This window comes from Salmo salar, chromosome 03 (assembly GCF_965601325.2).
Source record: "Salmo salar chromosome 03, fSalSal1, whole genome shotgun sequence".
Taxonomy (NCBI): domain Eukaryota; kingdom Metazoa; phylum Chordata; class Actinopteri; order Salmoniformes; family Salmonidae; genus Salmo; species Salmo salar.
The window spans coordinates 44,889,437-44,953,521 of record NC_138293.1 but is presented as its reverse complement, the minus strand read 5'-3'; the positions used below and the strand labels follow the sequence as shown (position 1 = coordinate 44,953,521).

Here is a 64,085-nt window from a genome sequence, read left to right as displayed (position 1 = left end):
ACATATACAGACAGGGAGCACACCACATACTAGCCACAGCTAGGGCACGTTGCCTATGTATTTTGCGTCCCAAATGACACCCATTCCCTATATAGTACACTACTTTTGAACAGGTCTGGTCAAAAGTACTGCACTATACAGTATAAAGAATAAAGTGCCATTTATGAACTATACTGCCACTGAAAAACAATGCAACTTCATCTTCCAATCAGCATTGGAAATGTGTCCTTTTGCTCTCTGATGTTATTTCCAATCGCACACCAAAAAAGTGGGGGAAAAAGTGGGGAAAATAAAGCTTTTATTTTCTGATGACTGGATTGGAAGTCCTCCATCCCCTCCCTCTGCTATTTACGGTAGGCCTACGTTGTCTTAGCTTGCATCACAAATACCACCATATTCTCTACTTTTGACCTACAATTTTGACCTAGAGCCCAGGACAAAAGTAGTGGACTTTATAATGAATAGGGTCCCATTTGGGATTCACACTTTGTTTCTATCTGCCTTCAGAGCTTGGGCTTTACAGTAACACTTGGTTGGTCTGTAATAAAACAAATCTTTCAGAGAGCGGTGAGGCTGTCATGGCACACACGGGTTCCCTCTAATTGCAGTATGTCACAGTTGGCACAGGAACGAAGGTCTGAACAGAGTGCATTTAATTAACCAAGCTGTCTTGGCATTGGATGGGAGGGGGGACACTCACTGGCGAGTCATCACCATCCGCCATGCACCACCAAGGGCATGTTTCAGCTCTCTGACTGCCATACAGTTAGAAATTAGCACTGAGGGAACATGCTGCTGTGCTGTCTGTGGAAAACTGGGCTCTGATAGTACATGATTTTTTATGAATGTTGTCAGTGGTAGTACAGTGCCAGTCAGTAGTACAGTACCAGTACTGTTCTCAGAGAAGAGGAATATAATGTACTGTAGAGAGGATATGTTAGTCTCTTCTCTTACTGTAGAGGGTCCAGTAGTCTCTGTTTTTACTGTAGAGAGGGTATATTAGTCTCTTCTCTTACTGTAGAAAGGGTCTAGTAACATCTTTTGTTACTGTAGAGAGTGCATATTAGTCTTTCATTTTTATATTTGGACTCATTTACTCCATGATGATGGATGTGTCTGAAATGGCACCCTCTTCCCTATATCATGCACTACTTTAAATCCTATGGTTCCTGGTCAAAAGTAGTGCACTACAAAGAGAATAGAGTGCCATTTGGGTTGACAGGCAGCCGTATCTCCCGCCACAGGAATCACCAGGCTCCAAGTGAGTGCTGCATCATCTCTTCCAGCACTTTCAAATACTTTGAGTTTTTGCTTTGCCCTGCCTGGAGTGCCAGATAAGGTAGGGTTTACAGATTTGAAACTATTCTATTGGTTCTATTGTGCCAGTCAAGCTCAATCCAGCTCAAAGTATTTGAAATGATTTCAAATAGTATTTGAACTCAGGTCAATACTACTAGCTAGCAGTGTTTGACTCTGTAATAGGAGCATATCATTAAATGACAGAGGGGAAATCGTTCAGCTTTACCTGTTTCCTGCCACAATGTCTGGCGGTCAATGGGTGGTTTAACCCTAACTGAAGCCATGTTGGGCCTATTTTAGAACAGAGGGTTGACTTATGGGGTAATAAAATTACCACTTCTGTTTAATGGGAAGTTCATATGTTGAAATGCAAAGCCAAAAGAGCACTTGGGTCTTATGGAAGATGTATCAGACTGGAGACACAATATGTGACCCAAAAGGCAAAACCCAAAACACCAGTCTCAACGTAAACAGTGAAGAGGCGACTCCGGGGTGCTGGCCTTCTAGGCAGAGTTCCTCTGGGTTCTTTTTCCCATCTTAATCTTTTCTTTTTATTGGCCAGTCTGAGATATGGCTTTTTCTTTGCAACTCTGCCTAGAAGGCCAGCATCCCGGAGTCGCCTCTTCACTGTTGACGTTGAGACTGGTGTTTTGTGGGTACTATTTAATGAAGCTGCCAGTTGAGGACTTGTGGGGCATCTGTTTCTCAAACTAGACAGTTTCAGTCAGTTTGAACAGTAGTGTAGATTTATGATTGGACTGTTTCTCAAACTAGACACTAATGTACCTGTCCTCTTGCGCAGTTGTGCACCGGGGCCTCCCACTCCTCTTTCTATTCTGGTTAGAGACAGTTTGCGCTGTTCTGTGAAGTAGTACACAGCGTTGTTCGAGATCTTCAGTTTCTTGGCAATTTCTCGCATGGAATAGCCTTCATTTCTCAGAACAAGAATAAACTGATGAGTTTCAGAAGAAAGTTCTTTGTTTCTGGCCATTTTGAACCTGTAATCGAACCCACAAATGTTGATGCTCCAGATACTCAACTAGTCTAAAGGCGGCCAGTTTTATTGCTTCTTTGATCAGAACAACAGTTTTCAGCTGTGCTAACATAATTGCAAAAGGGTTTTCTAATGATCAATTAGACTTTTAAAATTATAAACTTGGATTAGCTAACACAACGTGCCATTGGAACACAGGAGTGATGGTTGCTGATAATGGGCCTCTGTACACCTATGTAGATATTCCATTAAAATAAAATCTGCCGTTTCCAGCTACAATAGTAATTTACAACACATACAATGTCTACACAGTATTTCTGATAAATGTTACGTTATTTTAAATGGGCAAAAAAATTTGCCTTTCTTTGAAATACAAGGACATTTCTAAGTGACCCCAAACTTTTGAATGGTAGTGTATCTAGAAGTAAAGGAAACTATAGAAATGGAGCTGCCATTTTGGTTTTTGCTACAAATAGTTGTGGTAGAGCCGTGTGGTTCATCTAGTTGATAGACAGTTTAGGACCCCGGAAAGGCTAACATTAGAAGCTATCATCACATAAGTACCATATAATATGGAGATCATCGTTGTGTCCCAAATGGCCCCCTATATCAGTGTTTCCCAATCCTGGTCCTCCAGTACCCCCAACAGTACACATTTTTTTGTAACCCTGGACAAGCACACCTGATTCAACTAGTCAACTAATCATCAAGCCCTCAAAGAGCTGAACGAGGTGTGTTTATCCAGGGCTACAACAAAAATGTGTACTGTCAGGTGTACTTAAGGACCAGGGTTGGGAAACAATGCTCAATATAGTGCACTGCTTTTGACCAGAGCCCTACGGACCATGGGGTCAAATCCTTCTCAAATGAGTGCTCGCTGTTACAAATGGGGAGAAATGTACCATGCAAAATAAAGTACACTCCAGTTCCCCAATTCATGGGGAAACTACCAAAGAACTAACTTGTACTATGAAGACATTACAAAAAGACAAGAGGTTTTATTCCTTGACGTGCTAAATACTTTTGAGGACACACTCTGTCTGGTACTGTATACATGGAAGTATAACACAGTAATATATGTAATGTATTCAAGACCTTTTAAATTGTCATGACATAGTTAATCAAAGAATGAGCACTCGGGTGAGAAATGTCCCACGCATACAAAAGTATTCCATCTAGAGTACTGTACAGATCGCCACCTCATGGGGCACCAACCAACAGCAACAAAGTTCTGTTACAAATTGGAATGCTGTGATTCACTGGTGGGAGGGAGAGATAGCAGTTGCATCCCAAATGGCAACCTATTCCCTACATAACGCACTACTTTTGACCACAGCCCGATGGGCCCTGGTCAAAAGTAGTGCAGTGCATAGGTGCCATTTGGGTCGGGACACAGCCAGTGAGAGGTTGAAGTGTCAGTGAAAACAAACATGAATTCATCCGTTTCCCCAGAAGAGATGCATTTGCACTCATAACTGGCACAACTAAAACAAAGCAAAGGGAGCAACAGCAGCAATCACCCAAAATCTCAGATTCAAACAGACTTTCCTTACTTCATTCCACGAACAGAAGCATACATTTCCATTGCTCTTATAACTTTGGCCTGGCAGGGTTTACACACAATGGCCTCTCATTATGAAATGTAAGTAGTGCCTGTGAATGGCAAATATGGGGTTGTGGAGCACACAGGGGGAAAAAAAATAATACTAGAAACCAGACTACTGGCACTTGGGCTTTATGTTTTTAATGGAATTGGGCTGACAGCTCTTTTTGTGGCATTATCTAAAGAGCAGAAGGACTAAATATCATTCATGGGTACATGAGTCCTCACTTGTGTGATACTTCCACTACCCTAAAAGAGGGAGAATTGCAGACCCAGAGTTAGGCCTACTGTAGGTGAGATTGACTTTAGAACTGCAATATGGTTTACCAAATAAGCTTTTTTTGTGGGTTTCATGAGTCTGTGTTCAAGGCTTAATGAGACAGTGACTGAGGATCCAAAATGGCAGCCTTTTCCCTTTATAGTGCACTGCTTTTTACAAAAGGCCCATAGAGTGCCATTTTGGATGCATACAGTATGTATAAGGAGTTTAAAGCTGTATGAAGACACATGGCCCTGGTATTCTTGTGTTAGTCCAGTTTCCTTTCAAAGCTCCACAAAAGGACAATCTCCACAGATAAATGCAGAGCTCTTAGTTGTTCTGTATGTTACTTACTGACCATAACTACACAACTCTACTGCTGCCGACTACCCTGACCCTCTATCCCCTTCAAGCTCCAACTAAGGATACATTCTAAATGGCACCCTATTTCCTAGAGCCATAGGGTTCTGTTCAACAGTAGTGCACAATACAGGGAATACGCTTGCCATTTTGGACACACTCAAACTTAGTGAAACCCACTTCCTCAGATCATAATACTGTAATAGTTTATTAGATAATGACAGCAGGGTTTGCATGCCAGCTATAATACATTTTATTTGGCGGATGGCTTTCAGGGTACTCAAGGACATTTAAGAGGCTCAAAGTAATTTGTTACACAGTATATGATAATTATATTAGTCTTTACAACAGAGCTGCATTGATCCCACTAGGATGAGAATGTAAACACTTGTTAAATGTATCCCTGCTGCCCCTCGATACTAACTCTATTCATGGTAATGATAGGGAAAGGACTGAACTGTTTGTGTACTTCACTAAACTGTTTTAAAAATCAAGATTCAAAGAAATGAATGCATGCATGAACTAGGTTTCATTGATGTTGATCTCAGTTAAACCGAGAAATCTTACATAAAAGGAGGGTCTGAGGCATAAATATGATGTACATAAAATCAGATAGATACTAAAGATGACTATTATATCAAAATGTGCATCCCAAATGGTTACTGGGAATTCTGCAGACCCCTCAGAATTCATTGATCCTCTCCTCTGCCATATTCTGTCCTCTCCCTGGCCATGACCCCTGTTGCCTAGGAAACAGCAGGGACCTCACCATGCAAGGCAACAGGCCTGAGCTCTTTAGTGCCATCTTGTGGACAAGATGGATTTCATCCTAGGGACTGGTAAAGTGGCAACTAATCAGAATATAGTATGAGCCCTATTTGTATCTCTTGTGACAACACCCATAGGGGGAAATAGAATTCACTCAAGCAAATGTATCTGACCTCACTTTTTCCAGAAATTAAAATGCTACAATACGCATGCATTGTCCTATTCAGGACATTGTGGAATTGGTAAATAAATTGTCTTAGTTAGAAGACATTACTTTAGTTATAAAAGCAACCATAGCAATTAGGTACTGTTATAACACCTTTATTAATTTGAGCTTAAGAATATACACAAAAAATTAAATACAACTCCAAAAAATAAAAGAAATAAACAACCCCAATCCCTCAATGCTCAGAGTACCACGATTTTTTCGTTCAAGGCGATCTGTGCTTGAGTCAGATTCGATAGATAGGTCACCATCAACAGGTCCTGCAAACAGTATAAGGTATACACTTACACAAACGTCATGAGGACAAGGGACAAATACAGTATGTACAAGAGCTGTTCAACTGAATCAATTCTACAGCTCAGGGGCTGTACGTACCGAGTGTCTCAGAGTCGGGGTGCTGATTTAAGAACAGCTCCACGCAGTCCATGTAATCGTATTCATTCATTGTGATCTAAAAGCCTAAACTGATGCTAAATCAGCACTCCTACTCGGAGACACTTGATAAATACAGGCCCAAATCCAAAGGAGGCATACTCACGTTGATGTTAGAGTTGAGCATGGTCTCAAAGTCCTCTGCTGTGATCTTAGGAACCTTGTTGACCAGATCCATCAGGTAACGTCCAACACTGTTATCTGCAGTCTGTTTACCAGACTGAAACAGCCACAGAGAGAAAAGTATTTAAGAAAACTAAGCTATGTAATCGTCACTGTAAACACTACCCAGAGATGTCTATAAAATATCACGCAGCTGGCATCTACATACAGATCACTCCAACAGCAATGCAAACAGAGACTACTGACTGAGAACCCAAGCACTACGGCCCTAGTCAAAAGTAATGCACTACATAGGGAATAGGGTGCCATGTGGCATCCCCATTTATAGGCTCTGTGTATGTTCTCACCAACACATCCTCTATGTAGGTCAGTACCGTGGCCAGCATCTCCTGAACCCGGCCAGCAGCTCCGCCAACCTGGCAAAGGTCAGAGGTCAGCCCATTGGTGGTGTTCGGAGCATCTCTCGTCCTCTCGAGAAGGTCAACTGGAATATAAAGAAGACCATTATTTACCATTTATCAAGGAGTGTTACATTTTCCCCCAATGTAACATAACAAATAAACAATGTCCAAGAAAGGCACAAATTGGGACATAGAACAGTTAAATGGATAGAAAACATGGCAAAGAGAGAATATTCTTACTGCCTATCCTCTCGGTGTCGTAATACTTGTATTTCACACTCAGAGGGGTGAACATCACACCGACTGTCTTTCCCAGCACACCCATCTGGGCACTGTCAGAGGAAACAAAGCAACGGAATAATAATGATTAATTTAATGTATAAAGCAGGAACTCTCAAACTTTTTGGGGCCAGGGACCCCCTTTGTGAAAGCAAATTCATCAGGAACCCGCTCAATCAGAACAACTCAAGTGATATAAAAAATATCATAAAGGAGTTTTACTATGACTTTGTGCACTGCATTTTCTTCAAACTCATTTCCTGCAATTCTACACATTTTGTCATGGGCAGAGATGTTTTGTTGCAGCTTTAAAACTAATATCCAGCAATTTTACACATTTTGCCATGAGGACAAGAGAAAACATTGCAGTTTTAAAGCTTAAATGGGGGAATATATTTTTCACCTCAATAATTAATATATAATTGGTGGAGTACTGTGGATACCAATATCCTTGTGAGCCTCCCAGGCCCATGTTGCCCAGGGTTAAGAGCATAAAGTATTACATACAGTATGTTAAGAACTTATTGTATTTTATTACACCCTCTAAATTTATTCCAGAGATCCTTGGCCAAAATGTGTTATATCTGTCGTGGACCTCCTGCGGACCTATGAGAACTCCTGTTATAGAATACTTTTAATCGCGTAAGGAATCTTAAAGCGATAAAAAAGCAAACTAATGAAACAGCAAATGCAAACGTAGCAAACAAAAAAACAAAGATGAGGGCAGGACGTCAGAGTTTAAGAAATTCTTTGCGTCAGCAATAGCTTTTCATTGGACAAACAAGTAATAAGACTGAAGTGCGACTGGTTGAAGTGAAAGGTTGTGAGGGAAGTCACTGACCTGAGGTAGGCGCGGATGTTCATCTTGCCACTCTGCAGGGCGGTGTCCATGGTCAGGTGAATGGGGTTTGTGGCCTCTCGGCTGTAATACTCATGGATCAGCACAGAGTGTTCTGTAATCTCAAAGCCAGTGGCATACCTGATGAAGGAGAATGGTTTCACTTTAGAGCAGAGTTTTAAGTCCAGCATAGGCTTTTGGACACAACACCACATTTTCTTTTAGGGAATGTACCTATTCCATTTGATTGAATTACATTACATTGGGTCATTAATTGTTAGTACTGGCATGAGACAAAAGCTTTACTGGATGGGAGTAGGAAAACATCGGCCTACTCACCATCCGATGATGACCTCGCTGGGTGACACCCTCTTATGGAGCTCATACATGTTCTTGGCAAACTCCATGTCAACAGCAACCTGTCACCATCACAAAGACTACAGTGGCACTTCTAGTTTCACATATACCAACTTTACTCATTTCTCTGTTACAGAGATCGATAGATAGCATCAGTTTCTACTCACCTCATCTTCAGACTCATTGTGGGGGACAGAGAAACAGTTGGTGACCTCAACAGAGTGCTTGTCAATGGTACCTTAGGAACACAAGAATGCAACACGTTATCATACTATTGTGTTTATGGGGACAAATAAGTTCAACTACCTCATGTAACCTATATTACTAACAAGCTAGCAACGTTTCAACTAAAAACCATTCGTAGCCTAGAGAAGCTAAAACGTTAGAATACTTAGTAAAATCGTAAATTAAATCAGAGCTTTGGTAACTAGTTAAGTATCTATGATTGTCAAGATGTGAGATTGACAGGCACCCAACGAAGTGATGCTAGCTACATACCGCTGTAGCTACCGCTGTAGCTAGCAATTAGCTAGCGAGACATACCGCTGTAGCTAGCAATTAGCTAGCGAGACATACCGCTGTAGCTAGCAATTAGCTAGCGAGACATACCGCTGTAGCTAGCAATTAGCTAGCGAGACATACCGCTGTAGCTAGCAATTAGCTAGCGAGACATACCGCTGTAGCTAGCAATTAGCTAGCGAGACATACCGCTGTAGCTAGCAATTAGCTAGCGAGACATACCGCTGTAGCTAGCAATTAGCTAGCGAGACATACCGCTGTAGCTAGCAATTAGTTAGCGAGACATACCGCTGTAGCTAGCAACTAGCTAGCGAGACATACCGCTGTAGCTAGCAATTAGTTAGCGAGACATACCGCTGTAGCTAGCAACTAGCTAGCGAGACATGCCGGATTCACTGCGCTTCGAATACATTTTCTGTACAGCTACGTTTCGGAGTAAATTTAAAGTACCAAGCAAGGTTCCGATCACACGACTCGCTCCCTCATTTCTCCGTTCGTATGAGTCACCGATGGAGGCGAGAACAACAGGGTGAATTTTCACCACTGGTCCATACACCGACATCTTGAGAAATAAAATAAAATATTATGCTTACGGTAGTTTTATATGCAAGTATTGAAAGGCGCGTCACCTGCTGCATTGGAGTTCGCATTGCACACAGAGCCGACGCTATATTAAAAAACACTTATAATAAAAGTAGTAGACTATAATACATGTGATTAAGAATTAAATGCATCGGAAGACCAATTCATTTAGAAAAATATTATCGATTCGTTTATTTTAAATGATGTTAGGCAGTGTGGCTCTCCAGGAGAAAAACAGTTTGTTTCACGTTAAATTGATATCAATTCATTAATTTCCAAAACGTCATCCTCCACTACTGCAAGCCTATTGAAGAATAGTGGCGGTGATGACGACAGCATCCCCTCGACCGTCACGTCCATGATCTAACACCTGTACAGCTTAAGTGATTCATACAACTCTATCGGACGCGGATCGGTGGTGCTGCTTGCACTGTCTGTACCCAATGATCTGTACAGACGAACTGCCACCATCTTAAACTCTTTGAAAACAAAGTAGGAAAATACAATAATATGCTATTTGTCAATACTAAAAGGCTTTTTCTATAATTAGCCCGCTTCCCATTGAGGATAACATAAAAAAAATGTCGTTTGGTTGGGGTTGCCTTTGTTTCCTGGTGAGAGAGGAGAGACTGAACTGATGCTTCGTCGAACACCCACCCGATCATCAGAGCTGATGGTAAACATAAAAAATGGGTAGGATTGAACCTAAACGGACGATCTCCGAGGCTCACTATTGGACCATCGACTCATCTATCTGTAAGGTCCTTATAAATAAAGCGATGGGATAAAATATATTAGGATAACCTTGAAAGTAGCGCTTTAGGCATCCATTTTAACATGAAACACGATGATTATTCATATTAGAATGAAATTTGCTTGATTGCTGTTTTGTGTTCTTATAGCTATGTATTACATAATACATTAAAAGTGGCATTGTACATTTTCTGAGTAAGAATAGCCTTCTTACTCCGTGAAAATATTTCTGTAATTCATTGTGTCCCATAACAGACAGACAGACAGACAGACAGACAGACATCTATGACACACACACACACACACACAAACACACACACACACACACACACACACACACACTCCCCTCCCCCATTATATTATTACCTATTCCATAAATATAGATGATTAGACTAAAAGTAATGGGATGGGTTGAGTAGATAACGTTCAGTCAAGGACAGACATCCCAGTATGCAAAATGACGTTGAAAATACATATTTTCCAGACATTGAAGTTAGCTCATTTTAGGTTCTAAACGGAAGGTGAAAATACGCATTTTCCGGATGTTGAAAATACGTATTTTCTGGATGTTGAAATCAGGTTCATTTTTGGTTCAGAAGGAAAGTTGAAAAGACGTAATTTACAGACATTGAAAATACTTATTTTTAGGTTATTGGTTCTATGGCCAAATTTCAACTGCACACACATTCTCAATGAAGTGAACATTATAGCCCAATAAGAAGGTTTAAATCCATGATGAAAGAGGAGCCAATTGAAGATTGTAACATAAAATATGAGTTATTGCTCCCATTTGTCACATGCACTCACATGCACTTATGTTAGCTTATTCAAAAACTTTAAAACTTGCCACGATTGTGTTCAAAGGAGTCTGACCTAATGAATAAACCAACAGACCACGGACTAACAACATTCTGAGTAACGGTTAACAAAAAAATATTGCTATGACTGTGATATGTTGTTAGTTCAATGCACTGACTGTAAGTCGCTCTGGAGTGTCTGCTGAATGACCAAAATGTCAATGTGAAAACAGAAAAAGTCTGTCCTAATCATAAACATCTAGTGTTTCACAAGTTTGAACAGCACAGTACAGTACGGCACAGTTCAGTACAGTAGAGCACAGTGTGGTACAGGAAAGTAGAGTTTTATCCAGTGTAGTTGAGTACAGTACAGCAGTACAGTAGAGTTTAATTCCCATACAGTATAGTACAGTACAGTACAGTTTAGTTCAGTCGAATACATTCGACTAAAGTAGTGTACAATACAGCACATTATACCGTACTATACTCTACTATGCTCTACTGTATTGAGCACAGTAGAGTAGATGTCTATGATTGGTTTATATTTTGTCCGGTCCGGATCAAAAAATCCACGTCCATGGACTTTGAACCGCACAAAAAATATATCATTTTTAACGGTCTAACAGGATCAGGATCAAAAAAAGATGCCCAAAAGACATCGGCATTGGTCAGTACTTATGGGTTGGATATTGAGGACAATTTAGTGAGGGACATATTCTGCTCCCCAAATGGCACCCTAGTTACTATAGTGTGCACTACTTTTTACCCTGGCTCATAGGGAATAGGGTGCCATTTGGGATACAGTTAATCAGTACAGTGAAGGACAACCGTTCTGCTCAACACTAGCCCTACAGTCCCTTTAGAAAATATTTGCTGAAGGCAGAGCACTTTAAATAACCCACTCTTCTATGATCTCACAATAATCATTTGAATCAATTTCCCCATCCTTGTTTTGTTTCCCAGGACCTTGATGGACAGAACCCGATTAAACAGTCAATAACCATCGGACAGAGTCTGCCATAGGAATAAATCGAGGGCCCAGGAACACGAACACACACACACACCATCATTCCTGATGGCGCTTGAGAACTCTGTTTTCACATTGAGGCCAGAGTCCCTCTCTTTTCCCGTGGTGGAGAAAGGGAAGGTGCTGGTGGAAGAGGCTACCGAGGTGATGGTGTCCACCGGAGTGTTTCATGTGTCCGAGGAACTGGGCCATGAGGTTACGACAGATACCGCCCAGCCCTCCGCTAACAGATCGTGGAAGTCCAAGCTGGCAGAGAGGCAGGCAAATGCAGCATCTGATGAGTATGTTAAGAAGCTGCCCCGGGTGATGGAGAAGGAGAGGGGCAGATTTGGCTGGGGTGAGTAGTAGTGCTGTTAACTTTAATTGTGTACCAAATGGCACCCTATTGGCATCCCATAGGGCTCTGGTCAAAAGTAGTACACTGTATAGGGAGTAAGGTGCCATTTGGTACACACACTTTCTCTACCAGGACTGTTCTTATTTTCTGGCCTGAGAGATTGTTGGTGCCACGAGAGTGAATCTAAAAAGAGAGGTTACTAAGCAACCGTCTGACAGTGTTCTGTGACCAATGTAAGAGATAAAAGGTTTTGAATGATTTACACGGACAGACAGGCTGTGTCCCAAATGGCACCCTATTCCCTACATAGTGCCCTGGTCAAAAGTAGTGCACTATATAGGGAATACGGTGCCACAGTAGTCTGCAGATAGGGGGTTATTGACTATGCACTCTACTATTTTCTCTCCCTCCCCCCTCCACACTCACGCATTGCGTATTGGCCAAACATGTGTACTTTCTCCCTCCCTCTTCTCCTTCCACAGTTTCACCTCCTCCTCCAGCATCTCTTCCTCCTACTCCTGTGCAAAATGGCTGTTCCTTTGGTTTCTCCCTCAGTGATTTGGATATTCTCACAACAACCCCTCTGTCTTCCTATTACTAAGTCCCTTTAGTTCTACTGTCGATATGTCAATGTAGTCTTTCTCCTCGCTCTCTCTCTCTCTCTCTCTCTCTCTCTCTCTCTCTCTCTTTCTCTCTCTAGCTAAGAGACGTAAGAGGCAGCGCTATGTGGAGAAGAATGGCAGATGTAATGTGTCGCATGGCAACATGAGGGAGACGTACCGTTATTTGACAGATATCTTCACCACCCTGGTGGACCTCAACTGGCGCTGCTCTCTCTTTGTCTTCGTTATGGCCTACGCCATCACTTGGCTCTTCTTTGGAGCCATCTGGTACCTGATAGCTTACCTCAGGTGAGAGAGACAGAAAGCAGGCCAGGACAGCACTCATACAGAGCATGCCAGGGGACACTTGGGATGTGTCCCAAATGACACCCTATTCCCTATTATCCGCTCAGTCCCATGCACTTTTTAGGATGGGTCCCAAATGGCACCCTATTCTCTATACACCCTATTCCCCTATGGGTCCTGGTCAAAAGTAGTGCACTAGGGAGGAGGGTGCCATTTCAGACACATCCATGATATCACTGTCTGAGAGAATCACTCTACATCAGGGGTCCCCAATTACATTCAGCTGTGGGCTGATTTGTTTTTGAGCGGATGGTCTGGAGCCCGGAACATAGTTATAAATAATTTGTACACTGCAAATTGACCGCAAGAATCCCAAACAGATATAGTATTTGACAAAAACAGTATAATTTCAAAACTTGATTACATTGGGATATTAGCACATACTGTATGCATTTAGGCGTACAGTTTTTATGTCCAACAATGAAAATTATGAAAAATAATAAATACATTTTGCTCTGAAAACTTGGGGGCCAAATAAAATCACTGCCTATTGGGGAACCCTGCTCTAGATGATGCAATTTATTATCTGTAAAGCAAGTGGAAGTATATTAGTCAATGGATAGTTTTTTCACATCCTACATTTTTATTGCCTCTTTGCTTCTCTCCCTCTCTCCCCTTCACTCTCCCTCCTGCCTCCCACCCAGAGGGGATCTAGATCATCTGGAGGATGAGACATGGACACCGTGCGTCAACAATGTGAACGGATTCATCTCGGCCTTCCTCTTCTCCATCGAGACAGAGACCACCATCGGTTACGGCTACCGTGTCATCACTGACCAGTGTCCAGTGGGAACCATGCTGCTCCTGCTCCAGGCCATACTGGGATCTATGGTCAACGCCTTCATGGTGAGACTCATGGACTGCATCTCAGATGGCACCCTATTCCCTATATAGTGCTCTACTTTTGACCAGAGCCCTATATAGTACAATAATTTTGACCAGAGCCCAATGTAGTGCACTACTTTTGACCAGATCCCTGTATAGCAGTGGTTATTCATGGATGTCAAGGGAAGCCAGGCTTCCCCTCAAAACATTTGAAGAAAAAAAGAAACGATTATTTATGTATCATTTCGCTTTGTTTCATGATTTTCCTTCAATTCACAAGAGGCTGAATGTATCTCATCGGATAAAGCATTTGAGCGAGCGAAACAGCGCCCCTCTGTCTCTGTATTTGTAGCCCATCTATTTGAAGCTGTCTGGTCAAAAAGAGTAGAACATTGTTGCTGCCCATTTTTTTAATTCACCTTTATTTAACCAGGAAGGCCAGTTGAGAACAAGTTCTCATTTACAACTGCCACCTGGCCAAGATAAAGCAAAGCAGTGTGACAAAAACAACAACACAGAGTTACACATAAACAAACGTACAGTCAATAACACAATAGAAATATCTATGCACAGTGTGTGCAAATGTAGAAGAATAGGGAGGTAAAGCAATAAATAGGCCATAGAGGCAAAATAATTACAATTTAGCATTAACACTGGAGTGATAGATGTGCAGATGAGGATGTGCAAGTAGGCTTTACCTAGCATAGACTTATAGATGACCTGGAGCCAGTGGGTTTGGCGACGAATATGTAGTGAGGGCCAGCCAACGAGAGCATACAGGTCGCAGTGGTGGGTAGTATATGGGGCTTTGATGACAAAACGGATGGCACTGTGATAGACCACATCCAGTTTGCTGAGTAGAGTGTTGGAGGCTATTTTGTAAATTACATCGCCGACGTAAAGGATTGGTAGGATAGTCAGTTTTACGAGGGTATGTTTGGCAGCATGAGTGAAGGAGGCTTTGTTGCAAAATAGGAAGCCGATGCTAGATTTAATTTTGGATTGGAGATGCTTAATGTGAGTCTGGAAGGAGAGTTTACAATCTAACCAGACACCTAGGTATTTGTAGTTGTCCACATATTTTAAGTCAGAACCGTCCAGAGTAGTGATGCTAGTCGAGCGGGAGGGTGCGGGCAGCAATCGGTTGAAGAGCATGCACTTAGTTCTGCTTGCATTTAAAAGCTGTTGGAGGCCTCGGAAGGAGTGTTGTATGGCATTGAAGCTCGTTTGGAGGTTTGTTAGCACAGTGTCCAAAGAGGGGCCAGATGTATACAGAATGGTGTCGTCTGCGTAGAGGTGGATCAGAGAATCACCAGCAGCAAGAGCAATATCATTGATATATACAGAGAAAAGAGTCGGCCCGAGAATTTAACCCTGTGGCACCCCCATAGAGACTGCTAGAGGTCCGTACAACAGGCCCTCCGATTTGACACACCGAACTCTATCTGAGAAGTAGTTGGTGAACCAGGCGAGGCAGTCATTTGAGAAGCCAAGGCTATTGAGTCAGCCGATTAGAATGCGGTGATTGACAGAGTCGAAAGCCATAGCCAGGTAGATAAAGACGGCTGCACAGTACTGTCTTTTATCGATAGCGGTTATGATATCATTTAGGACCTTGAGCGTGGCTGAGGTGCACCCATGACCAGCTCGGAAACCAGATTGCATAGTGTAGAAGGTATGGTGTGATTCGAAATGCTCGGTGATCTGTTTGTTAACTTGACTTCCGAAGATTTTAGAAAAGCAGGGCAGGATGGATATAGGTCTATAACAGTTTCTGTCTAGAGTGTTTCCCCCTTTGAAGAGGGGGATGACTGCGGCAGCTTTCAAATCTTTGGGGATCTCAGACGATATGAAAGAGAGGTTGAATAGGCTAGTAATAGGGGTTGCAACAATTTCGGCGGATAATTTTAGAAAGAGAGGGTCCACATTGTCTAGCCCAGCTGATTTGTAGGGATCCAGATTTTGCAGCTCTTTCAGAACATCAGCTGTCTGGATTTGGGAGAAGAAGAAGCGGTGGGGGGGGGCTTGGGAAAGTTGCTGCAGGGGGTGCTGAGATGTTGGCCGGGGTAGGGGTAGCCAGGTGGAAAGCATGAAAGCATAACACTGAATGCAAGGGAAGCCAGTGAGCATTTGGCCTCCCTTGATATTTTTTTTTATTAAATAGCCAATCAGAGTTGAGCTAAACTGAGTGAGCTCAACTGTGAATTGTCCTGGCACAAAAAAAGTGTCAAGGGAAGCCAGTTTGGATTTGGCTTCACACCAGTCACATCAAAAGCAAAATGTGGTTGACAGAAACACTTGAATTGTTGCATCTCGTTGTGTTGCTGTCCTCTGGTGGCTAGCTAGCTAGCTAACATTGTCCCTTTCCTAAATTAGCCATGTATGGAGATAGGGATTTGGACTTGTGGAGTTTTACTTAATTCTCCGTACTGGCCAATGATTATAACGTTGATTCTGATCCAACCATAAATTCATACATTCTACCCCTGGCCTGAGAGGATGGAAATTCAGTATGTAGCTAGACGTAGAAGGCTAATGTTAGCTAGCTGGCTCATCGTTGCCCATGAAAGGAAGCTAGGCTAGCGAGCAAGCATGTAGCCTAGGACAACTAAAACTAAAACCGTGTACTGTATGACAGAGTCATAGACCGTTTCATCAACATGAAAGAGAGGAGGATGGCATTGACGTTTCTCTACAAGTAGAGTGAGTCAATGTGTTTTTCTACTTGCACGAACACACACACACACACACAGAAATCAGAAACATGGACAGCCACATCATATTTAGCTTACGTTAATTAGACTAAATTGTTTTTGGTATCTTTTAGTTGTCAATGTATTAGACTAAGTAAAGGTGTTTTGATGATGTTGAAATGTTGAAGTTGAAATGGTGCTGGAATAGTGGAGGCAGCTCCTGTTTTCTTTGCGACTTGTGGGAATTCTCTGTGGTTCTAAATCAATAGTTGTTTAGCAGTCCAAAAATGTCAGAAACATTAACTTGCTTGACCATGATGTAGGTCATGTAACTGTCTGTTACTGTACATGCAATATGCTTTGTGGACTTCACCTGACAGAGGTTGCTATCTGGTTTTGTGATGAAACAAAGGTGTGGTTGAATTTATTCTGCCACTGTGTCTTCTTATTGTCTTAGCCTTAGGCCTATATATCACAGTTGCAAGGCATATGAACTAACAGGTTATAGAGCAAACAATGCAATTATCACAACACGTAGGTTGTGTGTTGAGGGGCATGTACTAAACTAACAAATGGAATTGTTTTAAGATGGTTATACCATGGATCATTTAGCTATTTGATGTTATATTTTATCAAAATTATTTCATAAAATATTGAACTTTGCCTTTACTACTATAGCCCATAGATACGCATTGAATAACACATTCATAAATGGCCAAAAAGACAGTCAAAGTATAATAAGGAATAAGGTTTTGAAATGTCTGTCTGATATCTAGAAGATATTAGCAAGCTCAGGAAATATTTAAGCTTTTTTGGACACATATTTAATATTTAACCACATTTTCAGGATGTCTCATTGTCTGACAAACACCGCTGTAGCTGGGCCACCTTCCACTGCAGATGCGGAAGACCGACATAGGCAGATGCTGTGGATTGAGACGCAGCCCATGCAAAAAACCTGATACACTATCTCTAGCTTAAATTGACGGATTTTGAAGCATTTTTTTTGTTATGTTACTTAGATTGACTCACATGTGCGTTAATAGACTCTTAAGGTTGAATTTCAAATCATTTCTGGATAACAATTAAGTACCTTACTGTGATTGTTTTAAATCAAAATGCTCAAAAAGAAACCAAAATAGCTTCTTAGCAAAGATACATTTCTCAAGCAAGAATGTTGCTAGCACTGTCTGGGAGTGGTCTTATTGGGGAGGGAAAAAATGAAAACTAGCTGTTACTGGCAGAGAGTTTTGGAACTTTCTTTTTATTGGTCTATTAACTAATTTACCGCCTGGTGATGTCACCAGGCAGACTAAAACTCCATCCCACCAAAACAGGCTGAAATTTCAGTCTGTCTTTTCAAACAGCTGTTTCACAGAAAGAGCATTATCATAATGTTTACAATTTCATAGTATTATTCCAAACTCATAGTCAGAGGTGTAGTGGAGGGAATACGCAGGTATATGCTGTAGATCCACTTTTTTGTGGGCATTACGTATACTAATTTCTTAATCCCCACGATGCGTATCCAAGTAGTGTAGTGGAGGTATATGCAGCATCAACGAATAAGGCTGATGGAACAGATCACAATGTTTTGTTTAAAATGTTGATAAATTATTATTTCTTCACATTTTAAGCACAGCAATGTGCACACGGAGGTAGGCCTTTGCGCAAATGTTCCAAAATACAATCTGCAGGAAAATGGCCACTTTCATGGACAGAGATGGGAATATCATTAAAAATGTAGAAAGAGCAGAGATCTAAAGATGCAACAACTATCACGGGCTGCTAATCTGACAAGGATAATGCCTTTGGATGCTAGACAAGGAAAGAAAATTGATTTCAAAACCAATAGAACAAGAGCACATATGAGGAAATATTTATAAAATAATTGCTTCCACGTTTCTATGGTTGAATTTTGGCTATACGCTACTTTGTAACAAGAAGTAAGACATGCCTCATAATATGAGGTAAAACGCCCAGGTTTCAAACAATTAAGGAACAGGAGAAATATAGCAATGCTAATGATAAGCCTAACCATCTTCTGGTAAATGGAAAGGCTTTTCCAAAAACCTCAATTGAATGTTAAAGGGAAACTTGAAATGTTAACTTCTTATGTGAAAATGGCGCATTTCTATATTTTGTAGTAAAAAAAGATAGAGGACAATAAGTGTTTTCAATGAGATCATAAACCAATTAGTAGATAATTAGGAGGCAATTAGTAGGCAATGCCTACTTATAATTGGTTAAAATCACACGACTCACACCGATGATGTCATTGGAAACACATCTTTATCTTTTTTACTACAAAACATAGAAACGCGCAATTTTCACATACAGTACATTATGTTGATGTTGGGGTGGTGCTGGCAGAATCATATTGTGATTATTTGCGCAAACTCCATCTCATGTGCGCTACAGAAACACAGCAAACCAAACAACAGTGCTACGTGCCTGCACAGTTGAATTAAATGGTAGGCCTAACTACAATAAAAAATGTACATTTCTTAGATTTTTCCCAGACCTCAAAAGTGTGATGATGTGGTTTAAGCATTGTTGTGGACAAAGTACATCCAATTTAGCTGTTTTTCTATTTTAAGAAGTGTGACTTTGAGAGCGAAAACCTTAAAAAATTTGAAAACCTGTGAATATCTGACTCAGTTGACAGCCTCTATTTCAATAGTAGGCCGCTATTGGCCTACAAAACTGGTGGAGGCTGTTGAGGGGAGGATGGCTCATAATAGTGGCTGGAACGGAGCAAATGGAATGGCATCAAACACATGGAAACCATGTTTTTGACGTATTTGATACCATTCCACTTATTCTGCTCCAGCCATTCCTCCCCAATTAAGGTGCCACCAACCTCCTGTTGCCTACTTGCACAGTATTGCTTGGGTTGGCCTGACTGTGAAAGACCAATATGGGATTTATCATTTTAGGTAATTCAGAGTGAATGTCACTATTTGTCATTTTTGGAATTTTTCACACAGGGCACCTTTCCTTCACTGGGCTGGCCGTTTGGGGTTTTTGGGGCACAATTTGAGAAGAATACCCACTTCTCCAGGCACCACTGCACCACTGCTCATAGTGTGGAAATATACACTGAGTTAACAGAACAGTAGAAACACCTTCCTAATATTGAGTTGCACACCCTTTTGCCCTCAGAACAGCCTCAATTCGTTGAGGCATGGACTACAAGCGGTCGAAGGCGTTCCACAGGGATGCTGGCCCATTTTGACTCCAATGCTTCCCACAGTTGTGTTAAGTTGGCTGGATGTCTTTTGGGTGGTGGACCATTCTTGATACACACGGGAAACTGTTGAGCATGAAAAACACAGCAGCATTGCAGTTCTTTACAAACTCAAACCGGTGCGCCTGGCACCTACAGCCATACCCCGTTCAAAGGCACTTAAATATTTTGTCTTGCCCATTCACCTTCTGAATGGCACACTATACAATCCGTGTCTCAGTTGTCTCGAAGCTTAAAAATCCTTCTTTAACCTGTCTCCTCCTCTTCATCTACACTGATTGAAGAGGATTTAACAAGTGACATCAATAAGGGATCATAGCTTTCACCTGGATTCACCTGGTCCGTCTATATCATGGAAAGAGCAGGTGCTCCTAATGTTTTGTACACTCAGTGTATATAAAACACAGGAAATCACATTTGACTGCACTGGGCCTTTAAGTAATCTTTTTCTTCATCTTTTGATCAGGTGGGCTGTATGTTTGTGAAGATCTCTCAGCCCAATAAGCGTGCGGAGACCCTGGTTTTTTCTAAGAATGCTGTGATCTCTCTGAGAGATGACAAACTGTGTCTGATGTTCCGGGTCGGGGACCTGCGCAGCTCCCACATTGTAGGGGCCAACATGAGGGCCAAACTCATCAAGTCTAAACAGACTCAGGAAGGTGAGGCTAACATACCATCCATCGCCATACAAGGTCTGCATCCCAAATGGCACCCTACTCCTTATATAGTGCACTACTTTTGGTCAAAAGTAGTGCACTATATGGGGAATAGGGTACCATTTGGGATGTAATTATAACTTTTCACATAATCTATTTCTGTATATTATGGAAGCATTCGGAATGTATTCAGACCCCTTTACTTTTTCCATTTTGTTATGTTACAGCCTTATTCTAAAATTGATTAAATGATATCTTTTTCTCATCATTCTACACACAATACCCCATAATGACAAAGCAAAAACAGTTTTTTAGAAATATATGAACATTTATTGAAATGAAAAAAACTTCAATACCTTATTTAAGTAAGTATTCAAACCCTTTGCTATAAGACTCAAAATTGAGCTCAGGTGCATCCTGTTTCCTTTGATCATCCTTGAGATGTTTCTACGATTTGATTGGAGTCCACCTGTGGTCAATTCAATTTATTGGACATGATTTGGAAAGGCACACACCTGTCTATATAAGGTCCCACAGTTGACAATGCATGTCAGTGCAAAAACCAAGCCATGAGGTCAAAGGAATTGTCCGTAGAGCTCCGAGACAGGATTGTGTCGAGGCACAGATCTGGGGAAGGGTACGAAAACATTTCTGCAGCATTGAAGGTCCCCAAGAACAGAGTGGCCTCCATCATTCTTAAATGGAAGAAGTTTGGAACCACAAAGACTCTTCCTAGAGCTGGCCGCTCGACCAAACTGAGCAATCTGGGGTGAAGGGCCTTTGTCAAGGATGTGACCAAGAACCAGATGGTCACTCTGACAGAGCTCCAGAGTTCCTCTATGGAGATGGGAGAACCTTCCAGAAGGACAACCATCACTGCAGCACTCCACCAATCAGGCCTTTATGGTAGACTGGCCAGGCGGAAGCCACTCCTCATTACAAGTCACATGACAGCCCGCCTGGAGTTTTCCAAAAGGCACCTAAAGGACTCACAGACCATGAGAAACAAGATGCTCTGGTCTGATGAAACCAAGACTTAACTCTTTGCCAAGCGTCACATCTGCCAAGCGTCACATCTGGAGGAAACCTGGCACCATGAAGCATGGTGGTGGCAGCATCATTCTGTGGGGATGTTTTTCAGCGGCAGGGACTTGGAAACTAGTCAGGATCGAGAGAAAGATGATCGGAGAAAAGTAAAGAGAGATCCTTGATGAAAATCTGCTCCAGAGCGCTCAGGACCTCAGACTGGGGCGAAGGTTAACCTTCCAACAGGACATCGACCCTAAGCACACAGCCAAGACAACGCAGGAGTGGCTTCGGGACAAGACAGAGGAAATCTGCAGAGAAGAATGGGAGAAACTCCCCAAATACAGGTGTGCCAAGCTTGTAGCGTCATACTCAAGAAGACTCGAGGCTGTAATCGCTGCCAAAGGTTCTTCAACAAATGATTGAGTAAAGGGTTTGAATACTTATGTGAATGTGATATTTACATGAGTATTAGCAAAATTAGCAAAATATTATAACGTTTTTACAATCCTGTCTTGGAGCTCCACTGGGAATTCCTTCGACCTCATGACTTGGTTTTTGCTTTGACATGCACTGTCAACTTTGGGACCTTATGTAGTGTTTTCTTTGTTTTCAACCTCGTGTTGCATTTCAGGGTCACGACTAGTCGTAAACCTTGGCTGCAGCATGTTTTATACCCCAGGGTAGGAAGGGCATTCCCATCTTTATGACACACTCTCTGGGTTCCCTGGGGCGTAGCTAGTTACGAGGCAAGGTATTATAAATTGCTATGATCTCGTTTAGACAACTAAAATCACAGTCTTATCGTCACCAAAACATTCTCTTTCATCTGGATATTTTCTACATATCATAAAGTATGTAAACATCACATACACATTATGAAAACCTTCAAGTTATCATGTTTTCATTTAACTTTTAATAACATAACAACATCGACTTTCATTTTCATATTCCATCTATCATTGTTACCACCATTTTGGCTGATGAAATATAATGTCCCAAAGTCCATTTATTGCATGTTACAGTTCTGAGGTAGATTCTCCATAAGGCCCAAACAGACATTCCAGTCCTAAACACTAAAGGACAAAGGATTCGTCTGCTGCTTTAAGATTTACAATGGGCGTGAGGTATCATAACCCCCCCCCCCATCAATCCCTCTATACCTCTCAGAGATATCTCTGTAGAACCGTGATCCACTGTAACCTGATCCTCACAGGCCAGTCATGACAGTCCCCCTCTGGTGGGTTGAACTTGGAAGGATCCTGCATTTTGCAACCCACCATAAGAATGACCATTGGATGTCCTGGTTTGTGGATCATTGTAGCAGTCCCCCCCTGGTGGTTTAACCTGGTAGGATTTCTGCAAGCTGCAGACCACCACCAGAATGGACAGGGGAGGTCCGGCTGTGGCTCTGCATTCCGCCCTGTCGCCCGGTTGTCCCGGCTAGTGGATCTAGGCAGTAACTTAGGCAGACGTTAATAACACACAACACTCAGGCAATACATCATTACATCTCTGACCCAAATGTGTGGCGTTGTGGCACTAACTGGTGGTTGTATGGGGAACTTGTTTATGGCTCTATCACTTCCTAAGTCTCAAAGGAAATGAAACAAAAATGAATAAAAACATAAACAAAAGACATACAAAATATAGCTACCACACCTTAACCATCTAATTTGGACTAAAGGTCTAAAGGACTAAAGGTCTTGGCTAAATGACTATCATGGCATTGTCTCTAATGTCATATCTAGGGGGATCCTACTTGAAGGTAGGTAGTTAAGGCACTTGGAAAAAATGGCACCCTGAATGACAAATCTTACATTGGGGACATTACGGTGCTGTCCTAGCAAATTCGGGAGAGGAGGCTGTGGATGGACCCCCTGATGGGGTTTCAGGATCTATTGCCAACTTTTGAAAATCGGGATCGCTTCCGTCCCACGGGTGATCCTAGTTTAAGACCTCATTAGGTCTTCCATTGCACATGTGCACCTGTTGACGTAGTAGGTGCACACGCCAAGGGAAATAAGACCAAGGATCATGGTAACAGTCAGGATACTGTCCGGCACCGTCCAAGAGCGGGTGACAGACCAATCTTTTGGCTTGTAGTCAGTCGCGTCAACTAATAGTGCCTCATGCTAAGACCAACAGTCATTGGTCCCTCATACTGGATTTGGTTTTGAATGGCTCGTGATAACTCAAGGGAACACTTAGCAAAAGTGTCAGCCATTTCAATATCTGTGTCTATCCTGTCGTCGGGAAGTTGGTATGGAGCGAGGTCGGCTATGTGGATAATCGCCCCCTCTGGTACCTTAACAAAAACAGTCTGGGTGGGGAGGTTCAGTTGGGTGGTTGAGTCATGGCATTTGTAAGTCATAGTGGCGGACGCGAACAGGGTGTTAACCAACCATCGATTCCCTACAACCTCTACTTGTGTGGTAGTGACCCCATCCCTTGCTGTTAGTTTGGCTCTTCAGCATTCTTCGCTCTGTGTTATCCCTGACGAACGGTTTGCTAGGACAGAGGTAGTGGACGTCTTTGGTTAGAGTACACATTAACAGGTTAGGGGTGAGATAGAGATGGCAATTTTCACATGGGTACTGTCGCGCCAGAATCCTACATTTAGAACCGTTTTCAATCTATAAATATTCTCCAGTTCAACAACCGGCAGCGTCAGTAAAAATCCCACATCATTACGATCAACATCAACGTGTATTGGGATCGCCGACCCCAGATTATAGGCCAAATGTGACTGTAATGGCCTAATCGTGGTTGTGGTAGCTGAGGTCAATATGTCGTGCACCATTGAGAGGGGCAGTAGATATGAGGGGATTCTATTCATGGCCAAATGGTCCATAGAAGAGCTAACTTCATGGAGAAAATCCTCCAATAAGAATCAAACCAATTTAACATGGGCATAGTCATGGTTCATGACCTCTACTAGCTTCCCTACCGACAGGAGGGTTTTGTTCAGGAGAGTGGCGTGTGTGTTTACCACCAGAATAGTGTCCTGGAGAGACTTCCCCACATGTTGCAATGCTTTCATCTGTTGCTGGATAAGTAGCATCTCCCTAACATTTCTCTTGACTGTTGCTAGACTGACTGTGTTGACGGCAGTGGTACCTAGAGCAAATAGTGACCCTACTGCTGCACCTATCATGAGTAGTGCCCAGACAAATTGTTTTTCTTGCCTGGGCTCTGCTAGTTCTGACTGGGTGACTGTGAACTTTTGGAGTTGGGCCAACATATGGGCAGTGTCTAGCTGGGCATGCTTATCTGCCTGGGTGGTCCAGCCAGCCCAGGGCCAACTCAAATACGCTGCAGGTGGAATGTGTTGGCGGTACACGTTCTTCGCATCTAGGTGGACGTGTGTGTACTCTGCAGTTGGTTATAAAAAGTCCTGGATCATCACGGAGAACGATTCTCGTAGGGCGTCCGCTCCTGATTACATCTGCTGGGTTGGTTTTGACCAGGGCGCAGAGTGTCAGGATCAGTCAAAGGAACTCCATCCTACAGAGACTCAACATCAGAGATATTGTTTGATTATTTCAGTTATTTGCTTTTGTAAACAAATGTTGACACAACAAATTTAGCTGATTTTCCTATTTTGAACAGCACAGCGCAGGACAATATCAACAGTGACAACGAACGTATATCTTGTAGCTGGGAAGAGAAGAAAATATGTTAGGTGCAACATACTGATCTCCAGGACGGGATCAGCTTAGGATACTTAAGAATTTTCTTAGTATCTCTGACTTGCTAGGTATCTGTCTATTCAGTGCGGTCTATTCGGTGTTTTGATGTTGCTGACTGCTTGGATTCTGTTAGACTGTGGCAGGATGCCCTCAGCACCCACCAGAAGCCCAACGTAGTTTACCTTGGTCCTGCACCATTGTCCTTTCATGATGGCCAACTTAGCCCCTGCTGCCCCGAGTTGGGTAAGAACATGGTCCATCTCGTTGAGGTGACCAAGTCCCACTTCTCATGAGAACGTCGTCCACATAGATTATCATCCCCCTGGAGGCTGCGTCTGGCATAGCCTTGTGCAGGAAGATGTTGAACTCTGAGGGGGAGTTCGCATATGGGCAACGATTGAACGTGAAGAGCTTGTTCGAGAAAGACAAAGCCAACTTGTGTTGGTCACGAGGGTCAACTGTCATGGTCCAGAAACCATTCGCCACATAGACGGTGGAGTACTTGGCGTTTGCCACCTTTGGCAACTCTTGGTCGAGCTGTATCATTGGCCAACAAGACAATGGAACCAGCTTGTTGAGTTGTCTGTCGTCAATGGTAAGACGCCATTTACTTGTTGGTTTCAAAACAGGCCACACGGGAGCGCTGTTGCATTCCTTAATTATCCATTTAGCTAATAGGGAGTCGATAATCTCTTGTACCGCTGCGTACGCTGCAAGCAGAATTTTGTATTGTTTAACCTGTTGGGGGTAGGGGGCAGTATTGACACGGCCGGATAAAAAACGTACCCGATTTAATCTGGTTACTACTCCTGCCCAGTAACTAGAATATGCATATAATTATTGGCTTTGGATAGAAAACACCCTAAAGTTTCTAAAACTGTTTGAATGGTGTCTGTGAGTATAACAGAACTCATATGGCAGGCAAAAACCTGAGAGGATTCTATATGGGAAGTGGCCTGTCTGACAAGTTGTTCTTCATCTTGGCTCTTTTTATTGAAGACTGGGGATCTTTGCTCTAACGTGAGACTTCCTACGGCTCCCATGGGCTCTCAGAGCCCGGGAAAAAGCTGAACGATATCGAGGCAGCCTCTGGCTGAAACACATTATCGCTTTTGGCAAGTGGCCGATCAGAGTACTATGGGCTTAGGCGCGTGCCCGAGTCGACCCCATGCTTTATTTTCTTTCGTCTGTTTACCTAAATGCAGATTCCCGGTCGGAATATTATCGCTTTTTTACGAGAAAAATGGCATAAAAATGGATTTTAAACAGCGGTTGACATGCTTCGAAGTACGGTAATGGAATATTTAAATATATAAATGTTTTGTCACGAAATGCGCCATGCTCGTAACCCTTATTTACCCTTTCGGATAGTGTCTTGAACGCACGAACAAAACGCCGCTATTTGGATATAACTATGGATTATTTGGGACCAAACCAACATTTGTTATTGAAGTAGAAGTCCTGGGAGTGCATTCTGACGAAGAACACCAAAGGTAATAACATTTTTCTTATAGTAAATCTGACTTTGGTGAGTGCTGAACTTGCTGGGTGTCTAAATAGCTAGCCCTGTGATGCCGGGCTATCTACTTAGAATATTGCAAAATGTGCTTTCACCGAAATGCTATTTTAAAATCGGACATATCGAGTGCATAGAGGAGTTCTGTATCTATAATTCTTAAAATAATTGTTATGCTTTTTGTGAACGTTTATCGTGAGAAATTTAGTCAATTCGCCGGAAGTTTGCTAGTTCTGAACGTCACATGCTAATGTAAAAAGCTGGTTTTTGATATAAATATGAACTTGATTGAACAAAACATGCTTGTATTGTATAACATAATGTCCTAGGTGTGTCATCTGATGAAGATCATCAAAGGTTAGTGCTGCATTTAGCTGTCTTCTGGGTTTTTGTGACATTATATGCTAGCTTGAAAAATGGGTGTCTGATTATTTCTGGCTGGGTACTCTGCTGACATAATCTAATGTTTTGTTTTCGTTGTAAAGCCTTTTTGAAATCGGACAGTGTGGTTAGATTAACGAGAGTCTTGTCTTTAAAATGGTGTAAAATAGTCATATTTTTGAGAAATTTAAGTAATAGCATTTCTAAGGTATTTGAATAACGCGCCACAGCATTCCACTGGCTGTTACGTAGGTGGGACGATTTCGTCCCGCCGGCCCTAGAGAAGTTAACAAATGTAGGAGCTGCTCCGGGCGGCGTAGGAATAGGCACCACATGAATAGCCGTAACACCACAGTCCAGTGAGTCGGTCGACCAGATCTCATTGTGTTTGTTAATTTCTATGGGCTAGGTGGGACGTTAGCGTCCCACTCTATTCAACAGCTAGTGGAATCGCGTGGCGCGAAATACAAATACCTCAAAAATGCAATAATTTCAATATTTCAAACATACGACTATTTTACACCATTTGAAAGATAAGACTCTCGTTAATCTAACCACATTGTCCGATTTCCAAAAGGCTTTACAGCGAAAGCAAAACATTAGATTATGTTAGGAGAGTACATAGACACAAAAAACCACACAGCCATTTTTCAAGCAAGCATATATGTCACAAAAACCCAAAACACAGCTAAATGCAGCACTAACCTTTGATGATCTTCATCAGATGACACTCCTAGGACATTATGTTATACAATACATGCATGTTTTGCTCAATCAAGTTCATATTTATATCAAAAACCAGCTTTTTACATTGGCATGTGACGTTCAGAACTAGCATACCCCCCGCAAACTTCCGGTGAATTTACTAAATTACTCACGATAAACGTTCACAAAAAGCATAACAATTATTTTAAGAATTATAGATACAGAACTCCTCTATGCACTCGATATGTCCGATTTTAAAATAGCATTTCGGTGAAAGCACATTTTGCAATATTCTAAGTAGATAGCCCGGCATCACAGGGCTAGCTATTTAGACACCCAGCAAGTTCAGCACTCACCAAAGTCAGATTTACTATAAGAAAAATGTTATTACCTTTGGTGTTCTTCGTCAGAATGCACTCCCAGGACTTCTACTTCAATAACAAATGTTGGTTTGGTCCCAAATAATTCAGTTCAATAGTTCAAAAATTGTATTCCCACCGAAAACTTCCGGTGAATTTACTAAATTACTCATGATAAACGTTGACAAAATACATAACAATTATTTAAAGAATTATATATACAGAACTCCTTTATGTAATCGCAATGTCAGATATTAAAATAGCTTTTCGACGAAAGCACATTTTGCAATATTCTGAGTACATAGCTCAGCCATCACAGCTAGCTAATTTGACACCCGCCAAGTTCGGGGCAACCTAAACTCAGAATTACTATTAGAAAAATTGGATTACCTTTGCTGTTCTTCGTCAGAATGCACTCCCAGGACTGCTACTTCCACAACAAATGTTGTTTTTGTTCCAAATAATCCATAGTTATGTGCAAAAACCCCCATTTTGTTTGTGCGTTCAGGTCACTATCCAAAGGGTAACGCGTGAGCAAGAGTCGCAGCACAGAATGAAGAAATAAAACAGCACTAAAATGTGTATTGGTTAGTTACATCACTGTTGTTAGGGAAAACAATAACATTTATCTTAACCTGTTGTGGTATAGTATTTGCACGCCCGGACAAAAAAACATACCCGATTTAAACTGGTTACTACTCTTGCCCAGAAACGAGAATATGCATATAATTAGTAGATTTGGATAGAAAACACTCTAAAGTTTCTAAAACTGTTTGAATGGTGTCTGTGGGTATAACAGAACTCATATGGCAGGCAAAAACCTGAGAAAATTCCATGCAGGAAGTGGCCTGTTTGCGAATTTGTAGTTCTCCCTTTGCTTCTCTATCGAAACTACAGTGCCCGTGGGGTTATGTAGCACTTTCTAAGGCTTCCATTGGCTCTCTAAAGCGTTCAGAAAGCGGATTGACGTGTCTCCTGTCTCCGGGCAGAGTACAGGAGCACAGTTTGTCAGTGGACTGCCTGGTGGCTAAGAGATAGGAAATGCGCATTCACGAGACCTCGCCATTCTTTCTCTTCCTTTTTGAATGAATACAGCATTGTCCGGTTGGAATATTATCGCTAGAGAAAAATACCATAAAAATTGATTTTAAACAGCGTTTGACATGCTTCTAAGTACGGTAAAGGAACATTTTGACATTTTTTGTCTCGAAACCAAAGTATTCCACCCCTCTGTGTAGTTACTGGCTATATCTGACCTATTATAGCAATCTCAGGAAGAAATCTTAGACATGTATTGATTGGTGGGGAGTTAACCTCTCTAGGGGAGGTTGGACGAAATCGCCCACACTATTCAACAGCCAGTGACAAATCAGAGCGCCAATTTAAAACCAAAACATGTCATAATTCAAAGTTCTCAAACATAGGACTATTTTATAGATACACTTCTCCTGAATCGAACCACGTTGTCCGATTTCCAAAAGGCTTTACTGTGAAAGCAAAACATTAGATTATGTTAGGAGAGTACATAGACACAAAAAACCACACAGCCATTTCCAAGCAACTAGCATGCATCACAAATACCCACAACACAGCTAAATGCAGCACTAACCTTTGATGATCTTCATCAGATGACACTCGACAGAAACATTTGTTTGAATGGCAATAGCTCTTCCATTCCTGTTTCAGTGAACATGCCAAAGTAAGCTGAACGAAGCCTATGATATTAGGCTTGTGGGTGTTCATTCTAAGCTTGTTTGGCATTGTTAGCCAATGAGCTGTCGTGTTTGCGAGTCGCAGAACCAGTGAATTATAATTTCAAAGCCGTGGCAAGTTTAACGTAGTCTTTTTGAACGTGTTGTTGTTGTAGACGGATGAACCTTGTTACATGTCTGTTGGACGTTCACTTCAACAGGTAAAGCCTGTCGGTATTTGTAGCATTAGGGTAGCCATCCAAGGCGTCCTCTATGTCTGCTAAGAACGTCAGTGTCGGCTTTCCTGGAAAGATGCAGAACTTTCTGATGATTTTGTCAAGGTGATCCCCGCCAAGTGCGCAGGGAGCATCGGCACCCTCCGGTGGGGAATTGTGGGCCGAAAGGCCAAGAGGTAAAGCCAAGCTTTGGTTTTGTAGGCAAGGACGCGCCATGTTACTCTGGGCCGAATGGCAAAGAGGAAAAGACTGAGGGACCCCTAAGAGACGTGAAGTCTGAAATCTCCTGTCGTCTACATTCCTTTGTTCCCTGAGATCTGGATGTGAGCTAGGTTGCTCGGTTGGGTAGACCTGCGATAGTGCGTGACTGTTCTAGAGTTCCTCCAGATGGTACCTAAGTGTGTTATTCTGCTGCATCGCAGAGTCCACCTGGGAGCCTAGGGTATTTATTTTAGACACGTGAGTGTCGCACTTGCTCTAGGATGGCCTCATACTTACAGTTGAAGTCGAAAGTTTACATACACCTGTCGTGTCTTTGGGGTAACATTAAACTGAAGACACGTTTATCAATTAACTCCCTGTAATTATTATCACGCGATCAAACTGATTCATCGTTTAATTGTAATTAACTAGGAGATCGGGGCACCAAGGAAAATATTCAGATTAAAGTTATAATTTTCCTAATATAACTTTCCTATATTATAACATTATATATTATATACTATTACAGTATAGGCCGATTATCTTCTGGTTTAAATGGTGTATTTTACCTCGCGTCCAGTCTCATTCCAAACATCGTAAATTGTTGTATCTGCACGAACCCAGTCTTTACTAAGAGTCTTCCATACATCAATTGTCTTAAAATCATTTATTTACTAAACTAATTAATTCACAGAAAGTATACAAACAGTAATTATCATCACAAAGAATTGGTAGAGTAATGTGCCCTAGTGGGCAAAAACAGGCATGGCTGGTCTGTTAGACAATGGGTCATAAAGGGCAGCTGAGAAGACCCTACAGAGTTCATTAATATTAACAATTGACAATTGAACGCTCACTCATTCGGGAACAATTGCAATCAATATATATTTACGCTCAGTGTGTCGTCGGGATCCTTGTTGGAGCGTCGTTCTGTGGAGAGTTTTGTCTCTCTCTCTCTCTGTCTCGGTTAGAATGGATCTTTCAAAGCGACATTCATTAATGTCGTCATAGAATGGATGTTTCGTTGGTCTTCGCGTTCAATGATATAATTTACTTAGCTGCAGACTAATAATTAATATCAAAGACTTGTTCTTATTCTGTCGGTATCAATAGTCTAAAAGTTAACCACGTGGTATGGTTCACTTTCAGTAGATGGGTTGGATGGTCAAACCTATTGGCCAACTCATCAATTGAGTGGAGGCCTGGTCTGGAGAAATGTAAATCAGGGTATAGTTTTATAGTGAACATGTCACATGACGCCTGGTCCTGTCTGTGTCCCTGGGGGCGTGCCGATGACTGAGTTAAGCTTGGTACAGAAATATAATTCTATCACATTAACATCAGTACATAGCATCTCAATGTATTACAAATAGCTTTATCCTTATTAATACATTCTATACAACCATGTGAATGCAAGTCTCAAGGCTGAGGCTATTATATAAACCGTTTTATGGTAATATGGCTATATTGTCTCTTCTGAGTATCACAAAATTGTACCAAGCGGACCAGTTCGTAGCTGGATTCTTCACCAATCTTTCATACCTTCTCCAGAACACAAATGTCGCTTGGCTCCCCAATTCTGTGAGTTGGAAGAATTTCCTGTGTCTCTCTATGGGCCATGTGGCCAGAGACTCTTCTCTGGAATTTTACCACTCCTTCACACAGGGACTGGGTGGGGGAAGGTAGGTTGGGGGATGGTGCAAGGGGGGAGGGGGTCAACTGTCCTCCCTGTACTCAAAGAGGCCAACGTCATGACACACCTTAGCCAAATACATTTAAACTCAGTTTCTCACAATTCCTGACATTTAATCCTAGTACAAATTCCCTGTCTTAGGTCAGTTAGGATCCCCACTTTATTTTACATTTACATTTACATTTAAGTCATTTAGCAGACGCTCTTATCCAGAGCGACTTACAAATTGGTGCATTCACCTTATGATATCCAGTGGAACAACCACTTTACAATAGTGCATCTAAATCTTTTAAGGGGAGGGGGGGTTAGAAGGATTACTTTATCCTATCCAAGGTATTCCTTAAAGAGGTGGGGTTTCAGGTGTCTCCGGAAGGTGGTGATTGACTCCGCTGTCCTGGCGTCGTGAGGGAGCTTGTTCCACCATTGGGGTGCCAGAGCAGCGAACAGTTTTGACTGGGCTGAGCGGAAACTGTGCTTCCTCAGAGGTAGGGGGGCCAGCAGGCCAGAGGTGGATGAACGCAGTGCCCTTGTTTGGGTGTAGGGCCTGATCAGAGCCTGAAGGTATGGAGGCGCCGTTCCCTTCACAGCTCCGTAGGCAATCACCATGGTCTTGTAGCGGATGCGAGCTTCAACTGGAAGCCAGTGGAGAGAGCGGAGGAGCGGGGTGACGTGAGAGAACTTGGGAAGGTTGAACACCAGACGGGCTGCGGCGTTCTGGATGAGTTGTAGGGGTTTAAAGGCACAGGCAGGGAGCCCAGCCAACAGCGAGTTGCAGTAATCTAGACGGGAGATGACAAGTTCCTGGATTAGGACCTGCGCCGCTTCCTGTGTGAGGCAGGGTCGTACTCTGCGAATGTTGTAGAGCATGAACCTACAGGATCGGGTCACCGCCTTGATGTTAGTTGAGAACGACAGGGTGTTGTCCAGGATCACGCCAAGGTTCTTAGCACTCTGGGAGGAGGACACAAGGGAGTTGTCAACCGTGATGGCGAGATCATGGAACGGGCAGTCCTTCCCCGGGAGGAAGAGCAGCAGATTTTAAGAATGTGAAGTGTCAGAATAATAGTAGAGAGAATTATTTATTTCAGCTTTTATTTCTTTCATCACCTTCCCAGTGGGTCAGAAGTTTACATACACTCAATTATTATTTGGTAGAATTTCTTTTAAATTGTTTAAATTTGGTCAAACGTTTTGGGTAGCTTCCACAAGCTTCCCACAATAAGTTGGGTGAATTTTGGCCCGTTCCTCCTGACAGAGCTGGTGTATCTGAGTCAGGTTTGTAGGCCTCCTTCTCGCACACGCTTTTTCAGTTCTGCCCACAAATTCTCTATAGGATTGAGGTGAGGGCTTTGTGATGCCCACTCCAATACCTTGACTTTGTTGTCCTTAACCCATTTTGCCACAACTTTGGAAGTATGCTTGGGATCATTGTCCATTTGGAAGACCCATTTATGACCAAGCTTTAACTTCCTGACTGATGTCTTGAGATGTTGATTCAATATATCCACATAATTTTCCTACTTCATGATGCCATCTATTTTGTGAAGTGCACCAGTCCCTCCTGCAGCAAAGCACCCCCACAACATGATGCTGCCACTCCCGTGCTTCACGGTTGGGATGGTGTTTTCGGCTTGCAAGTCTCCCCCTTTTTCCTCCAAACATAACGATGGTCATTATGGCCAAACAGTTGTATTTTTGTTTCATCAGACCAGAGGACATTTCTCAAAAAAGTACGATCTTTGTCCCCATGTGCAGTTGCAAACCATAGTCTGGCTTTTTTAATGGCGGTTTTGGAGCAGTGGCTTCTTTCTTGCTGAGTGGCCTTTCAGGTTATGTCAATATAGGACTCGTTTTACTGTGGATATAGATACTTTTGTACCTGTTTCCTCCAGCATCTTCACAAGGTCCTTTGCTGTTGTTCTGGGATTGATTTGCACTTTCGCACCAAAATACATTAATCTCAAGGAGACAGAACGTGTCTCCTTCCTGAGCGGTATGACGGTATGACGGCTGTGTGGTCCCATTGTGTTTATACTTGCGTACTATTGTTTGTACAGATGAACGTGGTACCTTCAGGCATTTGGAAATTGCTCACAAGGATGAACGAGACTTGTGGAGGTCTTGGCTGATTTCTTTTGATTTTCCCTTGATGTCAAGCAAAGAGGCACTGAGTTTGAAGGTAGACCTTGAAATACATCCACAGGTACACCTCCAATTGACTCAAATGATGTCAATTAGCCTATCAGAAGCTTCTAAAGCCATGACATCATTTTCTGCAATTTTCCAAGCTGTTTAACCTCTCTGGGACGCTAGGGACATGTATGTTTTGTTCGATAAAGTTCATATTTATATCCAAAAACCCCATTTTACATTGGCGCGTGATGTTCAGAAAATGTATTGCCTCCAAAACCTCCGGTGAATGAGCACATCAATTTACAAAAATACTCATCATGAACGTTGATAAAATTTACAACAGTTATTGAAAGAATTATAGATACACTTCTCCTTAACATAAGTCTTCGATAATATTCCAACCGGACAATAGCGTATTCATTACAGAGGAAAAAAGAAGGAACGGTGCGCCTGCGTGCCTGCACAGTAAACAACTCATTGGTCCCAGGCTTGAGACAGCTCTTATTCTCTCCCCAGTAACAGTAGAAGCATGAAACAAGGTTCTAAAGACTGTTGACATCTAGTGGAAGCCTTAGGAAGTGCAAAATGACCCCAGACACTGTAGTTTGGATAGGGAATCACTTGAAAAACTACAAACCACTTCCTGGTTGGATTTTTTTCTCAGGTTTTTGCCTGCCATATGAGTTCTGTTATACTCACAGACATCATTCAAACAGTTTTAGAAACTTCAGAGTGTTTTCTATCCAAATCTACTAATAATATGCATATCCTACCTTCTGGGCCCGAGTAGCAGGCAGTTTAATTTGAGCACGTTATTCATCTGAATTTCCGAATACTGCCCCCTGTCACCAAGAAGTTAAAGGGACAGTCAACTTGGTGTATGTAAACTTCTGACCCACTTGAATTCTGATACTGTGAATTATTTAACTTAATCTGTCTGTAAACAATTGTTGGAAAAATTACTTGTGTCATGCACAAAGTAGATGTCCTAACCGACTTGCCAAAACTATAGTTCGTTAACAAGAAATTTGTGGAGTGGTTGAAAAAACGAGTTTTAATGACTCCAACCTAAGTGTATGAAAACTTCCGACTTCAACTGTATCTCTCATGGTATGCAGGGAGAGGTCTCGAGTGCGGAGCGAGAGATTTAGTGATGCGATGTCCTCATTTTGCTTAGAGGTCACTTTTTCCAACTTTCTCACCTGGGCTTTCTCATCGTTCATTAAATCAGCGACTTCAAGGAGTTCCGCTGTTTTGTCATCCAACTTGTTCATTAACTGATCGTCTTTTATCTGCAGCTTTTGGAATTGAACATTATTGCTTTGAGTGGTTCCATTCAAACTGTTTGCAGGGCATCAAGTTGCTCGCCCCCATTTTTAGCTAGCTCGTCAGATTAATCTAGTTTTGCGTGGACTTCATCGTATTTATTTTTTGCTAAAACAAGTTGTTCCTGTAGAATACGGACTTGGTCAAGAGTTTGTTCATGTTCTTTGTCATAAGTGTTAGCCAGATCTTTCAACTGATCTGTTCTCAGACGCAGTTTCTCGGTGAGCAGCAGCTTGTCTTTGTCGGCTTTTATCGTCAACTTCCTGGTTCTCTCCACCTGTCCCTTCAACTCCACTGCTTCCTGCTCGTACCTCTGCTGGGCACTGAGGTATTGGACCACTGTTCATCTCTGCTGGTGGGCATAGTTTAGGGCTAAACTGGAGAGAACCTTCACAAAGCATGTGCCTGATGGTCTATTTTGGAGAGTGTCTGTCGCAATTTCTCTAGTTTTTCCGCTTATGGCATCGAAATCTAACATTTTCAGCCCCTCGGCATAGTTAAGATTTGTATCGCTGCTGAGGTCAGCGATCAATCTTTCCATGGCTGAGGGTTCGCTTATTAGCGGGAGAATGGGGGGCAACCCATCTGATAGCTTGCTCATTGTTATGATTATCAGTTATTTCAATTTATGTAAAGTTTGGGTTTTGAGTTGGAAGCTGCAAACACGATTTAAATCAGTTTATAAACGTTCATCAATACTGGATCAGTAATGTGAGAGTTGTGCTAATAATGAACTTGCAAAAGCAAATTTGATTGATTAATCAATTTTAATGATAAATCAAACTTGTCTAGGCTATTTGGGAATTCAACTTTAATTAACCTGAAAGCGTTGCTTTATCTAAGTTAATGTAGAAAGTGTAAAATGATATCATTCAGTGTAACCTGAATTATTTAAACAATTACTGGCGATTCTTCACCACCAGAGGTCACTGATAGCACAAGCTGAATTGTAATGCATGTATTTATGTGTTGAAGGTCTCCGTTGGGTATATCTGATGGTCTGGTCTTTCGTCTTCAGGTGTAAGTCTCTGATTGTCCACAAGATGTCACAATGTCCTTTCTCTTATTCATCTGTTTCCTTGCACTCGTTCTGTGAGAGTGGGCTTCTTAGGATGCTAATCAGCTGTGCCGACACTCCCAGCTTGGGTAGGAGGGCCTTGTAGACAACCGATGATGTGAAGAGAATAACTGGTTGATCCTTCTTGAATTCACCTTCTTAGATACAGTAGCTACTCCACCATAAACTTGATTGTTCAGATATTTTTTTTGGTCTTGAACCTTGTGTTGCGTTTCGGGGTCACGATTAGTTGTAAACCTCAGCAGCATCGCGTGGTAAACTTAGCCTGATATGTAAATTCTTAACTCACATGTTTTATACCCCAGGGTAGGAAGGGCGTTCCCGTCTTTATGACATGCTCTCTGGGTTCCCTGGGGCGTAGCTAGTTACGAGTCAAGATATTATAAATTGCTATGATCTCATTTAGACAACTAAAATCACAGTCTTATCGTAACCGAAACATTATCTTTCATCTGGATATTTTCTACACAACAAAGTATGTAAACATCACATACACATTATGAAAACTCTTCAAGTTAGTTAGAATGTTTTCGTTATAACGTCTTGATTTAACTTTTAATAACATAACAAAATCGACATTCATTTTCATATTCCATCTATCATTGTTACCACCATTTTGGCTGATGAAATATAACGTCCCAAAGTCCATTTATTGCATGTTACAGTTCTGAGGTAGATTCTCCAATAGGCCCAAACAGACATTCCAATCCTAAACACTAAAGGACAAAGGATTCGTCTGCTGCTTTAAGATTTACAATGGGCGTGGGGTATCATAACCCCCCCATCAATCCCTCTATACCTCTCCCCTCTGCAGGAGGGAGAGATATCTCTGTAGAACCGTGATCCACTTTGTCATTATGGGGTATTTTATGTAGATTGCTGAGGATTTTTTTTAAATGTAATCCATTTTAGAATAAGGCTGTAACGTAACAAAATGTGAAAAAAGTCAAGGGGTATGATTACTTTCTGAAGGCACTGATATATACTACCCCATTTATGAACTTTAAATACTTATTAATCATTAGTCGTAATAGAGAAATGAGGGGTGCTAAAACCATTAACCTCTGGTGTAGCCCCTCGGCTATCTGTAGGAGGAAAGTACATGGTGGGAGCAATTAAGCTTGGAATGTACTGAGCGTAGGGAAAGCGATCACATGTGGCAGGCATTGATAAGGGGAGTGAGCCATAGATTAGTGAGATTAGGTCAATTCACGTTAAGGGAGAAATAAAAGTTTATGGACCGTATCACTTAGTGTCCTGCCCTGCAGTAAAGATAAAATGTTTGTTCAGATGTGTAGGAGGAGACAGCCTAGGAGAAAGGGTTAAATATCACTGCTTGTGTGAAAAGGTTTTTGTCTATTGCAGCTGTATTGATCCTCTGGGAAGAATAAACTTGGTTTAAGCTTTCATAGTGTCCGTCGAGTTTTTACTCTGAGAATTAGAATCTAACAGTGAAGACATCATAACTATGAAATAGCACATATGGAATCATATAGTATCCAAAAAAGTGTGAAATCAAAAAAACATTTTGAGATTCTTCAAATAGTCACCCTTTGCCTTGATGACTACTTCGCAAACTCTTGGCATTCTCTCAACCAGCTTCATGAGGAATGCGTTTCCAACAGTCTTGAAGGAGTTCCCACATACGCTGAGCACTTGTTGGCTGCTTTTCCTTCACTCTGTGGTCAAACTCATCCCAAACTATCTCAATTTGGTGATTGTGGAGGCCAGATCATCTGATGCAGCACTCCATCACTTTCCTTCTTGGTAAAAGCCTGGAGGTGTGTTTTGGGTCATTGTCCTGTTGAAAAACAAATTACATTCCCACTAAGCGCAAACCAGATGGGATGGTGTATCGCTGCATAATTCTGTGGTAGCTATGCTGTTTAAGTGTGCCTTGAAATTCTAAATAAATCAATGACAGTGTCACCAGCAAAGCACACCCACACCATCACATCTCTTCCTCTTTGCATCACGATGGGAATCATGCATGCGAAGATCATTCGTTCACCTACTCTGCGTCTCACAAAAACATGGTGGTTGGAACCAAAAATCTCAAATTTGGACTCATCAGACCAAAGGACAGATTTCCACCGGTCTAATGTCCTTTGCTCGTGTTTCCTGGTCCAAGCAAGTCTCTTCTTCTTATTGGTGTCCTTTAGTAGTGGTTACTTTGCAGAAAATCGACCATGAAGGCCTGATTCACGCAGTCTCCTCTGAACAGTTGATGTTGAGATGTGTCTGTTACTTGGGCTACAATCTGAGATGCAGTTAACTCTAATGAACTTATCCTCTGCAGCAGAAGTAACTCTTGGTCTTCCTTTCCTGTGGCGGTCCTCATGAGAGCCAGTTTCATCATAGCGGTTGATGGTTTTTGCGACTGCACTTGAAGAAACTTTAAATGTTCTTGACATTTTCCGCATTGACTGACCTCCATGTCTTAAGGTAATGATGGACTGTAATTTCTCTTTGCTTATTTGAGCTGTTCTTGCCATAATATGGACTTGGTATTTTCTTCTTCTTCTGTATACCACCCCTTCCTTGTCACAACACAACTGATTGGCTCAAATGCATCAAGAAGGAAAGAAATTCCACAAATTAACTTTTAACAAGGCACACCTGTTAATTGAAATGCATTCCAGGTGACTACCTCATGATTGAGCTGGTTGAGAGAATGCCAAGAGTGTACAAAGCTATCATCAAGGCAAAGGGTGGCTACTTTGAAGAATCTAAAATATATTTTGATTTGTTTAACACTTTTTTGGTTTGTACATGATTCCATTTGTGTTATTTCATAGTTTTGATGTCTTCACTATTTTTCTACAATGTAGAAAATAGTCAAATTTAATAAAAATCCTTGAATGAGTAGTTGTGTCCAAACTTTTTACTGGTACACTATATGCTCACTAAGGGCATATTTCCTGTCCACAGATTAATCCTAGTCCTGGACTGAAAACCTAGCCCTGAAGGTCTTATAAATCACTTCTCACCTGCTCTCTCGTGCTCTCCCTCCTCCTCATCTCGCCCTGCCTCTCCATCGCTCTCCCTCCCCTTCACCCCCTCTCCATCTCACCCCCTTTCGCCCTCTTCCTCCTCTCCAGGTGAGTTTATCCCTCTGGACCAGACAGACATCAGTGTCGGTTTTGAGACAGGGGACGACCGCCTGTTCCTGGTGTCTCCACTGGTCATCTCCCACGAGATTGACCACCGCTCGCCCTTCTGGGACATGTCTCAAGGCCAGCTGGAGAAAGACGACTTCGAAATGGTCGTCATCCTGGAGGGAATGGTGGAGGCCACAGGTTAGTCCATGGCTGCGTTTCAAATGTCACCCTATTCAATATATAGTGCACAACTTTTGACCAGGGCCCAAAGGCAATAGGGCCGTCATCCTGGAAAGAATGGTGGGGGACATTGGTTAGTCAATATCCTGAATCCCAAATGGCAAACTATTAAAAAACAAGTGTAAAAACCGCACACTAGAAAAGACAGGCAACCTACTTTACTTCATTTATTTTTCATTTGCAGTGAAGCAACGGACAACACATTTCGTGTACAGCTTCTTCAAGTTCACATACGCACACCATATTTATTAACAGTTTGTATACTATTTGAACTATGCCTCTGCCTGTTCTCATGATCTGTTATGAGACTGTTGTATAGTGTGGTGCACACACAGAGATCCTGCTCACACACACACATACACACACAGTGAATTATATGAGACCTATGGGTGCACCATGCTTTGAAAGTGGAAGTGACTTTACCGCTCACTAAGAAAATATTTGCTTAGTCATCATAGTAGCTGAAGGTGAGCTGCCAGGGAAGGTTAATACAGTATGTGTTCTCACTATGTGTGTGTGTGTGTGTGTGTGTGTGTGTGTGTGTGTGTGTGTGTGTGTGTGTGCGTGCGTGTGTGTTGGCACCCCCAGGTATGACATGCCAGGCGCGGAGCTCTTACCTGGCAGATGAGGTCCAATGGGGTCACAGGTTCAGCCCTATGATGTCACTGGCCGAAGGGTTCTTTGACATCGACTATGGTGCCTTCCATCAAACCTTTGAGGTAAGAACACACAAACACGCAACACTCCAGAAAGAGGAAAGGCTGAAAGCAGCAAGGGCCGCGGTGTGTTGGTGCTCCCGCGTGGCGCAGCGGTCTAAAGCACTGCATCTCAGTGCACGAGGCATCACTACAGTCCCTGATTCGTATCCAGGCTGAATCACATCTGGACGTGATTGGGAGTCCCATAGGACGGTGCACAATTGGCCCAGCGTCATCCGAGTTTGGCCGGGATAGGCCATCATTGTTAATAAGAATTTGTTCTTAACTGACTTGCCTAGTTAAATAAAGGTTAAATAAATAAATAAAAAGAAGTGTTAGCAATCACATGCTGGATGTCGCCGAGCGGTGGCGATTCAACATGTGGAAATAAACAGCTGCTTTTAATCATGTACCTGGCTATGTGCATCACTACCACTAGAACAAAACAACACAGTTTAACCGTTTGCCCATCTGGTGTGTTTCCTCTTTTTTACTCTTGTCATGTCACAAATGATTTTACCCTGATTTTGAAAGTCTTCTTTCAAGTTGTGTCTGATAACTGCAGCTAATACCTATTTTCCCCTTAGGTGGACACTCCCTCCTGCTCAGCGCACGAACTCTCATTGGCTGCGGCCCGATTGGAGGCTCATCTGTATTGGTCGATCTCCAGTAAACTGGATGAAGAGAAATGGGAGGGATCGTCTCTGACCAACCAATCAGGAAAGCAGCTAGACAATGGGAAAGGAGGGGTCGTTGGTCCCACATTTATTGTCGGAGAGATCACTAGAATACAAGAGCAGTCAGGACCAGGAGAGTTGAATGGTTGTGTCACCACCGACCAGTCAGAATCAGAGGCGTAAAGTAGATCTGGTAGAGTTCCAAAATGGCACCCTATCCCCTATACAGTGCACTACTTTTGACCAAAGCCCTGTACTATATAGGGAATAGGCTGCCATTTGGGACATACTTTCAATCAATGTCATGACAGGAGGACCCACAACTACAGTACTGTAAATTACTTTTAGCTAATGTATAGTATACAGCCATAGAACATTTGTTCCCAAGGGAGAGATGGGTGGTTTAAAAAGGCTCATTGCTACTTCATTGCTTTGTTTAATAACACTGACTAGAAATGACAAATTATATCAATTACATTTTGTCTTTATGATATTTAATTCTTACCATGAGCGTCTGTGCTATACTAGAATTATATTCTATATTCTATCTTCTATTGTTATTGCTCTAATCACCTCTGCCAACATACATGATATTAATTAATACACTGTTATTTCAAAGAATGAAATATTGACAATTCTTAGTCAGGAAAGAGGATGTTCAGCCAGGTAAGATACTGAAATGTTCAGAGACATAGAAAGAGCAGCTTGTTTTGGAACATTCTGGAACGTTCAGAGACAGAAAGAGAAGCATGTCATGTGTTGGCTGAATGGGAGAGTCAATGTTTAAAAAGTAAAGATGTATTACAGATAATGGGATAGAGTGTGATAGAAGAGGATATAAAGGAGGATATAAAGGAATAGATTGAAATGGTATCTCTAAATCTGTATCTAAAAAACAAAACAAGGATTGTTTTAAAATATATATAGAACTGTACATTAAGAATGGATGACATTAAAACAACCTCCATTTTGTGACTCATTTAGATATAAATTCATTTCTGTGTTCACTTAAATGTTCACATCACAAGTACTGTAGCTCATCACTGACCCCATCCCAATAGGGTGAGTAGTGGAAGTATTATCCGACAAGCTTTGAGATAAAACCAAGCATTTGCTCTCTTGGGAATGTTTCAGTGCGCTTTCACATAGAATGTAAGTAGCACAATGAAATATCTTCTTTTGATAGCCTCATAGGATTTAAGCACAATGTCCTGCTCAGCTTAGCCCAACCTCCTGCTTCTGCTGCTGTGTACATATGTGAGCGTTTTTAATATTGACAAATTAATTCTATAAGAATTAATAAACTATATTCCACACCAACTTTTGTCATCTTTTCCCCAAACTTTCTTCATCTTTGCCCCTCACTTTTATCAATGTGGTCTTTATTGTACTTTTTCACTGTTAATCCTTTGGGGTATACTGGTTCACTGAACAATTTGACATCTGTCAATCCATTTGTCCAACAATTTGTTTTGTGTGAGACAATCTGGGTTAGAGTCTATTGGCAATACTTGACAAATCATCTGTGAGAAGAGACTAGTGTACCAGTTCACCAATCCCTAGGATGAAATCCCTATCTTGTCCTCACGATGGAACTGAAGAGCACAGGCCTGTTGGCTGGTACAGTGAGGGGTCCTGCTGTTTCCTAGGCAACAGGGTCATGCTCAGGGAGATGGTCATCACTAGTTACCACAGCCACAAATTCAGAATTATGGCAAAACACCACCTATTTGTACAATTTCCATTCTTAAAATATGATTTGAAAACTAACTTTAACCACACTGCTAACCTTATGACTAACCTTAAATGAAGTCCAAAAAGTTCATTTTTGTTTTTATTCATTTTTATGATATAGCCAATTTTGACATTGTGGCTGTAGTAGCAAGTGACAACCCAGTGAGAGAGAAGAACATGGGAGAGGAGAGGATGAATTCTGAGGACCAGAGAGTCAAATGAATTCTGAGGACCAGAGGGTCAAAGAGAGGAGAGAGGTGTGCTGAATTCCCAAGAAATCCTAAGCATCTGAAAATAATGAATAAGTTTAACAAATATGGTATTTGCTTCACCTCGCGGATTTCACCTATCCTGTCATTTCAGATCTGAGTATGAGTGCCAGTCTGACATGTTCTGTTGTTGTTTTACTCAAATAATTAGAACGTAATAGTATCGTTCTATGGTTCTCGCCACTCACACTCGTCTAAAAGGAGATGACGTCGTCACGGTCTCCATGGCATCGAAAAAAGCTGAGCAACCGTCTCCCAGGAAACAGCAGTACGACCAACACATTCCCCGTTTTTGGGACTGGCACATCATTTTTATTTAATACACCTTTATTTAACCAGGTAGGCAAGTTGAGAACAAGTTCTCATTTACAACTGCGACCTGGCCAAGATAAAGCAAAGCAGTTCAACACATATAACAACACAGAGTTACACATGGAGTAAAACAAACATACAGTCAATAATACAGTAGAAAAACATGTCTATATACAATGTGAGCAAATGAGGTGAGATAAGGGAGGTAAAGGCAATAAATAGGCCATGGTGGCGAAGTAAATACAATATAGCAATTAAAACACTGGAATGGAAGATTTGACAGTAGATGAGTGTGCAAAGTAGAAATACTGGGGTGAAAAGGAGCAAAATAAATAAATACAGTAGGGGAAGGGGTAGTTGTTTGGGCTATTTATAGATGGGCTATGTACAGGTGCAGTGATCTGTAAGCTGCTCTGACAGCTGGTGCTTAAAGCTAGTGAGGGAGATAAGTGTTTCCAGTTTCAGAGATTTTTGTAGTTCGTTCCAGTCATTGGCAGCAGAGAACTGGATGGAGAGGCGACCAAAGGAGGAATTGGCTTTGGGGGTGACAAGTTAGATATACCTGCTGGAATGCGTGCTACGGGTGGGTGCTTCTATGGTGACCAGCGAGCAGAGATAAGGCGGGACTTTACCTAGCAGGGTCTTGTAGATGACCTGGAGCCAGTGGGTTTGGCGACGAGTATGAAGCGAGGGCCAGCCAACGAGAGCGTACAGGTCGCAGTGGTAGGTAGTATATGGGGCTTTGGTGACAAAACAAATGGCACTGTGATAGACTGCATCCAATTTGTTGAGTAGTGTGTTGAAGGCTATTTTGTAAATGACATCGCCAAAGTCGAGGATCGGTAAGATGGTCAGTTTTACGAGGGTATGTTTGGCAGCATGAGTGAAGGATGATTTGTTGCGAAATAGGAAACCAATTCTAGATTTAACTTTGGATTGGAGATGTTTTATGTGAGTCTGGAAGGAGAGTTTACAGTCTAACCAAACACCTAGGTATTTATAGTTGTTCACATATTCTAGGTCAGAACCGTCCAGAGTAGTGATGCTGGACGGGCGGGCAGGTGCAGGCAGCGATCAATTGAAGAGCATGCATTTAGTTTTACTTGTATTTAAGAGCAGTTGGAGGCCACGGAAGGAGAGTTGTATGGCATTGAAGCTCATCTGGAGGGTTGTTAACACGGTGTCCAAAGAGGGGCCAGAAGTATACAGAATGGTGTCGTCTGCATAGAGGTGGATCAGAGACTCACCAGCAGCAAGAGCGACATCATTGATATATACAGAGAAGAGAGTCGGCCCAAGAATTGAACCCTGTGGCACCGCCATAGAGACTGCCAGAGGCCTGGACAACAGGCCCTCAGATTTGACACACTGAACTCTGTCGGAGAAGTAGTTGGTGAACCAGTCGAGGCAATCATTTGAGAAACCAAGGCTGCTGAGTCTGCCGATGAGGATGTGGTGATTGACAGAGTCGAAAGCCTTGGCCAGGTCAATGAATACGGCTGTACAGTACTGTTTCTTATCGATGGCGGTTAAGATATCGTTTAGGACCTTGAGCGTGGCTGAGGTGCACCCATGACCAGCTCTGAAACCAGATTGCATAGCGGAGAAGGTACGATGGGATTCGAAATGGTCGGTGATCTGTTTGTTAACTTGGCTTTCGAAGACCTTAGAAAGGCAGGGTAGGATGAATATAGGTCTGTAGCAGTTTGGGTCAAGAGTGTCCACCCCTTTGAAGAGGGGGATGACAGCAGCTTTCCAATCTTTGGGAATCTCAGACGACACGAAAGAGAGGTTGAACAGGCTAGTAATAGGGGTTGCAACAATTTCGGGAGATAATTTTAGAAAGGGTCCAGATTGTCTAGCCAGGCTGATTTGTGGGGGTCCAGATTTTGCAGCTCTTTCAGAACATCAGCTGACTGGATTTGGGAGAAGGAGAAATGGGGAAGGTTTGGGCGAGTTGCTGTGGGGGGTGCAGTGCTGTTGACCGGGGTAGGGGTGGCCAGGTGGAAAGCATGGCCAGCCGTAGTAAAATGCTTATTGAAATTCTCAATTATAGTGGATTTATTGGTGGTGACAGAGTTTCCTATCCTCAGTGCAGTGGGCAGCTGGGAGGAGGTGCTCTTATTCTCCATGGATTTTACAATGTCCCAGAACTTTTTTGAGTTTGTGTTGCAGGAAGCAAATTTCTGCTTGAAAAAGCTAGCCTTGGCTTTTCTAACTGCCTGTGTATATTGGTTTCTAACTTCCCTAAAAAGTTGCATTTCACGGGGGCTGTTCAATGCTAATGCAGAACGCCACAGGATGTTTTTGTGTTGGTTAAGGGCAGTCAGGTCTGGAGAGAACCAAGGGCTATATCTGTTCCTGGTTCTTAAATTTCTTGAATGGGGCATGCTTATTTAAGATGGTGAGGAAGGCATTTAAAAAAAATAACCAGGCATCCTCTACTGACGGGATGAGGTCAATATCCTTCCAGGATACCCGGGCCAGGTCGATTAGAAAGGCCTGCTCGCTGAAGTGTTTCAGGGAGCATTTGATAGTGATGGGTGGAGGTCGTTTGACCGCAGACCCATTACGGATGCAGGCAATGAGGCAGTGATTGCTGAGATCTTGGTTGAAAACAGCAGAGGTGTATTTTGAGGGCAAGTTGGTTAGGATGATATCTATGACGGTGCCCCTGTTTACGGCATTGGGGTTGTACCTGGTAGGTTCATTGATAATTTGTGTGAGATTGAGGGCATCAAGCTTAGATTGTAGGATGGCCGGGGTGTTAAGTATGTCACAGTTTAGGTCACCTAGCAGCACGAGCTCTGAAGATAGATGGGGGGCAATCAGTTCACATATGGTATCCAGAGCACAGCTGGGGGCAGAGGGTGGTCTATAGCAGGCGGCAACTGTGAGAGACTTGTTTTTAGAGAGGTGGATTTTTAAAAGTAGAAGTTCAAATTGTTTGTGTGCAGACCTGGATATTGGGACAGAACTCTGCAGGCTATCTCTGCAGTAGATTGCAACACCGCCCCCTTTGGCTGTTCTATCTTGTCTGAAAATGTTGTAGTTCAGGATGGAGATTTCAGAGTTATTGGTTGTCTTCCTAAGCCAGGATTCAGACACGGCTAAGACATCCGGGTTGGCAGAGTGTGCTAAAGCAGTGAATAAAACAAACTTAAGGAGGAGGCTTCTAATGTTAACATGCATGAAACCAAGGCTTTTACGATTACAGAAGTCATCAAAAGAGAGCGCCTGGGGAATAGGAGTGGAGCTAGGCACTGTAGGGCCTGGATTCACCTCTACATCGCCAGAGGAACAGAGGAGGAGTAGGATAAGGGTACGGCTAAGAGCCATGAGAATTGGATGTAAAAGGAGCAGGTTTCTGGGGGCGATAACATAGATTCAAGGTAAAGTGTACAGAAAAAGGTATGGTAGGATGTGAATACAATGGAGGTAAACCTAGGCATTGAGTGATGATGAAAGAGATATTGTCTCTAGAAACATCATTGAAACCAGGTGATGTCATCGCATGTGTGGGTGGTGGAACTGAAGGGTTGGATAAGGTATAATTAGCAGGGCTAGAGGCTCTACACTGAAATAAGCCAATAAACACTAACCTGAACAGCAATGGACAAGGCATATTGACATTAAGGAGAGGCGTGCTTAGCCGAGTGATCATAAGGGTCCAGTGAGTAGTGAGGTTGGTTGGGGTCACGGCGATTCAGACAGCTAGCCGAGCCATGGGTAGCAAGCTAGCAGAAGATGGAGGTCTGTTTTTAGCCACCCGGCGTTTCCGTCGGTAGATTAGTGGGTTCCGTGTGGTAGAGGGGACCAATCCAATTGTCAAAATAGTTATAGTTATAGTGGCCCAAGAAGATTGTTCGATAGACCTGTTCAGATAGCAGCCGATATGCTCAAGACAGCTAACGATTAGCGGGCCGCAGTTAGCAGATGGGCGTTCAGGTTACGTCGTGATGGAGGGGCCAGTTGAATAACTCCCTCGGGCAGATAACGTCGGAATTCCAGTCGTGAAGGCCCGGTGGGGCTCCGCATCGGCAGTAAAACGGGTCCGGATAGGTGATTGTAACCCAGGAGTGGCTGATGGAACTCTTCAGCTAGCTAGCTTCGGGATAATTGGTGTTTGCTCCGGAATCGACATTAGCCAATAGTCACTCGGATAGCAGCTAGCTAGCTGCAAGTTCCAGGTGTAAATGTCCAGAGCTTGCGGTAGAAATTCGGGGATATGGAGAGAAAATAGGTCCGGTATGCTCTGGTCTGAGTCGCGTTGTACAAAACTGGCGATAGCTTTACGAGGTGAATAATACTTTTGAAACCCCCCCCCCAAAAAAACAGATCAGCACCACATTTGGTGAGGCGGGTTGCAGGAGAGTGTTTTGAAGTTGAGTATCTAGAAAAATATACAAAAAGATATGCGAAGAAAAAGACAAAAAGACATAAAATACATACATACGGGACAAGACGAGGACAAAGGACGTCTGACTGCGACGCCATCTTGGAAACCTTGAAGAAGCTATAGAAATAGAATATAAATGCAATAGAAGCGTTGTTTCAAATCAATTTAGAACATTTTTGACATGCGTTTTTCTGGATTTTTTGTTGTTGTTATTCTGTCTCTCATTGTTCAAATAAACCTACCATTAAAAGTATAGACTGATCATTTCTTTGTCAGTGGGCAAACATACAAAATCAGCAGGGGATCAAATACTTTTTTCCCTCAATGTACATGTGATATTAGTAATGTAAGATATGTAAACATTATTAAAGTGGAATTATTTAGAGTGCATTGTATAAGCGACTAGTGATCCATTTATTAAAGTGGCCAGTGATTGGGTCTCAATGTAGGCAGCAGCCTCTCTGAGTTAGTGGTTGCTGTTTAGCAGTCTGATGGCCTATCACTGATTTCAGCCAGTGTATGACTGGATTGAGGGCATTGTTTGAATGAAATGTTGGCATATTGGCAGTTAATTTCAAACATTTATGGAATGGCTGGCTAGCCCTATGGGCCCTGGTCAAAAGTAGTGCACTGTATAGAGAATAAGGTGCCATTTGAGACAGAGACAAGTTTGCAGTCGTCAAGAAAAATAAAACAACATTCAAGACAAGACAGTTATTCCCACGTCTCAATGGTCATTGTGTTTGTTGTTGGCTTGCTTGTGTACACTTTCTGTGTGTGTGTGGCAAAGGGTGGCTACTTTGAAAAATCTGAAATATATTTTGATTTGTTTAACACTTTTTTGGTTACTACATGATTCCATATGTGTTATTTCATAGTTTTGATGTCTTTAGTGCAGGGAAACTTACATCCGTTTTACCTCATTTCTACCAGCATGTTAAATGTGCAACCAGTGGGGAAAAAACTCTAGACCACCTTTATTCCACACACAGAGACATGTACAAAGCTCTCCCTCGCCCTCCATTTGGCAAATCTGACCATAATTCTATCCTCATGATTCCTGCTTACAAGCAAAAACTAAAGCAGGAAGCACCAGTGACTCGGTCAATAAAAAAAAGTGTTCAGATGAAGCAGATGCTAAGCTACAGGACTGTTTTGTTAGCACAGACTGGAATGTGTTCCGGGATTCTTTGGATGGCATTCAGGAGTACACCACATCAGTCACTGGCTTCATCAATAAGAGCATCGTTGACGTCGTCCCCACAGTGACCGTACGTACAGTTGAAGTCGGAAGTTTACATACACTTAAGTTGGAGTCATTAAATCTAGTTTTTCAACCACTCCATAAATTTCTTGTTAACAAACTATAGTTTTGGCAAGTCGGTTAGGACATCTACTTTGTGCATGATACAAGTAATTTTTCCAACAATTGTTAACAGATAGATTATTTCACTTAATTCACAGTATCACAATTCAAGTGGGTCAGAAGTTTACATACACTAAGTTGACTGTGCCTTTAAACAGCTTGGAAAATTCCAGAAAATGATGTCATGGCTTTAGAAGCTTCTGATAGGCTAATTGACATAATTTGAGTCAATTGGAGGTGTACCTGTGGGTGTATTTCAAGGCCTACCTTCAAACTCAGTGCCTCTTTGCTTGACATCATGGGAAAATCAGCCCCAAAAATTGTAGACCTCCAAAAGTCTGGTTCATCCTTGGGAGCAACTTCCAAATGCCTGAAGGTACCACGTTCATCTGTATAAACAATAGTACGCAAGTATAAACACCATGGGACCACGCAGCCGTCATATCGCGCAGGAAGGAGACGCTGTCTCCTAGAGATGAATGCACTTTGTTGCGAAAAGTGCAAATCAATACCAGAACAACAGCAAAGACATCAGTCAGGAACTTAAAGCTTGGTCGCAAATGGGTCTTCCAAATGGACAATGACCCCAAGCATACTTCCAAAGTTGTGGCAAAATGGCTTAAGGACAACAAAGTCAAACTATTGGAGTGGCCATCACAAAGCCCTGACATCAATCCTATAAAAAATTTGTGGGCAGAACTGAAAAAGCGTGTGTGAGCAAGGAGGCCTACAAACCTGACTAGAGTTACACCAGCTCTGCCAGGAGGAATGGGCCAAAATTCACCCAACTTATTGTGGGAAGCTTGTGGAAGGCTACCTGAAATGTTTGACCCAAGTTAAACAATTTAAAGGCAATGCTACCAAATACTAATTGAGTGTATGTAAACTTCTGAACCACTGGGAATGTGGTGAAAAAATTACATTTGAAATAAATCATTCTCTCTACTATTATTCTGACATTTCACATTCTTAAAATAAAGTGGGGATCCTAACTGACCCAAGACAGGGAATTTTTACTTGGATTAAATGTCAGGAATTGTGAAAAACTGAGTTTAAATGTATTTGGCTAAGGTGTATGTACATACCCAAACCAGAAGCCATGGATTACAGGCAACATCTGCACTAAGCTAAAGGGTAGAGCTGTCGCTTTCAAGGAGCGGGACTCTAACCCGGAAGCTTATAAGAAATACCGCTATGCCCTCCGACAAAACATCAAACAGGCAAAGCTTCAATACAGGACTAAGATTGAATCGTACTACACCGGCTCCGATGCTCGTTGGATGTGGCAGGGCTTGCAAACTATTACAGACTATAAAGGGAAGCACAGCGAGCTGCCCAGTGACACGAGCCTACCAGATGAGCTAAATTACTTCTATGCTCACTTCGAGGAAAGTAACACTGAAACATGCATGAGAGCATCAGCTGTTACGGACGACTGTGTGATCACGCTCTCTGTAGCCGATATGAGTAAGACCTTTAAACAGGTCAACATTCTCAAGGCTGCAGGGCCAGATGGATTACCAGGACATGTACTCCGAGCATGCGCTGACCAACTGGCAAGTGTCTTCACTGGCATTTCAACCTATCCCTGACTGAGTCTGTAATACCAACATGTTTCAAGCAGACCACCATAGTCCCTGTGCCCAGGAACACTAAGTTAACCTGCCTAAATGACTACCGACCCGTAGCACTCACGTCTGTAGCCATGAAGTGCTTTGAAAGGCTGGTCATGGCTCACATCAACACCATTATCCCAGAAACCCACTCCAATTTGCATTCCGCCCGAAAAGATCCACAGATGATGCAATCGCTATTGCACTCAACACTGCCCTTTCCCACCTGAACAAAAGGAACACCTATGTGAGAATGCTAGTCATTGACTACAGCTCAGCGTTCAACACCATAGTGCCCTCAAAGCTCATAATTTAGCTAAGGACCCTGGGACTAAACACCTCCCTCTGCAACTAGATCTTGGACTTCCTGACGGGCCGCCCCCAGGTGGTAAGTGTAGGTAACAACACATCCGCCACACTGATCCTCAACACAGGGGCCCCTCAGGGGTGCATGCTCAGTCCCCTCCTGTACTCCCTGTTCACTCATGACTGCATGGCCAGGCATGACTCCAACACCATAATCAAGTTTTCCGATGACACAACAGTGCTAGGCCTGATCACCGACAACGATGAGACAGCCTATATGGAGGAGGTCAGAGACCTGGCCGTGTGGTGCCAGGACAACAACCTCTCCCTCAACGTGATCAAGACAAAGGAGATGATTGTAGACTCCAGGAAAAGGAGGACCGAGCACACCCCCATTCTCATCGATGGGGCTGAAGTGGAGCAGGTTGAGAGCTTCAAACTCCTTGGTGTCCACATCACCAACAAACTATCATGGTCGAAACACACAAAGACAGTCATGAAGAGGGCAGGACAAAACTGTTGAACTCAGCTATTCCCGCTCAGGAGACTGAAAATATTTGGCATGGGTCCTCAGATCCTCAAGAGGTTGTACAGCTGCACCATCGAGAGCATCCTGACTCGTTGCATCACTGCCTGGTATGGCTACTGCTCGGCCTCCGACCGCAAGTTACTACAGAGGGTAATGCGTGCAGCCCAGTACATCACTGGGGCCAAGCATCCTGCCATCCAGGACCTCTATACCAGGCGATGTCAGAGGAAGGCCCTAAAAATTGTCAAAGATTCCAGCCACCCTAGTCATAGACTCTTCTCTCTGCTACCGAACGGCAAGCGGTACCGGAGTGCCATGTCTAGGTCCAAGAGGCTTCTAAACAGCTTCTACGATGAGAACATAAGACTCCTGAACAGCTAATCAAAGGGCTACTCAGACCCCTCTTTTATGCTTCTGTTACTCTCTGTTTATTATCAATGCATAGTCACTTTGACTCTACCTAAATGTAACTATTTCCCCAATTACTTCGATTAACCGGTGCCCCGCACATTGATTCTGTACCGGTACCCCCTGTATATAGCCTCACTATTGTTATTTTACTGCTGCTGTTTAATTATTTGTTACTTTTATTTTCTATTTAACACTTGTTTTTCTTAAAACTGCATTGTTGGTTAAGGGCTTGTAAGTAAGCATTTCACTGTAAGGTCCACACCTGTTGTATTCAGTGCATGTGACAAATAACATTTGATTTGATTCACTATTATTCTACAATGTAGAAAATAGTAAAAATAAAGAAAAACCCTCGAATGAGTAGATGTGTCCAAACTTTTGACTGGTACTGTATATTAACTTTTCCCCCATCCTCAGGTGAAAATCCAACTGCCAGACACCAGAGCAACAGATATAGTCCTGGATGGATGTGTAGGAGAAAGTCCTTGGTCTGCGAACACCATACTTCTAAGTTGCTTGCCTGTCATCCTTCTGCAAAGAGTTCCAGGATATCAATCCACAGCCAGAAACCTCTTTAACCACGATTTGCTGACCTCTTCTCATGCTCCATTTTTCTTCATAAGGAGAGAAGTGTTTTATCTCTATCTAAAACATCTGTCATCTCAGCCATGACTGAAAATACCCTATTTTCCTCTCCCTTTGTCCAGATGAGCATCGGTGGTCCGAGGTGCAGGCTTCAAACCTGTAGCTGCTTAGCGGCAGAGTGGTTCAATTCCACCTTTCGGGCGTAAATTCTAAGCGCTCAAATGTATAGACTTTGATCCCCTTATAATATTCATAGGAATTCACTAATAAATGTTCTACGCTAAAACAACAAAAACATTTGTATCAGTGCTCTTGGAAATAAATAGCTACTCTTGTTGAAACTACGCGTCTGCTCTTGTTTCGTTTGAAAGTTTTGGTATCCCGAGTGGCGCAGCGGTCTAAGGCACTGTATCTCAGACCCTGGTTCCAGGCGGTATCACAACTGGCCGTTATTGGGAGTCCCATTGGACGGCGCACAATTTGCCCAGCGTGGTCCGGGTTAGGGTTTGGCGGGGTTAGCCGTCATTGTAAATAACAATTTGTTCTTTACCGACTTGCCTGGTTAAATAAAAATACAAAATGTTCTGTCTGTCTGACTGTCTGTTTGACACAAACACACAATTTCTCTGTCTCACTCTCTTTTCCCCTCCCAACTCATTAAATCCTTTCTCTCTCGACAGTAAACTGGGCCTACACCTTCCGCACCCAGTACAGTCAGGAGGGAAAAGCCCAGTTCTACAGTGAATGACGGGCTGGAGGTCACACTACCCATGAACCGCTTCATGGATCAAAGCAACCTGCAATGAATGACAGCGCAAGTTAGGGTGAAATAACCAATATTATACAAAGTTCTCTACCACACTTTTTCTGCATTTCCAACAAAGGACTTTGCGCCTGTGCTTGGCCTAAATATGCAGGCTTTTGTTACCAATGCATGTAACAGGCTTGAGTTGAGAGGAGTAGGTAGGAATGTACACAGGTGAGTGCAGAGCTTCCATCTTCTGTTATGAAGCAGAAAAGATGGGTATTGTCATTACTGACACTATGGATTAGAGTTCCATGGTTTTCATTATAAAGTCTTGACTCTGTTCATGGAATATATTTGGTCTGTTACATGGAATATTGTTTGCATTTCAAGAAATACAATTATTCAACCTGTGTTACACTCGTGTATTTGTGGTTTGTTCTCATTGTGCTACATTTACCAAAACACTCTTTGCTATAGCTTACCATTCTTGTTTGTTATTATTCAATATTGTTTTATTATAAGGTAGTTGTGGCCGTGGGTTGTGTTGATCAATTATTATGAGGGAGTACATGGTCCGACAGAGTCGCAGTAGCGAACTCATGATCATGTGACGCATACGTTACTTTCCCGGCACAATCCCAGACGCAACGACTCCATATCATCGCTTTACACAGTCCTACCACCTCCACGCCTTGCTTTCGGTATGGCGGACGGCGAGAGGTCCCCGCTACTGGCAGATCTCGGAGATGGTGGTCTTGGGGGTGGTAACGGCGGAGTGTCACCTGGCTCGGCTCCGTATGGTTTACCAAATAAGCCACAAAGTGAGTATACATGCCATGGATGTTCTCCAACCTAGCCAAGGCAGTCGACTGGTTAGCTAGCTGACAACTCATCGGTTCCTATGATTTCCAGATAGCCAAGAGCACAAGTTGCTGTCTAGCTAGGAACATGAACAGCGCTTATTTGGTAAAACATAGTAACGACGATGTTGTGTCTGCACTGATTATCTGGGGAATATATTGTGGTTGCTAGCCAGCTAGCGGTTGATGCAAGCATGCCGGTTAGTTAACTTAGTTGGCTGGCAATATTTCTCTATAACCTTAAGGCATTTTATGCATTTATCGTTTAGGCATCATAGTTAAACGGATGTAACTAACAAAACGGAAACACTATGTTGAGTTGTGTGCATGGAGCTAGCTAGCTAGTTGTCTGCTGCAAGATTTCTAACTAGCAAGCCTCGCTATAATCAATTTCTCAATACAGAAGATGTAAGTTGCCATATCCTGATGATCCACGTGTTATGATATTGCAAGTTATGTTATAGTGGCCTACAGAAATAAAAAATGTCAGTGTAATATTTGTATCACCATTTGAAGATATACCGCCAGTATGTTCACGCTAACTAGCTAGTGTGCTAATCTCGTTTGAGGCGTGTACCAAAGCACCTGATTTGATTGGCACCGCTTTAGGCCATTCAATAAGCTTATAATTACTGCAAGATAATACGTCGGCCAATTACTGTTTTCTGGGGAGGGGCTGCTGTATCTACGGAAATATCAGAACAGTGGCATGAGTTGCTGTAACACAGGTGTTTGTTCAAATCATAATACCATAGATTCTTGTGTTTTTGAAATATTACAGTGGTAATTGCATATTTCCGCGATAATAGTATTACACACACACAGATAAGCCCCTGCAGTCCTTTTATAAAGCTCCTTTTTTGTTGGAACTCAATACTCAAATCTCATTCTTGTTAATCCTCATTTAAAAGGTAAAAAAACGGAATAGTACTTTCCGTGTAACCCTTTCATGGTTCAGTGCACTACTTACTCTATCTGTATTATTCTGTCAGTCAATCTGCAAATCCGTGGCGCTAAAACGCCAGATATATGCAATAAAAAGTCAATGTTATCAAAAACAAAAGGGCTGATAAATTAAAAAAAATCAATACTAAATATGTATAGGAGCTCTGTGCTTAGGCTGCTACAAGGGTGCCATGGCAACTATCAGCGAAATCGGGCTTTATTGAAGAATGTTTTACTTGCGATGACTAATATGTGGTTGTCTTTCCTACCTTAGTTGAATGCACTGATTGTAAATCACTCTGAATAAGAGTGTCTGCTAAATGACCAAAACATTCATGTTCACACCACCCCAAACCCTCTGTCTGCATTTCAGGCTTTCCTCCCTTCCCCAGCCCCACCCAGCCCTCGGTGCTTATGGGGGAGGACCCTCCTCCGTACTCCCCCCTCACCTCCCCAGAGAGTGGCAGCGCGCCAGGCATCAGCTGTAGAGTGTGTCAGAGCCTCATCAGCGTGGAGGGGAAGATCCACCAGCATGTGGTCAAGTGTGGGGTCTGCAACGAGGCTACGGTGGGTGACGCATATCTATCTGTAGTGTCATCACATCTATAGACATAGTCATACAAGTTGTATACAGTGGGCAGGCTGGGTGGGTGACCTACCACATAAACCTGCATGTCAGGGTTAATTCCATTTCAATTCAGGAAGTAATCTGACATTGGACCTTCCCTCAATGCTTCTCCATGAGAACTTGGATGTGGAATTTCAGCTTACTTCCTGAATTGACCCTAGGTTTAAGATAAAAGGTTAGGCTAGTTATAATTCCATGTGGAAGCTTTTTGAAAATCAACAGATTTATGGGACCTGCTCTGTTGCTAACGGATTTATTTGAAATGGAATTGAACTTGTTCACCATTCTGTGTCCTTCTCCTTTTGTCTCTGTCTCCCTCTGTAGCCCATCAAGAATGCGCCAGCAGGGAAGAAGTATGTCCGCTGCCCCTGTAACTGTCTGCTCATCTGCAAAGTCACCTCCCAGAGGATCGCCTGTCCCCGGCCCTACTGGTAAGAGGGAGGGAAGAGGGTTGAGTGAGAAGGAGTGTGTGAAAGAGAGACTGGATGCATCCCAATTGGTACCATATTTACTATTTAGTGCACTACTTTTGACCAGATGGGCCCTGGTTATAGTGCACTATATAGGGAATGAAGTAATACACTATAGGGAAATAGGCTGCCATTTGGGATGTAGCCACATTATCAAAGAGGGAGGGAGACAGACAACAACGGTTATATGAGAAATGATTCCCTCCCTTCATAAAACATTACATGGCGGCAAAAGTATCTCAGGGCATATCTATCTATATACACACACATACAGTTGAAGTCGGAAGTTTACATGAACCTTAACCAAATACATTTACACTCAGTTTTTCACAATTCCTGACGTTTAATCATAGTAAATATTCCCAGTCTTAGGTCAGTTAGGCTCACCACTTTATTTTAAAAATGTGAAATGTCAGAATAATAGTAGAGAATGATTTATTTCAGCTTTTATTTCTTTCATCACAATCCCAGTGGGTCAGAAGTTTACATAGTCAATTAGTATTTGGTAGCATTGCCTTTAAATTGTTTAACTTGGGTCAAACGTTACGGGTAGCCTTCCACAATAAGTTGGGTGAATTTTGGCCCATTCCTCCAGACAGAGCTGGTGTAACTGAGTCAGGTTTGTAGGCCTCCTTTCTCGCACACACTTTTTCACTTCTGCCCACAAATGTTCTATGGGATTGAGGTCAGGGCTTGCGATGGCCACTCCAATACCTTGACTTTGTTGTCCTTAAGCCATTTTGCCACAACTTTGGAAGTATGCTTGGGGTCATTGTCCATTTTGAAGACCCATTTGTGACCAAGCTTTAACTTCCTGACTGATGTCTTGAGATGTTGCTTCAATATATCCACATCATTTTCCGTCCTCATGATGCCATCTATTTTGTGAAGTGCACCAGTCCCTCCTGCAAGCAAAGCACCCCCACAACATGATGCTGCCACCCCCATGCTTCACGGTTGGGATGGTCGTTCTTCGGCTTGCAAGCCTCCCCCTTTTTCCTCCAAACATAATGAGGATTATTATGGCCAAACAGTTGTATTTTTGTTTCATCAGACCAGAGGACATTTCTCCAAGAAGTAGAATCTTTGTCCCCATGTGCAGTTGCAAACCATAGTCTGGCTTTTTTATGGCGGTTTTGGAGCAGTGGCTTCTTCGTTACTGAGCGGCCTTTCAGGTTTTGTCGATATAGGACTTGTGTTACAGTGGATATAGATACTTTTGTACCTGTTTCCTCCAGCATCTTCTCAAGGTCCTTTGCTGTTTTTCTGGGATTGATTTGCACTTTTAACACCATAGTACGTTCATCTCTAGGAGACAGAACGCCTCTCCTTCCTGATCGGTATGATGGCAGCGTGGTCCCATGGTGTTTATACTTGCGTACTATTGTTTGTACAGATGAATGTGGTACCTTCAGTCGTTTGGAAATTGCTCTCACGGATGAGCCAGACTTGTGGAGGTCTACCATTTTTTCCCCCCTGACATCTTGGCTGATTTCTTTTGATTTTCCCATGATGTCAAGCAAATAGGCACTGAGTTTGAAGGTAGGCCTTGAAATACATCCACAGGTACACCTCCAATTGACTCAAATGTTGTCAATTAGCCTATCAGAAGCTTCTAAAGCCATAACATAATTTCTGGAATTTTCCAAGCTGTTTAAAAGGTACAGTCAACTTAATGTATGTAAACTTCTGACCCACTGGAATTGTGATACAGTGAATAAGTGAAATAATCTGTCTGTAAACAATTGTTGAAAGAATGACTTGTGTCATGCACAAAGTAGATGTCCTAACCGACTTGCCAAAACAACGAGTTTTAATGACTCCAACCTAAGTGTATGTAAACTTCGACTTCAACTGTACAAGTAATGATTACTGTGAACTAGGACTATGTAGGACATTAATTACAACAGGTCCCCCAATGTGTATTTCTGTGTAACTACGTTGTCAAGATATATAACTTTCAAACTACAGAAATACTGCCTGTATGATGCATTTTTTTAATGCTATGTTTTGCATCATATGAGGCTCGTACCGGCTGTATTTCTGTATTTTGAAAGTTTTGTGAACTTGATTGCTGACATGCAAAACATTTTGGGACTATATCAATAATGGACTTTTTATGAAACAAATACCAAAAGATAGTTTCTGGGTGGAGTTTTCCTTTAAGGGCTGCATTAGGCTTACCCAGTGCATAGAAAAGTTAGGTGACTTGTATGGAATTTACGCTCGGTAGCATTTAAACCTAGCTAAGAATACTGACTTGTAGACTGAACAGTGAGTTATGTGGTTGCTGTTTTGCCATCCTGGCACTGATTCTGCTGATAGCAGCTATTTTGAATAAGGGTCTACTTGTGATGTGAGGTTTTCCCTTCTAAACATGAATGCACTGACTGACTCAGGAAAAGAGCATCTGCTAAAATGTAAACATTTTAGTTGACAGGTATGGTTACGCTCTGTTGCATTTAAATCTAGGAATACTGACTTGTAGACTGATCAGTGAGCTATGTGGTCGTGTTCCCCCAGTAAGAGGATAATAAACCTGGGTCCGGTCCACCCTGGTCCAGCCAGCCCTGACCCCCAGCCGGCCGGAGCTCGGGTCTCCTGTGGACACTGCAGCAACACTTTCTTGGTACGACTCTTCCCTCGCCTCTCTCACAGCCATCATATACAGTAGGCTGCATCCCAAATATCACCTTATTCCCGCCAAAAGGGCACCAGGGCCCAAATGTTTGATATTGTCTATAGGTAAATGAGGTGTGTGTGGTTAAGATCTGGAAACATTGTCCAGTGTCCAAAGGCTTATTGGGTTATTAGGTAATCAAATAAGTGTAAAATTTTTCCAGATTCCAGTTAAAATAAGAAAGGGTTGCAAATATAACCCTATTAATCAACAAAACAAAAATACAAGTTCTCCAAGAATCAATCATTTTGTGTTATGCACACGAGTGCAACGTAATCTGATTAGTATTATTTACTCTTACATGAACAACAAATACACCGGCCAGTTTATTTGCCTCCAGGACAGCCTGAATTCTTCAGGCATGGATTCTACAAGTCTGAAACATTCCACAGGGATGTTGGTCCAAGCTGCCGAGATGGCATTGCGCAGTTTCTCCTGTACCTTTGACACCAGACAGGATGGTACCATGGACTGCTGCTCTTACACCAAATCCTGACTCTGCCATCAGCATGACTCAACAGGAACCGGGATTTGCCGGACCATTCAATGTTTTTCCACTCCTTGATTGTCCAGTGCTGGTGATGGCGTGCCCACTGGAGCCGTTTCTTGGTTTTAGCTGATAGGAGTGGAACCCAGAGTGGTCGTCTGCTGCAGTAGCCCATACGTGACAAGGATCAACGAGTTGTGCGTTCCGAGATGCCGTTCTGCACACCACTGTTGTACTCCATTATTTGTCTGTTTGTGGCCCGCCTGTTGGCTTACGCGATTCTTGCCGTTCTCCTTCGACCTCATCAACGAGCTGCTTTTGCCACAGAACTGCCGCTGACTGGATGTTTGTTTGTCGCACAATTCTCGGGAACCCATAGACACTGTCGAGAGTGAAAAGCCCAGGAGGGCGGCAGTCTCTGAGATAGTGGATTCGGCGTGCCTGGCACCCCGACGATCATATCACGCTCAAAGTTTTGCCCATTCTAACATTCAATTGGATGTCTGTCTGCCTGCTTTATATGGCAAGCCACGGCCATGTGACTCACTGTCTGTGGGAGCGATCCATTTTTGTGAACAGGGTGGTGTACCTAATAAACTGGCGAGTGAGTGTCTGTACAATTAATTAAAACAAACTATTACCACATTTAAAACCACAGACAAGTTAATGTTATGGTTAGATTGAATGTGTTTGAATATGCAGGTAGTGTGTGTATGTGTATTCTCTTCACTGACAGCATCCAAAATGGTACCCTACTCCCTATTTAGTGCATTACTTTTGAGTAGAACCCATATGGCTCTGATCAAAAGTAGTGCACTATTTAGGCAATAAGGTGCCATTTGGGACATGTACTCTATCATATTGACATAAGTGTCTTGTAATGTGTGTTTCAGTGGACAGAGTTTACTGACAGGACACTCGCCAGGTGCCCACACTGCAAGAAAGTGTGAGTTTCTATCTGTCCACACAGTACCCAGTCAATACAGAGGAGTCCATTTAAAAAGGGATTATACAATATGCTAAAAATTATGGTTCTCCAGTGGTGGCTGGTGGCACGTTATATCGGAGGACATGCTCATAGTTCTGGCTGGATGACTGTAGCATTAGGCATCAGGATAAGCTCCTTACTGACTTGTGTGCAACCTCTCAAGTCTGAGCTGTTACTCTTACACAACCTTTTATTAGTATGACTTGCTTCAGCAACTAACAATTTAAACCTATGAAGTTATTTTGGACAGCCGAAGCAAGTCGGACAATTTTTCTCCAGGAAAATTACCCTTTCTATTTAATGTTTACAGTCCATTTTTCCCTTTCTTTTGTCACACCCTTTGACATGCAGCTCCTCTATTGGTCAGAGGTACCCTCGAAGGCGGAGCTTGTGGTGTTTTCTACTATGCTTGCTTTTCAGCATCTCCACTGCTGGACTGGTGGTGAGTACACCCTCCATCCTGTCCACTCTACATTACTTGACAAACCCATATCGTAGATGTATCAAACACAGCCATGTCCACCGCCTAAGCCCCTTCATGAGGCAGGAAAAACCTTGTTAAGTGTTCTCTCTCCCTCTGTTCTGTCTGTAGGACCCATTTCACCACTAAACACATTGCAAAAAATAAAAATGTTACATGCTCTCTCCTTTTTCTTTCTCTCTCTCTGTAGGCTGGTACGTGGGTGAAGGCCCAGGACTATGGGGGTATCTATGCCTCCTGGGCCGTGCTGATCCTGCTGGTACTCCTTACCCTGGGCCGGGCTCTGTACTGGGCCTGCATGCGTGTTAGTGAGCCCCTACAGAACTTCACATAGCCACACACACACACACACACACACACACACGTGTAGGTTGAAGTTGCCCCTAGATGCTGATCTTGGGTCAGTTTTGCATTTCCCCCTCTAAATGGCTATGGTTAAGATTGGGGGACGAGAAGCTGATCTCGTAGATGTGCACCTAGGGGAAACTTCACCCCAAAGCCACACAAACAGAGGAGAGGAGATCCGCAGGAGCGGGGGGGAGCTTTTAAAATAATATTTATTTAAACTGGAAATTAAAACAAAGTTTTCCTCCTCCTTCCCTTTAGTCTGTTCAATGTGTTTCCAAACTTGATGATGAAGAACATTTACTTACTCCCGAAGGAGCAGTAGCGTGACTGCTACATTACTAGTTCAATTAGTTTTAACATGTTCAACTACGGTCCCTTCCCTGTTTTTAATCGTCACTCAGGCCGCATCATGGCATGGCTCAGTGGAAGAAAGTCTTAAATTATGACACGACCCTCGGAAAAGACGGTTACTTCGCAACACTGATTTCATGTTCTGTTTTTGGGCATTTTACATGATTTATTTGTTTTTGTAAACCTTTGAAGCATTTTAGAAAGGCAAATTAAGCTAAAATGAGGCCAGTGCAAGGTGAACGCCACGCAAGTTACCCTCTCTTGCCTGTCATGGTGCATAATCTGTGGGGCTGTCAGTCTTTGATTCAAAGTAGCTTGGAAGCCTTAAAAGCAGTTTTATTTAACTAGGCAAGTCAGTTAAGAACAAATTCTTATTTACAGTGACGGCCTACCCCGGCCAAACCCGGATGACGTTGGGCCAATTGTGCGCCGCCCTATGGGACTACCAATCGCGGCCGGATGTGATACAGCCTGGATTCAAACCAAGGACTGTAGTGGCGCCTCTTGCACTGAGATGCAGTGCCTTAGACGCTGCGCCACTTGGGAGCCCAGTTAGAGAGAGAGCTTGAGATGAGGCTGTTCAATCTGACTGGACACACATGGCCCTTCTCTCTCTTACACATTCAGCTAATAGCTTAGATGTAAGCTGTCAGTGTAACCCATAGATGTACACTGTACTATAGAGCCTCAAAATGATGAAAGCCCTCCGTGGTGCTGCCCATGTTAAACAGGCTTTGGGCCAAGTGTGCCCACTACCCAGCTATGGTCAATTTACAGTACATCTTTGCCTGGCTACCCATCTAACGTTTCTTCTCCACAATGAGTCGAGATTAGCTTTCCTCCCTGACCCTTTGAAAATGTGTCAACATTTTAACTGTTCTGATTGGTCCCAGAAACTGATGAGTTGGGCCTGATATGAATCACGTCATTTTGACATCCGCACAAATGACCCGGATGGCAGGTTCAGACTGATGTATGGAGCAATCCATAGAGCAGCGGAATTAAATTGGGGTTGAGTCGTCAGGCAAAATCTACCCTCCATGATCAAAATGAGTCCTTGATGACAGAGGCAGGCTGTGGTTGTTGTAGACCCTGTGCCTCAGAGAGGCTGTCCTTCAGGTTGGGAGTGCGTCCCAAATTGCACCCTATTCCCAATATAGAGCACTCCTTTTTCTTCAGAGCCCGTATATGGCTCTGGGCAAAAGTAGTGCACTAAATAGGGAGTAGGGTACCAGTTGGGATGCTGTCAGGGTGAGAGGAAACAGTCAGTGAAGAGAATACACTACCTGCATATTCAAACAGTCAAACTAACCCTATAACACTAACTTGTCTGCTTCTGATTAAGGTAGTTTATATATTTTTTTATTACATATGTTTGTTTCTGTTTTAATTAATTGTACATATGTTGTTCATGTGAGTAATTATTACTAAGCAGATATTCTGTTGAACTCGTGCATAACACTACATGACTGATTCTTGGAGAACTGTTTTGTTGATTTAATAGGGTTATTTTTGCAACCCTTTTTAATGGAATCTGGAAAGTTGTTACACTGATTTGATGACCTATTAAGCCTCTGGACTAAGTGTCAATCTTAAATCACACACACAAACCTCATTTACATAGACAAACATTTAACCACAAACCACATCTTCCACATTAATTGCACCATTTTACACACACACACACACAGCTCTTTGAGATGGTTACCCTGCTTGACAGAACTGTTACAGTAGCAGTGAGTTATTTTAAAATATCATGTTATTTATTATAATGATCATGTTTTAATCATGATATTTATGTACAATATTGATCATGTTAATGATTCCAATGATCAAGAACCTGACTGATGCACTCTTCAGAGTTTGTTTACACACAATAAAGACGTATGAAAATATCAGAATGCTTTTTAGGCTGTTTTGTATTTTTGTTAGTGCTTTTAAGACCGTTTACAATAATCCAAACCAAACATAAGACAAAACAACTACTTAGTGGTGAGTAGTCCAGATACTCGGACACTTTCACAGGTTGTTATAGTTAGTGTCATTTCACAAAATGAGTCCCGTTGATATTTTGAATAGAAATTGTGCACCAATATATATATTTTTTAAATACTTATTTTAGACATGCTCTGGAACTTTGGCATCTAAGTATTTTTTTTAAACTTCCAGCTTTGGGCTGGATGTGTCAGAGTAGTTCATTTAAGCAATAGGGCCTGGAGGGTGTGGTATATGGTGAATATACCACGGCTAAGGGCTGTTCTTAGTCACGACACAATGCGATTACAAACTGGTTACCAACGTAATTAGAGTAAAAAAATAAATGTTCTGATATACCATGACTGTCAGCCAATCAGAATTCTGGGCTTGAACCACCCAGTTTATAAACATGCAAAATCAATGAGCAGAATTATTGTTTTACCTCAATTAGCCACAAAATCCCTAGTTTGAAAGCAACTTTTTCTGGAAGCAGTGCTGC

At 42.4% G+C, this 64,085-nt stretch overlaps 3 protein-coding genes and 1 non-coding gene across 8 annotated transcripts; 3 read left to right on the top strand and 1 right to left on the bottom strand.

Moving 5' to 3' along the window:
• Positions 1-5,588: 5,588 nt before the first annotated feature.
• LOC106600487 (eukaryotic translation initiation factor 3 subunit F) lies at positions 5,589-9,074 on the bottom strand. Of its 2 annotated transcripts, none has more exons than XM_014191864.2 (8): positions 8,909-9,074; positions 8,107-8,177; positions 7,922-8,001; positions 7,586-7,723; positions 6,706-6,797; positions 6,412-6,548; positions 6,048-6,161; positions 5,589-5,769 (listed from the first exon to the last, which is right to left on the bottom strand). In XM_014191864.2, the coding sequence occupies exons 1-8, from the start codon at positions 9,018-9,020 to the stop codon at positions 5,692-5,694; spliced, it is 822 nt and encodes a 273-aa protein (XP_014047339.1). In that variant the 5' UTR covers positions 9,021-9,074; the 3' UTR covers positions 5,589-5,691. The 2 variants fall into 2 exon arrangements, with proteins under 2 accessions (XP_014047339.1, XP_014047340.1); XM_014191865.3 differs by having other exon boundaries at positions 6,439-6,548.
• A 349-nt stretch (positions 9,075-9,423) lies between these two features.
• LOC106600485 (G protein-activated inward rectifier potassium channel 3) lies at positions 9,424-41,473 on the top strand. Of its 3 annotated transcripts, none has more exons than XM_014191862.3 (8): positions 9,424-9,532; positions 11,554-11,954; positions 12,655-12,865; positions 13,567-13,768; positions 20,157-20,349; positions 39,485-39,682; positions 40,313-40,443; positions 41,010-41,473. In XM_014191862.3, the coding sequence occupies exons 2-8, from the start codon at positions 11,666-11,668 to the stop codon at positions 41,280-41,282; spliced, it is 1,497 nt and encodes a 498-aa protein (XP_014047337.1). In that variant the 5' UTR covers positions 9,424-9,532; positions 11,554-11,665; the 3' UTR covers positions 41,283-41,473. The 3 variants fall into 3 exon arrangements, with proteins under 3 accessions (XP_014047337.1, XP_014047336.1, XP_014047335.1); XM_014191861.3 differs by having other exon boundaries at positions 9,447-9,716; XM_014191860.3 differs by lacking the exon at positions 9,424-9,532 and adding an exon at positions 9,662-9,796.
• Positions 41,474-52,739: 11,266 nt separating this feature from the next.
• On the top strand, positions 52,740-52,826 carry trnastop-uca (transfer RNA opal suppressor (anticodon UCA)). Its single transcript has one exon. It is a non-coding gene; the product is annotated as a tRNA-Sec (tRNA).
• A 1,129-nt stretch (positions 52,827-53,955) lies between these two features.
• On the top strand, positions 53,956-63,504 carry LOC106600488 (type I phosphatidylinositol 4,5-bisphosphate 4-phosphatase-A). 2 transcript variants are annotated; one of them, XM_014191867.3, is made up of 7 exons: positions 53,956-54,192; positions 55,550-55,743; positions 56,129-56,235; positions 58,798-58,903; positions 60,335-60,387; positions 60,781-60,871; positions 61,101-63,504. In XM_014191867.3, the coding sequence occupies exons 1-7, from the start codon at positions 54,075-54,077 to the stop codon at positions 61,242-61,244; spliced, it is 813 nt and encodes a 270-aa protein (XP_014047342.1). In that variant the 5' UTR covers positions 53,956-54,074; the 3' UTR covers positions 61,245-63,504. The 2 variants fall into 2 exon arrangements, with proteins under 2 accessions (XP_014047342.1, XP_014047343.1); XM_014191868.3 differs by lacking the exon at positions 60,335-60,387.
• Positions 63,505-64,085: the final 581 nt, after the last annotated feature.

Coding starts and splice junctions, on each gene's coding strand:
- LOC106600487 (XM_014191864.2), bottom strand. CDS start 9,020: ATGTCGGTGTATGGACCAGTGGTGAAAATTCACCCTGTTGTTCTCGCC. Junction 7,724..7,921: donor AGCGAGGTCATCATCGGATG/GTGAGTAGGCCG, acceptor CTCCTTCATCAG/GTATGCCACTGGCTTTGAGA. Junction 6,549..6,705: donor CGACACCGAGAGGATAGGCA/GTAAGAATATTC, acceptor TTTATATTCCAG/TTGACCTTCTCGAGAGGACG.
- LOC106600485 (XM_014191862.3), top strand. CDS start 11,666: ATGGCGCTTGAGAACTCTGTTTTCACATTGAGGCCAGAGTCCCTCTCT. Junction 11,955..12,654: donor GAGGGGCAGATTTGGCTGGG/GTGAGTAGTAGT, acceptor TTCTCTCTCTAG/CTAAGAGACGTAAGAGGCAG. Junction 20,350..39,484: donor GTCTAAACAGACTCAGGAAG/GTGAGGCTAACA, acceptor CCTCCTCTCCAG/GTGAGTTTATCCCTCTGGAC.
- LOC106600488 (XM_014191867.3), top strand. CDS start 54,075: ATGGCGGACGGCGAGAGGTCCCCGCTACTGGCAGATCTCGGAGATGGT. Junction 56,236..58,797: donor GCCTGTCCCCGGCCCTACTG/GTAAGAGGGAGG, acceptor GTGTTCCCCCAG/TAAGAGGATAATAAACCTGG. Junction 60,872..61,100: donor TCTCCACTGCTGGACTGGTG/GTGAGTACACCC, acceptor CTCTCTCTGTAG/GCTGGTACGTGGGTGAAGGC.